This window comes from Centroberyx affinis, unplaced genomic scaffold, assembly GCF_046629955.1.
Source record: "Centroberyx affinis isolate AG114_WGS23_722 - 3 ecotype Tasmania unplaced genomic scaffold, CSIRO-AGI_Caff_v1 ptg001606l_1, whole genome shotgun sequence".
In the NCBI taxonomy this organism is placed as follows: Eukaryota; Metazoa; Chordata; class Actinopteri; order Beryciformes; family Berycidae; genus Centroberyx; species Centroberyx affinis.
In genome coordinates, this window is record NW_027280050.1 from 1 (window position 1) to 50,760 (window position 50,760).

Consider the following 50,760-nt stretch of genomic DNA (forward strand, 5'->3'; position numbering starts at 1 on the left):
GAACTACTTCTTCTTATACAGGCAACTTTTATCCTGGAGACAGCTATTCCTGTGCTGTAAAAGGACATCAGGCTTCCCGCTCTCCTTCAGTGTGTGAGTTTACTCCACAGTGTATCACTAACATAACGCCATCTGGTGGAAACCTTTCACCTAATGTACTGTACCATGACTGCATGTATTTAATATGGGGGTGACCCCAGTGGGACTCCCCTCCTCCCTCCCCTCAGTTTGTCTGTCTGAATATTTGCATAATCATAACTATCAGCTTCATTCACAAGCCTGCTTCTCTAACCTTTAGGATCCTGCCATCCCACAGCTATTTACTATTAAGAATTTAAATAAGTTCCATGATGAAACACATCCTCATCTTAAAGTTAGTATATGTCAATATCATTTCTTCCAGATGCTCCGAAGCTTCCCTCAGTGTTGGTGAGTCCCTCTGGTGAAATAGTGCAGGGCAGTTCAGTGACTCTGACCTGCAGGAGTGATGCCAACCCAGCAGCTACTTACACCTGGTACAAGGAGAATGGAAATCCAGAACATAAACCTTTCAGTACAGAACCACAGCTCCACTTTGTTTCCATCCAGTCCTCTGACTCTGGAGAGTATTACTGTGCAGCTGAGAATGAGTTGGGGGGAAACAGATCTGCCATCTCTATTAATGTGAAATGTGAGTGACAGCTCATTAATCATACAATGTAGAAGCTACCAGCAGCTATTTTAATTTTTATTTATCCTGTGAAAAGTTTTGCTGAAAAATGGCCCAGACCGTAACCCAGACTGGGTCACCACAACTGAGCCACAGACCCGCGATGCTCTTGTGACCCCTTCTTGTCACAAGCCTGCATCTCTGCACTTTAGGCTAACACCACCCCCACAACTACTTACTATTAACTATTTAAAAAGTATGTTCCATGATAAAAACACATCCTCATCTTAAAGACAATCCATGTTACTCCATGTCCTCCAGATGGTCCCAAGAACACTTCAGTGTTGGTGAGTCCCTCTGGTGAAATATTGGAGGGCAGCTCAGTGACTCTGACCTGCAGCAGTGATGCCAACCCAGCAGCTACTTACACCTGGTACAAGGAGAATGAAGCCTCACTAATAGCATCAGAACAGATCTTCACCATCACTGACCTCAGACCTGAACACAGTGGGAATTATTCCTGTGAAGCCCATAACAGCAGAGGACGTCATACCTCCACCTTACAGTTGACTGTTGTGGCAGGTAAGTAATGTGCTAGTTCACCTAAACTGCACATTGCTAAAACTGTTACACACAAACGAGTCTTTCCATGTCTGGCGCCATCATCAGGTATACTGGAGGAGTGGCTGTGTGCAAATAATGTTATTATTAAAACTAGGCAAGAAAAAGATAGATAATTGAAAAAAAAGTGCTGTGGTGTGAGTGTAGTTCAATTCAGTAATAAACAAAAGAGTCACATCAGTTAACCTTTAACAACTGTGTTTTGGCTACTAGCCAGGAAGATAATTCCACAAAGCAACAGATGTTAATATTAATGTACAACTACTAGCCAGTAATTAGCTAGCTAACAAGCTGACTGTAATATATAGACAATATATAAAATGAAAACAAAGTGTACAGTGCATGCTAACGAAGCATAAATGGCCACGAGTTTTGGTTAAGGCTATATCATTTATTCTACCGGACGGTATGGTGGTCAAAAATAGCAACCCATGACATAAAATATAAATGGCAACAAAAAACACATTCATACCTTGTTCACTCTCCAACTGAGGTGCTAAATCAGTACAGGTAGAACCTCCTTGGTTCCAACCTGAAGAACATTTTTAATCACGCCTGTCAAGGCCAATGAGACCAGGGAGGTCCCGCCCCCTCCTCTGGGGTAGAGTTACCCCTGCACGGTCTCATCTCCTCAATCTATTTACACTTCACCTCGCTTAATCTGAATTTTAAGCAGAACACTTCGCTAGCGACTCAACCGTCCGACTAGAGGTGAGCCACTCTTTATGTGCCTCTATGCACTCTATGCATTGCCTCGTAGCACCTATATCCTGTTGGACCAGAACTTAGCTTTATGGCACTTACTCTCGTTGTTCTCTCTCGACTAGATCCTTGCTTGTGTTGTATTAAAATCTCATGTACATCACTTTGGATAAAAGCGTCTGCCAAATGGGAAATTGTAAATTGTAATTGTAGCGAGCTTCCTTCCTAGGGCTTCGTTTTCTGAGCTGTTTCTGCATTTGCGCTTGTTTAGCCTCGCTAACTAGCTGCATTTTTGTTTTCTTCTACCGTTTAGCTCTGCTAATGTGTGGTTTTTTGTTTAGCTTTGCTAACAAACTCCGCCATTTCCGTACTTGTTTAGCTCGGCTAACCTGCAGTAGGATGACTACTTAGAGGAAGAAGAAAACCGGTGGGTCTAGCAAAGCTAGCAAAGCCAAATCTCGCCCGTGCCCCAGTGCATGTAGATTTTTCCTTTCCGAGACAGACACTCACCAGGCCTGCCCAGTGTGTCTTGGCATGTTGCACGCCAAAGCGGCACTTGCTGACCCGGAGTTGTTGTCTGACGATGGGATGTCTCTTGCTGCGTCAGTCGGTTTTTCTGAAGATGTAGGCGATGTCGGGGGTGACGATGAGGAGGGGGAAGAGACACCTCAAGTCCTTGGTACCCTGGATGTCCCTATGGAGCCTGACGGTACCACCCTGGCACCATTCGACCTGTGCAGCCGTGGGGCCAACTGTTTGGAGGTGCCGTGGCCCGCTCCACCTCCGTGCCAACAGCAGACAGGGACGCTGGAAGTCAGTCAGAGTTGGGGGTGCTGAGAGAAAGTCTATATAATGACGTCATATTAAATGCTGCGCAACATTCATGATTTTTGTATTAATTTGAATGGCCAACATTTTACACCAGTTTTAGAACATTTTACACTACAACAGACAGCAAACTTTAACACCAAAGCAGCATAGTACAATATTCAGCTATGGACAGCTCACACACAGAATGCAGGTTTATTCCTAATCAGAAGACAGTAGTTAGGTAGTGATACCTAACCCACCATTACCGGTTACCACTAATATCCGTGATCCTTCGAGCCTAGCTACTTATGTGTGCATCAGATACACATAAAATATCATAAAAAAATAACAAAGGGTGGATTTCAACCATTTAACGAACAACCATGTTTTATAGACTGCTTACGCTAAAATGCTTTTTTATTGATTTGTTTTAGCCTTGCAGTTACAGCCCGCCACCAGTAGTGGGTGCTGCAGCCCCCTCAGCACCCACTACTTCCAGCCTCCCTGACAGCAGATCAGGCTGGCGGGGCATTACTTCCTCCTGCAGCAACGTGCCACGGTGAGAAACAGACTACTGGTGTTTTCCGACTTTGTGATGGAGCTTACGCGCACTTGGACATCCCCCAAGACTTCGCTTTACCTTCCACAGCTTCCCCTGTTTTGACGGCCTCTGGACCCACAGGGTTAAATCGAGAGACCTCTCTGTTATCGTTTGCACCGATGTCAAAGAGACCTCGGTTAAGCAGAGAGTTAGACCAAAGCACAACACAACAAACCCTCACACACGTTCCCACATTGTCCCAAGTTGTTCCATATTCACTGGGTCAGGAAATGGTTGCGTCTCCCTCTTTTTTTGTCGGATTATCAGTCAGTAATGGACCTAAACATCCTGTAATCCCCTAATTAATTGTCAGTGTTTTCATCTGATCTCCATTTCCCGGCCCAATGGAGATCAACAGCCCTTGCAGTAACTTCTACTCTTCTCCTGGTTATCATACTCCTCATATTTGTCTTGGTATGGATTAGGTGAGCAATTCTGTTTCACTGTGGTTATGTTCACTTAGGCATTTAAAATTCAACCATTTGTTCAGTAATTCAATTGTTCAACCAGAAGGAAGAGGGCCTCCAAACAACCATCTGAACCTGGAGAAAGACCAGACAACAGACTGCAGGTGAGGAAGAGGAATTAAACAATTCCAGTGCAAAAGAAAACCACTTTCCTCACGCAGTCTGGCTCCCCAGTTCAGACTCCTGAGTCACTCCCTGTCTTCCAGTGCAACTTGAAACTCATCTGACTGAGTATCACTTCATGTCTCTCTTTCCTCTACCTTCATCACCCAAATAAATCATATCCTCCTCTCTCTATCACCCTCTCTTCTATCTTCCTCCTCTTGCACTCGATCAACTTCCTCTCTTGTTTATTAAAAACATTTCTACCTTTTCTCCTTACCTTGTGTTTCTTTACCTAGCTCTTCTCTGTCTGACAGGAATATTTGTGTCATCATCACTGTGGGTGTTGTGGCTTTGACTTTTTTTGACTATTTTGTAGTTGGTATCATGTTGGTTTTCTACTGTTACATTCATTGTTATTTGGTCTGAATAAGAGAGTCAGCTAAACATCTAAAGTTTAATATGAATGTCTGCAATGGGGGGGGGGAGGGTGAGATTCACCAATCAAACTGAAGAACACAGACAGTTCAATCCACAAAAATGTTACTATATTGAACAGAAAGGCCTTAAAAGGGCCTTAAGTAATCTAAGAACTTTATCGACCTCTATCGGCATAGGAACCACTAGGAATTGCAACAACATCAAGAGAACTGATTTCTTCCCCGCCCCTCCCATCCCCTTGTATTTTATTTCTCCTAAATGACTTCAAATTTCTTGGCTAGAAATTTGATCTTTCAAGCAAAAACAATGGCCATTTGGTGTAATTTGCTAATTCCTGCCATTTCCAGGAAAATGGTCTGATTGTGGAAAAGAGAACCCACTTGAAATAAAAATAAAAAAATGTCACTACAACTATGATTATTTTTGTTTTTTACTATCTTACCTCTAGTAGATTATACATTTATAAGTGAAAAAATTTGCAAAATTGCGCGATATTCACAAAATATAGCGATAATTGATATTATCGAATATTGGCCCAAGCCTACTCGTTCGTAGCACCATCCGTCATTGTTGAGCAGTTGAAAATATAAGAGTAAGGGCCAGAAAGTGAGTTTTCTAAAATGTAATGTAACCTTGTCTGTATGATGTCTACCCACCAGCTAAACCCGGGTCATGTGTGTGACACGTCAGCTGCAGCACAGACACGACCGACAGAGCAGCAGGACGACCTCGACTACGCCACCGTCCACTTCTCTAAGATAAGGCCAGATCCTCTCTACTCCAACTTCAAGCTTCAGAGAAGAGAGGAGGAGGAGACTGTCCAGTATGCTGCTGTCAAGTTCAGAAGACCCCAAACTGCTCCTGGGTGAGCAGGCCTTCACATTACAGCTGAGCAAAGCACCACAGGCACATTGTCCTTGCTATGACATTAAGCATGCATGAGTTTTAAACAATGTGCAAGATTTTTATAGATTAGAACCATTTTATTACCGTTGTATTTACATGTTCTATTTGTTTGAACCTGTTCTTAATTAATTCATGTTTCTTCTTATTTTCAGAATGCACTAATTTATCTTTTCCCCCTCAAAACCAGAAGCCAGGAAGCTGACGAGGATCCATCTGAGCTGTACAGCACAGTCCAGAAACCCCACACAAACCCCAGATTCTGAACACTCTCTGTTATTAAGACATGGTGTTATTTAATCTTTATTTAAGCAGGTACATACAACAATGTACATATGTAAAGCTCTTGTGTAAAACCAATTAGCTTCATGTTTATTTGTTCATGCTTAATCAAAAGCTACAGGTCAGCTCTAAAGAATATTTCTCTTCCAAAACTTTACTTCACTTGAAGCAAATGAATAAATTGCCATACATTAGACACAGGTTAAACCCTGACACCCAACCACTCAGATCATATTTCCTTCCTCAATGCTCCACTAGGAAGCAAAGAACAATCATCAATGACAGTGAACATATGAACTGAATCATTATTCACTGTCCACTTCACTGTCAGAAGGAAATATCACAACTCATCATGGTGGTTAGTGAGACCAAACACTTTAGAAACACATTTCTCCAGTCAGAAACTATAGAAATGATCCCTGAAAGTAAAGTCTTAACTGAACAGTGGATGAAACCTGGAAGTCATTCATGGGAAAGTCCTTCTCACTCTGGGTTTCTGCTCTTCATGGGTTTGAGTGGCCCTTCACCCTGAAAGCTGGCCTTAGCGTCTGGCAGGGCCAGCAGGGCCTCAGGTAGCGCCTTGCTCCTGGGCCCAGGGCCACATGGTGCAGCGTCTGGCGGCCTGTCAGCCCAGGGGTGTGTCAGTGGAGATTTGTAAATAGTTTGTTTGGTGTGCCATAGTTGACGGGTTAAACATAATGCAACAATAATAATAATCATAAAAAAATATATATAAAAAAATAAAAAATACAAATAATAACAATAAGTAAAACATAAACAATCAGTGTAATATCAGTATAAAAAAATAATATGTGTTTGTGTTTTTTTTTAATTTGTTAGTTGAAATATTCTTTCATAAATAAAGCCCTCTTATGCAAATTGTTTGTGTGTGTGTTTTTTCATTTATTTGATGAAACTGTGTGGGATGCTCTGACATGACCTGTGTGAAAAATGATTAAGGCAACACTTTATTTGGATAGTGTGATGTTACTCAACTGACTATCAGGTGACACAAAGCAGATGTTCAACAGTGTGTCACTGTCTCTATGTAACCCTGACCTGAGCCTGAGCCTAACACAACCCAGCCTGACCCTGTTTCTAACATTAACCCTAAGATGAAGCCTTGCCCAGCAACACCACAAACATTGACAAACAACTCTACTGCATTTCTACATGTTTTTATTACCTTTCCAGGTAGCAGCACTTTTCCCTCACAATACAAGGCATGGCAAAGCAGACTTAACAAGATGTACAATTGAGAATAAAGCCCTTTTTCCACATTCAGTATATACAGACAGGCTAATTACAATGTTTTAAATAAATGAAAATAACTCAAAATAAAGTAAAGACAATTACAAGTGCATAGTAAAAGATCCATTTAGAGAGGTCAGGTGATGTAATATGACACAGGAGAGTGCAGCTGTCTGGTATATTACAGTATCTACAGTATGAGGTTTTGTGTGTGACAGTAAAAAGAGTTGAACCTCCTTCCTGGCTCGGCAGCGCCTCCCTCTGGTCAGCTTGCTGTGGCTCCTCCAGTAGCTGTGGTCCAGCAGGTGTCTGGGCACAACATGGAGCAATTTGAAAACAAACAGCCGATATCAATTTGAACGTAAACATTTTTTTAACCCCCCCCCCCGAAAATTGACCTAAAAATGTGTCTCTGCCTCACCTGCTCCATGAGAAAAGGTCGAGAAGAGCAACTGATAGAGTAAAGTTGAGGAAAATGTCGAGAAACGTCGAAATAAAATCGTCGAAAAAGTCGTGGAAGAGCCGTGAATTTGCACGTCGGTTTCCTTCTGTGTCTCAGAGCAGAATGACTGATGTCTGGACGGTTGCCAGGGTTTCCAGAACTTTGATGATGTTCCACACTTACTTCTAAACATGTAATAGGAAGTAGGTAATGGCGGATCAACTTCAAATAAATGGATAGAAAAAGAAGCTTATTTATTGCCAAATATTAATGTAGCCTACTTGTCATTCCCACCTGGACTTATTACCAGATATTAATGGAATCGGCTACTTCTTAGCAAAGTGGAGGAATGGTTACTAAGCTTTGTGAATATGATCTGTAGACTCATAATAAATTGTATCTTTTATAAGAAATACAACTCCTCGATTCATTGCACGTGAGGCTGCGTCTTCCCTCATAGTTTAATGAGCCGACTGGCGATTAAAGAAAGGAAAACAATTCAGTGCTGGTTCTGCTTGTTCTAGGACTGCTGGACAGATTGTCATCAGGTCGTAGGAAATGTGTTACTGGGCACTCAGAAGAAACGTTATTTTGAATTGTGAGTCAAATAAACCAAGTCACAAAATGACAACAGTCTCAAAGTGTCTTTGCATTAGTGTGTGTTGGGCAGAATGGCTCGCGGCACATGGTGAGGCTACAGGGCATCCAGCTGTTTTCCTATATTTCACCTATATTTTAAGGGGATGATATGCTAATATTTGATTTCTCTTTTAAGTTGAAACTCTCAGAGGAAGAGCCGCTAACAGACGTTGCATTTGTGGCAATGTGTGTGTGTGTGTGTGTGTGTGTGTGCGCGCGCGCGCGCGCGACCGACTGATTACGGCCAATAAGAACTTTTTAAGCAACTGTCTATTTACACTATTCAATCATAATAAATAGGATTTTAGAGCCTCTCTTACCTCTACTGACATGTCGTCACATTTTCTTCTGCCCTCTGGTTGTTCTCCCTCTCAGACTTGATGCGCACGCAGCCCGCCTGCTTCTCCCACGCAGACTGTGAAACTGTTATCTTGCTCCAAGTCCAAGCTATGGCCAGCAGGGGCTTTAATCAACAATTATTCAAGCAACAGTAAATCTCTAGAACTTTAAGCCTCCACCTTAATTTGATCTCCTCTGACTGTAGTTCTTTTTGACAGTCAGATCTCTGTCTGCTCAGCAGTGAACAGGCTGCAAGACCGACTGTCCTTTAGGAGGACAGATTAGGCTTTTTTGTAAAAAACAAAAAATGTTTTTTTTCAAAATCATAAAAAAAATGACCGAATCAATCAGTCAATCATTCTTACCATAATATTATAAAACCGGTGTGAGCCTAATAATTGCCTTTAGGGTCCATTTCATTTATTTTGGTAAACAGAAATTCAATATGATAATAAACGAGGGGCGTCCACGATGTATGCAGCTAAATCTTACTGTTATAAATTCTAATTTTCAGTCTGGTAAGAATCTCATTTGATCAAAACCCGTCCAACTGACTGAACGCTATTATGACAGTCCCTAGTGCACTCTAGTTAAGCACATACACACACACACACACACACACACACACACACACACACACACACACCATTAGGTGCATATATATTTTACCAACAATGTGTTGGATTTTACAGTCGAATGAGTTACTAGTAGAGAGGTCAAAGAGAAAGCTATCAGAGCCTTGGATAGCGCTGTGACACGCGGTGACGTAAACAGACGGTCAAAGAGCTGAAACGTGAAAACAAGCATCAGCGCCTGAGAGCAGAGGAGCTGTCTATTTCACTGTGGTGCTGAAATGACCGCTGACTTTAACGAAAGGCATTTTTTGGTGCAATTACCTCACGAGTGCACCTTGGCAAGAGATGATAGTAAAATGAAGCCTGTAGCACACGACGAGACAGAAGAGAGCGGCAATATTTAACAAAAAACACCATGTCCACACAGTCTGCATAAACCATCAAATGATGATTTCACTGCACAACAAACAGCCTTATTTCTGCCATATATCCTACATATACAATCACCTTAATATCCTCTTATTATTCATAACGAGACTAACAATGTATCACCCATATTCACATACACACATACATACATACATACATACATACATACATACATACATATCATTCTGGGATGGGGAGTGCTTGACTGGGGCTAGATGAGGGAGGGAGTGTTACCAGTAATCTTTTCTTGAAGAAAACAATCTGTTGTTGTGATCTTGGTCTCTTTCTTGCTCTATTTCTCCACATCAACTAAATCTCTCTTAATGTCACTGAAAATGTCTCTGTCTCTTCTCTCCTACATGAAAACCCACAACATGTGGCCGTTTTTATTTGGTTTTGTAAATATTAGTGGGAAAGCACATCAGGAGATCTATGGGAAAGCTGGAATCACTGACTGCAGATCAGCCCAAACTCATTTGACTCAGTTAGTATGAGCCTAAACTATGGCATCTTAGTCAAGATCAGTAGTTGCCATACATTAGACACAGGTTAAGTGTGGGGTTCACTCTCTAGCATCCAACCACTCAGATCATATTTCCTTCCTCAATGCTCCATTAGGAAGTAAAGAACAGTCATCAATGACAGTGAACATATGAACTGAATCATTATTCACTGTCCACTCACTAACCACCATGATGAGTCATGATATTTCTATCATGACTCATCATGGTGGTTAGTGAGACCAAACACTTTAGAAACACATTTCTCCAGTCAGAAACTATAGAAATGATCCCTGAAAGTAAAGTCTTAACTGAACAGTGGATGAAACCTGGAAGTCATTCATGGGAAAGTCCTTCTCACTCGGGGTTTCTGCTCTTCATTAAACACCAGAAATCTGAGGGATTTGACACAAATATCATCTGAACATCAGAAGTGAGTTGAGTGAGAAATGTTTAAAGATCTAATTGCATACGGCATGCATTGAAAAATGATTTGGTATCATAGGCAGAGTAAATGGACTATAACTCTAGATGGTGCTCCTATTCTCCTTTAATTTGTTGTTCTGATCATTTGATCACTGATAAATGAAGTTGAGATTCATTTTGTGTTTAGACAATGACAACTTGTTGGTCAGGTAACCATCACTGTCTTTTTGTTAATACATCGATTTGCGCCCTAGCTAGAATCTAGTAGAAGCTAGTGTTAGCAGGCCTACAGGGTAGTAGTTGCATGTTTACATTAGCATGTTGCTTTGCTAAATTAGCCTGTTCACTAGCTAACCGGGCTAACACCAAAAAAACAACTGTTTATTCAGATTAAGTTTTGTGTCACTAACAAATTTGGAAGAAAATCTACCAGACTATTCATTTTTACTTATTACTGAATTGGCCTACACCCAGACCATAACATTTAGGTATATTTCTCTTTTTCTAGCATGGTTGTTATATATTTATTCTCCGGTGGACCTCCATGAAGGTGCCAGCTGTGGCTGATAGTGTGATAGTGTGGTTGATTTCTCTCTCTTTTCTATATGAATCAGTTCCTCAGTTTGCAAAACAGCAAAACTAGTCATTTCTACTATTAAACCTGATGATTTACCTGCATGTGACTTTCATGCATGTTAATGATGTGAAGAGGAAGTAACCCTGCTCTTTTTTAACAGCTGGTTTCTCTCCTGTCTCCAAACTGAACCATCCACAGACGACCACATCCTTCTCCACTGCAAGTTCTGTCAGAGAAATGTTGTTTTAATGTTTAGTTTTACGGCCATATGGCCATTTGAAATGTTATCATACTATTCTTTTGGAGAACCAAACATTGCGTTAATTCTTGATGCGACCGATATATTCCTCATACATACTGCTGATGTGTTTTAACGTCTCTGAAGCCACGACAGAGAGGAGAAGACCAGCTATGAGTTTTACAGCAGCAGCAAGTGGATTTCTTGTCTTCCTTCTGTCTGTGCCAGGTCTTGTATATTTACATTTACTTTTTACTTTTTAGCCCTCAGTTTAAGTGTTCACACAAGTGATGCCTCTCTTTATCCCTTTACCTAAAGACTGTAAATTGTAAAGTGTTGTGCACGTTAAAGGCAGTGCTATCTCAAATGACGGTGCAGCTGGAATTTTGAACCGTTTTCCGGTTCAATAAAAATTAAAAATGGACAAAATCTTAAGTTAATTTCCAAAAGGCTATGTCCATGTTGAGGGAAAACGTTCATCATTCAACAACTCTAAAATATAGAGAATCCAGCCAGCAGCCAGTGTAATCTGACATTTACAAGTAGCCTACTGCTTTCTTTTAAAAAGAACCACAATTTATGTTTCGTCATTTAGTGAGAATATGTGTGACTATTCATGGCAGATATCTCCTCATTTCTCATGGCAGATTTCTCATTTGCCAACTTTAACTCTACTATGTCAACATTATTATTTTGTCATCATACATCTGTGCCAAACTCATAGTCACATAGTGGCTTTGAATACTTTCCCACAACTCAGTGATAAGCATTCATCACCAGTTTCCTGTCACACTCCACTCAGCAGCAACATGACCACGGTGTGAACAGACAGGGAACAGAGAGGCAGCAAACCAAGCAAAGTAGAGACTATTTTATTTCCTGCATCTCGCCCTTCTCATTATTTATGTTCTACCTTTTATCCTGTTCCAATGCATTCCTGTTCCTTCTCTACACCTCCATACTGGACAACACCCTGCCTGTGTACATCTTCCATTGTCCTTGGCCCTGTAAATTCATATGTATCACTGAACATACACTTTGTCTGTAGACTGTCTACGTGTCTGTGTTTGCCCTGACATTATATATAAATATATATATATATATAGCCATTTTCAAAATAAAGTGCCAGAGAGACAAAGAAGAAGTGAAAAGGAACAATAAAAAAAAGAAAAAAAAGTCCCAGTGCTGCTTTACTTGTCCACCCCTCAGAAAAATATTTTTTCAGAATTTTCTTTCCCTTTTATGATCTGGCAATACAGACAAACCAATAATCCCTTAAAATAACCTTACATTTTCATTAATTTACATTAATTCACCCCTTAATTCATGCAAAATCCCCTCAAAATTCATTAAGGGAGTTTAAACACCCCCTTAATCTTGACTCTTTGCTTTGTAATTTAATGAAAAATTCAGGGAGACAGGAACTTTCCTATTAATTTCCACTTAATAAACGTGTAAACCTGTACAAAAGGCATGAAAAATCCCTTAATTACTAGAGTCTCTGTGAACCAACCCATGAATAAATTCCTTATAAACCCATGATACTAACCTTACTTTTTTAAAGCTATGTTATTTTTAATGGATAATTAATGTTTATGCAATGGAGAACTTAGGGACATTTCAGGTAGGGATGGGCATTTCAATTTACAGGGAACTATTCGACCATTCTTCAAAGATCCCCCCCCCCCCCCCCCCGCATGGACGGTGAGAACTAGGCTAGCCATATTGACGTTAGCTAGCCAGGCTAACTAGCAAGCTAGGCGGACGTTAGCATAGAGCTAGCTAGCTAAGCCAGCTACCTAGTCCGGCTAAATAGCTATGGCTTGATAGAAGAGAGACGAGAGAAGGACCGGTTCGGGGCTAATCAAGCCATAGCTATTTACTACTAGCAAGCTATGAAAATATACTTTTTAAGACAAGACGATAGTCGCATAAACTATTCGATTTTTTTTTATAATTTAATGACTATTCGAAAATTCGAAAATCATGACCCATGCCTAATTTCAGAGAAAAAATGAAGGGGTTTGGTTTCATAGTGCCCAGCGACTTCCAATGAGTGCAACAGCAGAAAGCACTTAAAGGAATAAAACAAATTTTAATTATCTACTCACCCTCATGCCAGTTAAAACACAGGTGGTTTGAGGGTTTGTGTTTTCAGAAAGTTAAAACACAAACCCTCATGCCAGTTAAAACACAGGTGAAGTTGGTCCATATAACACACAGAGAGGTCGCCAGCACAGCTCCATGTCAGCCTTCTCCAAAACAACTGAAGTGAAAGGGGACCGGTTCTTTAGAGTTCCAAAAAGAGCAAAAAACGACCATAAAATTATTCCATAATCCAAGTCTTCTGAAGCCAAACAATTGCAAGTTGCGAGTGGAAAAAAATCTATATTTACACCATAATTTCACTATTCAGTTCTATGTAGATAGATGCATGATGGGGAACTTCTATGACAGCTGCTGCACTAGATCAGCACTTGTTATTCTGAGGAGTTTGAAGTTTGCCCACTTCCCTTTTCCCAAAAGCATCTAGGTACCTAGATCCTCTTTGTCTCATTGACTTACAATGGAGCTGAGATGATGTGAATGCCAAAGTGGTTTTAAGAAATGTAGTCCAGATTCACATACTGTCGAGTGTTAATATTATTTAGTGTATTGTTGATATACACTGACTGTGTATCGTGTAATACTGTATATTTTGTTTGATACTGTGAGAGGAAGTGTGTAAGATTTACAGTGTACTGTTGCAAATGGCAATAAAGAATCCTGAATGCTCCTGAATAATGAAGCAGCTCCACTACAGATGAAAGTCTGTCCTCTAATGTTTTTATGAATCTGATTCTGGTTTCTGATGTGCTCTGTGTTACAGTGGTACAGGGTCAGGATGACTGGGGAGTGACTTGCACTTCTACTGAGATCTGTGCCTTAAAAGGATCAACAGTGGACATACTCTGCACCTACAGACACCCAGCCTCCATAGATGACCTACCTATCACAGTTGTAAAAACATTATGGTTTACTAAAGAGGACGGTGACGGACCTGTGGATCTGAGAACAGACTCAGAGTATGAAGGCCGTGTGGAGTATCATGGTGATCAGAAGAAGTGCAGCCTGAGAATCACAGACCTGAGAGAGACTGACTCAGCTGTGTACAAGTTCAGGTTCATAACAAACCATCCAAACAGGAAATTTACTAGTCCATCTGGAGTCACTTTGACTGTCACAGGTAACATTTTGATCGGATGATTTGCTAATTCAGTTCCAAATACAGCTCCACATCTTTGAAATGGTATTGTGATTGTGTGTGTGTGTGTGTGTGTGTGTGTGTGTGTGTGTGTGTGTGTGTGTGATTCTAGTCTCCAGTGACATTTCTGTTCCATGTTCACATATCCAGCTCTCCAGGTGATGAGATACTGGACTTCTTCCCAGCCACAGCTGGATTGTGAAAGCAGTTGCCGTCCAGCTGGTCATCCTTCCTACATCTGGTCCAAGAATGGACAGAATATTAAGGACAAAACTTCTTCTCCTTACACAGGATACATTGATTCTACATGCAGCTATTCCTGTGCTGTAAAAGGACAAGAGGCTTCCCGCTCTCCTTCAGTGTGTGAGTTTACTCCACAGTGTATCACTAACATAACGCCATCTGGTGGAAACCTTTCACCCAATGTGCTGCACCATGACTGCATGTTACAGTCTGTCTGTGTTAGTGCCATGCTCTATCCATTGAGCTCTACAGGAACACTACTGCTGTCAGTATCCAAACAGGAATGCAACCTGCTCTGTGTTACTGTTTTAAAAGATGAAATTCTAACGCTGCTGTTTAAAAACACTTCCATCTTTCAGGTGTCTACGGTAAAACCTGCAGCAAAGTGACTTACACCAACAGAACCATCTGTGCCTTGAAGGGCTCATCAGTGCACATTTCTTGCACATACAATATTTATAAATATGATGTTATATCAAAATTCTGGTTCAGTCCACAATATAGTTATCGATGGAAGGATTCCTCACAACCTGAGGACCTTAGAGGGAACTCAGAGTATGCAGGTCGTGCTCAGCAGTTTGAAGAAAAGAAAGGACGCTCTACTCTGAAAATCACTGACCTGAGAGAGAGCGATTCAGCCGAGTATCGCTTCAAATTCAAAACACAGAATTATGAATGGGGGAGTGATTTTCCTGGTACAACTCTGACTGTCACAGGTACTGTTGAACACAAACTTATATATACAACAGCATGGTACATTTAAACTAACGGATGACAACTGAATATGGACAATACTGTGGAATATTCTGACTTTAATGTAAAATTGAAAGTCATTATATGATCATAATGAATTTGTGTACTCCTCCATTCAGACTTTGATTTGATTATCCATCAGGTTAGTTAGTATTACTCCACAATGTTTCACTTCTAGGAATAGTCACTGCTATTTTGACTGTGTGTGTGTGTGTGTGTGGGAGAGAGAGAGAGAGAGAGAGAGTAATCTCCATTGACATTTCTGTTCCATGTTCATATATCCAGCTCTCCAGGTGCATGTGACCAGATCATCAGTCGACCAGTTTTCTACCTGGGCAGAGCTGAAGTGTCACAGCAGTTGCCGTCTAGCTGGTCGTCCTTCCTACGTCTGGTACAAGAATGGACAGAATATTAAGGAAGGAACTACTTCTTCTTATACAGGCAACTTTTATCCTGGAGACAGCTATTCCTGTGCTGTAAAAGGACAAGAGGCTTCCCGCTCTCCTTCAGTGTGTGAGTTTACTCCACAGTGTATCACTAACATAACGCCATCTGGTGGAAACCTTTCACCTAATGTACTGTACCATGACTGCATGTATTTAATATGGGGGTGACCCCAGTGGGACTCCCCTCCTCCCTCCCCTCAGTTTGTCTGTCTGAATATTTGCATAATCATAAGTATCAGCTTCATTCACAAGCCTGCTTCTCTAACCTTTAGGATCCTGCCATCCCACAGCTATTTACTATTAAGAATTTACATAAGTTCCATGATAAAACACATCCTCATCTTAAAGTTACTATATGTCAATATAATTTCTTCCAGATGCTCCGAATCTTCCCTCAGTGTTGGTGAGTCCCTCTGGTGAAATAGTAGAGGGCAGTTCAGTGACTCTGACCTGCAGGAGTGATGCCAACCCAGCAGCTACTTACACCTGGTACAAGGAGAATGGAAATCCAGACCATAAACCTTTCAGTACAGAACCACAGTTTCACTTTGTTTCCATCCAGTCCTCTGTCTCTGGAGAGTATTACTGTGCAGCTGAGAATGAGTTGGGGGGAAACAGATCTGCCTCCATCTCTATTAATGTGAAATGTGAGTGAAATACAACTAGTGTAAAAGCAACAAACAGCTTAAATGTCAACTTTTATTAAGCAGGGAAAGGTTTTTCTGAGCATGTATGTTTTTTTCAGCTCTACCCTGCTTCACTTTCACACCTGGGAGCTGCCCAGTACAACACAGTGTGTGACTGTAGTTCACTGAGCAGCTCCACTGCAGCACTTGGAGATAAAGTGCCTTGCTTAAGGGCACAGTTACAGCAGATGTTGAGGGACAGTAGAGTGTTACTTAGTCACTGTTGCCACCAAGATTTTCCCAGCTGATCTGGGGATTCAAACCATCAGACTTCCAGTCACAAGCTCACATCCAAAGTTTCAGATGCTGCCACCAACATAACTGTTTACTAATTGTTTAAATACAGTATGTGGCATTGTTAAAACACATCCTCATTTTATAATTAATCCATGTTACTCCATGTCCTCCAGATGGTCCCAAGAACACTTCAGTGCTAGTGAGTCCCTCTGGTGAAATAGTGCAGGGCAGTTCAGTGACTCTGACCTGCAGCAGTGATGCCAACCCAGCAGCTACTTACACCTGGTACAAGGAGAACCGAACACTGCATGAAGGACCAGAGGAAGGTTACAATTTCACCTCCATCAGCTCTGAGGACAGCGGGACGTACCACTGTCAATCTGAGAATCAATACAGACAGTTAAACTCTTCCTCTCTATTCATAGATGTCCAGTGTAAGTAGAAAACATTAGCAAATGTCTCAGGCTGGCAATGGCTTTAAGTACATTTTAGTCATGACACTCTAGTCATGCAAACCCCCTGAGAATCTAACAAGCTCAAGCGCACTTGTTCATAAATAACAGACCTCAGCAGGCATTCATTGGCTAATCAGAATTGCGCTTTCTACAAAGCTGTGCGCATATATTGTATTACTCACAATACAAATTTATTTCCATATCTTATAGTAAATACTAATGAATTGTGTCTGTATACATTTTGTCCATCAGATGCTCTGAAGGTTCCTTCATTATAATTAATCCATGTTAATCCATGTCCTCCAGATGGTCCCAAGAACACTTCAGTGTTGGTGAGTCCCTCTGGTGAAATATTGGAGGGCAGCTCAGTGAATCTGACCTGCAGCAGTGATGCCAACCCAGCAGCTACTTACACCTGGTACAAGGAGAATGAAGCCTCACTAAAAGCATCAGAACAGATCCTTGCCATCACTGACCTCAGACCTGAACACAGTGGGAATTATTACTGTGAAGCCCATAACAAAAGAGGACGTCATACCTCCACCTTACAGTTGACTGTTGTGGCAGGTAAGTAATGTGCTAGTTCACCTACACACACACGTCTGTCCTGTAGCCTACCAGAGGTCATCCATGTCTTAATGTAACACACATCTTATGTAATGCAAAATGTATGCCTACGCAGTGCATACCATAATTCCCCTGCACATTGCTAAAACTGTTACACACGAACGAATGAATGAACGAACAAACAAATGAGTGAGTGCACACACAGAGCCTCCATCTTTTTTGTCGGATTATCAGTCAGTAATGGACCTAAACATCCTGTAATCCCCTAATTAATTGTCAGTGTTTTCATCTGATCTCCCTTTCCCAGGCCCATGGAAATCAACAGCCCCTGCAGTAACTTCTACTCTTCTCCTGGTTATCATACTTCTCATATTTGTCTTCCTATGGATTAGGTGAGCAATTGTGTTTCACTGTGGTTATGTTCACTTAGGCATTTAAAATTCAGCCATTTGTTCAGTAATTCAATTGTTCATTCATTCTCCTAACCAGAGGGAAGAGGGCCTCCAAACAACCATCTGAACCTGGAGAAAGACCAGACAACGGACTGCAGGTGAGGAAGAGGAATTAAACAATTCCAGTGCAAAAGAAAACCACTTTCCTCACGCAGTCTGGCTCCCCAGTTCAGACTCCTGAGTCACTCCCTGTCTTCCACTGCAACTTGAAACTCATCTGACAGAGTATCACTTCATGTCTCTTTTTCCTCTACCTTCTTCACCCAAATAAATCATATCTTCCTCTCTCTATCACCCTCTCTTCTATCTTCCTCCTCTTGCACTCGATCAACTTCCTCTCTTGTTTATTAAAAACATTTCTACCTTTTCTCCTTACCTTGTGTTTCTTTACCTAGCTCTTCTCTGTCTGACAGGAATATTTGTGTCATCATCACTGTGGTGCTGTGGCTTTGCCTTTTTTTGACTATTTTGTAGTTGGTATCATGTTGGTTTTCTACTGTTGCATTCATTGTTATTTGGTCTGAATAAGAGAGTCAGCTAAACATCTAAAATGTAATATGAATGTCTGCAATGGGGGGGTGAGGTTCACCAATCAAACTGAAGAACACAGACGGTTCAATCCACAAAAATGTTACTATATTGAACAGAAAGGCCTTAAAAGGGCCTTAAGTAATCTAAGAACTTTATCGACCTCTATCAGCGTAGGAACCACTAGGAATTTCAACAGCATCAAGAGAACTGATTTCTTCCCCGCCCCTCCCATCTCCTTGTATTTTATTTTTCCTAAATTACTTCAAATTTCTAGGCTAGAAATTTGATCTTTCAAGCAAAAACAATGGCCATTTGGTGTAATTTGCTAATTCCTGCCATTTCCAGGAAAACGGTCTGATTGTGGAAAAGAGAGCCCACTTGAAATAAAATTTAAAAAATGTCACTACAACTATGATCTTTTTTTTTTTACTGTCCTACCTCTAGTAGATTATACATTTATAAGTTTAAAAATGTGCACAATTGCGCGATATTCGCAAAATATTGCGATATTTGATATTATCAAATATTGGCCCAAGCCTACTCATTCGTAGCACCATCCGCCATTGTTGAGCAGTTGAAAATATAAGAGTAAGGGCCAGAAAGTTTTCTAAAATGTAATGTAACCTTGTCTGTATGATGTCTACCCACCAGCTAAACCCGGGTCATGTGTGTGACACGTCAGCTGCAGCACAGACACAACCGACAGAGCAGCAGGACGACCTCGACTACGCCACCATCCACTTCTCTAAGATAAGGCCAGATCCTCTCTACTCCAACTTCAAGCTTCAGAGAAGAGAGGAGGAGGAGGAGACTGTCCAGTATGCTGCTGTCAAGTTCAGAAGACCCCAAACTGCTCCTGGGTGAGCAGGCCTTCACATTACAGCTGAGCAAAGCACCACAGGCACATTGTCCTTGCTATGACATTAAGCATGCATGAGTTTTAAACAATGTGCAAGATTTTTATAGATTAGAACCATTTTATTACCGTTGTATTTACATGTTCTATTTGTTTGAACCTGTTTTGAATTAATTCATGTTTCTTCTTATCTTCAGAATGCACTAATTTATCTTTTCCCCCTCAAAACCAGAAGCCAGGAAGCTGACGAGGATCCATCTGAGCTGTACAGCACAGTCCAGAAACCCCACACAAACCCCAGGGGCCATATCCACAAAGCCTTCTAGTACTAAGAGTTTGTTCTAGTGGTGAAATTCTAAGAAAACTCTGAGAGTGATGACGTTTTTCTAAGACTAAATCCTAGTAAAGAAAGCTATTCACAAAGCATCTTAGCCCTTAAGAGAGCTCCTAAGGTGGAAAACTGTTAAGAGTAGAGAGGAGGACTTTTAGGAGCTGAGGAGTTTCTTAAGGAGAGGAGAAAATGGCTGAAAGACGCAGAAATTATGCATTAATGCTATTATTATTATTAAAGTTATCACAATGTTAAGATATTTAGCAACAGGCAAACAGTGCAGCAGTGGTAATGCGACCACATAGTAGAATAATCACACAAACAATCACAGCTCCTTCACAGACTCATATTGTGACGCAACCTATTTAATTCCTAAAACAGCAGCTATGGATATAGCGAGTTTTCTCTGTATTGTCTGGTCACTGATGGGACACATGTCAGCATCATCTGCAATATACTCTTGTTCAAAAATCCTATTCATATAGGCTTGCCAATATAGTCTATAAATTATACTAATACTACTGAGTCTTGAGCCATTTTCACCAAATCTTAACATCAAATTAGTAAAGTATAATAACATTACTGCTTTCGCCCAAATAAAGGCAGAATGCATCAACCTGTGAGGACCGTACAAGTATTAAAAAGTACTGTTCATATGGTTTTCAAAGATTTTGTCCAATGACCTCTGTTATTTTATTTTTGATAGTATAAGCAAACCACGCGTTAATATCGAGTAATTTGTGTTTTATCTTGTGTGATTCCTTGTGTTCAGTCTGGATGACAAAAAGAGGCGTGTTGATTTTTCTTGATCAACCAATGACAGCGTCCAAAGAGAGCATCACACCTAGCAACGGGGTCGACCACACCTCCTCACTAAGATAAAAGTTCTTGTCAATTCCTTGCTCAGAGTCGCTCTGAGAACTTTCCTAAATCACTCCTGAGCTAGGACTCCTTGCTAAGGGATTTTAGGCTAAGATAAGAGTCTCTGAGAGGACTCTCTGAATGTTTGTGGATACTGGCCCAGATTCTGAACACTCTCTATATTAAGACATGGTGTTATTTAATCTTTATTTAAGCAGGTATTGAGATTAAAAGCTGTATCTCAGGAGAGACCTGGCCAAGAAGGCAGCATCGTCACAACCATAAAACTTAAACATATAAACAACATACAACAATGTACATATGTAAAGCTCTTGTGTGAAACCACTTAGCTTCATGTTTTTTTGCTCATGCTTACTCAAAAGCTACAGGTCAGCTCTAAATAATATTTCTCTTCCCAAAACTTTACTTCACTTGATGCAAAGGAATAAGTTGCCATACATTAGACACAGGTTAAACCCTAACATCCAACCACTCAGATCATATTCCCTTCCTCAATGCTCCACTAGGAAGCGAAGAACAGTCATCAATGACAGTGAACATATGAACTGAATCATTATTCACTGTCCACTTCATTATCAGAAGGAAATATCACAACTCATCATGGTGGTTAGTGAGACCAAACACTTTAGAAACACATTTCTCCAGTCAGAAACTATAGAAATGATCCCTGAAAGTAAAGTCTTAACTGAACAGTGGATGAAACCTGGAAGTCATTCATGGGAAAGTCCTTCTCACTCGGGGTTTCTGCTCTTCATTAAACACCAGCAATCTGAGGGATTTGTCAGGAACTGAAGTGCGAGCAGAAATTCAGCAGCATTGAAGCACAACAAAGAACGTTCTTCCTAAAGAAATTCAACCTGCCACAGAAAGTAATGGTGCAGTTCTACACGACCATCATGGAGTCCATTCCCACATCCTCCATCACCGTCTGGTACACTGCTTCTACTATATGTATATAATGGTGTTGAATCTATTTAATTTATCGTTTTGTACATTTTTCTATTTTTCTATTTACATTCATATTTTCTACTGCTATTCTCCATTCTAACTGCTAATTGTCCTGCTTGAATATATGCTTATTGCCTATTGTCTATTGCTTGTGTGTAAATATTGTACTAGATGCCACTTTACTGATATTGTTTTGTTTTTGTCCATTTGCTATTTGCACCACACCAACCTGCAAAACTAAATTCCTTGTATGTTCATATGTACTTGGTGATAATAAATCTGAATCTGAACAAAAACCAAAAAAATCTGAATCGGGTGTTTCCATGCAGATCACATGTTGCATCAATTCCAGTCATAAATGTTCAGCTCTCTAAACAGTAGATTTCTACACTGATTAGTTTCCTCTCTGCTTCAACTTCTGCTCATCATTGAATCAGCTGCTGCAGTTTTTAGTTGGAATGAAAACCTGCAGACTCTCTGCCCTCCATGACACTTTGTTGACCATCACTGATTCACACAGTGGAGATTTGAATGGTGATTATTTTAAACTGCTGTATGTTACAATATAAGTTATGGATTTAAATTGTGCTTATCCAACACTTAAGAATGATGTCAGATTTAGTTATTACTCTCTATATATTTACATTTAGCACCATATGTTGTTTATGGTTGATATTTGTGTCAAATCCCTCAGATTGCTGGTGTTTAATGAAGAGCAGAAACCCCGAGTGAGAAGGACTTTCCCATGAATGACTTCCAGGTTTCATCCACTTTTCAGTTAAGACTTTACTTTCAGGGATCATTTCTATAGTTTCTGACTGGAGAAATGTGTTTCTAAAGTGTTTGGTCTCACTAACCACCATGATGAGTCGTGATATTTTCTTCTGACAGTGAAGTGGACAGTGAATAATGATTCAGTTCATATGTTCACTGTCATTGATGACTGTTCTCTGCTTCCTAGTGGAGCATTGAGGAAGGGAATATGATCTGAGTGGTTGGGTGTCAGGGTTTAACCTGTGTCTAATGTATGACAATTTATTCCTTTGCTTCAAGTGAACTAAAGTTTTGGGAAGAGATATATTCTGTAGAGCCGACCTGCAGCTTTTGATTAAGCATGAGCAAACAAACATTGTGGTTTCACTCCAAGTGGTTTCACACAAGAGCTTTACATATGTACATTGTTGTATGTTGTTTATAGGTGGGTGGTGCTTTCAGTTAATCACAGTAATGTAGTGTTTATTGTTTTGGAATGGAAAATACTATGTAATTGTTACCAAAAAAAGACATGATCAAGCTTTACAAAATATTAGTTTGACTTTTTTTCACCTTGTGCGAGGGAATGCTGCCCCTTCCCTCAAAAAGTATCATTGGATTTACCTTCAATTCTTCAGCTCAGTACATCTGTCGCACCTGCTGTGAACAGATGTGTCATAGTAAACAGGTTTGTCTCCATCCATACACTTGTAGTGGATGCACCTTCATCATCATCATCATCATCATCATCACACATCTGGAAGGGCCTCGCATCCTGTGTGAATCTCTTCCCTGATAACAGATCAGGAAAGTGGTTGGATCGTAAAGGAGGTCACCGACCTCTTGGTAAATCACTCCATTTTCACTCTTCATGGATGGTACCAAGAAAAAGACTCGGTAAACGACCATAAAACACCAACACACAGCCTGTCTCTGATAAGCCCCTAGGCTCCAGAGAGTCTGAAATGACACCCATTGGAATGTTGCCAAAATGAGAAGAAATCCGTGATACAGACTCATGAAAATTTAGATATCACATTGTGATGGACTTTAATGTATGTCTGTAATTTTGGGTGTGACTGTGATGTTTTATATGATAGTTATTCATAGTGTTCGTGTTTTGCATCTTTACATGGGACTTAGATGGCCATGTTTGATATTATACAACAGGTAGTTCCGACCAAGCAATCTGATTGGTCAACTAGACATTTAGAACGTGCTCAAATCAGCATGACAGCACACCTAGCCGTGCTCATCACTAAATATTACTCCGCCATATATTATCATATAATATATTTAAATATAACGCTACGTTAACTCTGTTCAGCCTTGATATTACCAGACGCTCTGCATCCTCCATCAGCTGTGCCGGTGAGTCGGTGACACGGCGCTACTAGCTTAAAAATACATGTGAAGTTCGCGGACATAGTAGCTAAATCTGTCCATGGAAAAATTATTTTTTTCAGCAGATATCTTAGTTACAACAAGATTGAGCTAGCAAGGCAGTTTTGTGTTTATATGTGTGGTATTTATTCAGTTTGGGAAATCCCGCGTTCTCTAGAAAGCATTAGCTCAAGTTGGCTGACTGACTCAACAGGGACTAGAAAATCGTCTCTGTTGCTAGGTCGTTACTAAGGCTCCGCCTACTTGCTGGAGTAGTAAACTAGGTTCCATTACATAGGAGTCTACTGACGTGACTGATTGTTTTCCAGTTATTAGTCAGACCCCACTTCAGTGATGCTTACGGACCTCGGCGCAAGCGCCTCGGTCCTGACCGCATCACTGTCGTGCCAATAATGACGGTAACGCACACCCTCTCGTGTAATATTGCTTAATTAAAATACTCAGTAATGTGCGCTGAATGCAATCAGGTTAATGTTATGACGGTAAAGTATATTGCATAGAACTGGGAGACAAAACTTAAGTTTTGTGCATATGAAATGAGATATTTCCCGCTGTAACACTACACACACTGACCCACACACACGCCCCCTCACACATCACAACAAAAACCACATGCACACAAGCCCAACGCGGATTTCACGCCTACGTGGTCATGAACACGTTACAGTGAATCTACACAACTTTGCCTTTAAACTTTGTCTCCGAGATTCGATTCAACATCAGCTCCACGAGCCAAGAAGAAGGATCCGCTTCACCCTCCAACTGGTGAAGTGAGTCTGCCGCATCTGCCTGACAAACACACACACAAACGTCTATTCAGCGTGTGTGTCCTGCGTCTGCTGAGACATCGCTATTCAGCTAAACCGCAAATCTGACAATCATCGGATCCGCTGGTCGGCGAGAGCCTTGAGAGACCGGCACGTCAGTCATCCAGAACTTGGAGTGGGTCAGCCTTGAGAGACCCACACACCACCAACTCGCCGAGTGTGCAGCCTGCTCCGCCCCGCTGTGACCCTGCCGAGTTCAACTCAGAATCGTCGTTGGATCTTCATCACCTACCAGGCCCGTTGAGCTGAGACTCTTCCTCCCAGACTCTGCGTGCCTCCTCCTCCTCCAGTCCCCGTCTGTGGCGTATGTATGGTCATTGTCCGCTGGGCATCACTCATGCACTACACATAGTTATTCCATTACATGACACTCCATATCATTCACTTAGTGTCTCCCTATGATTAGCAACTCAGCGCTCTGCAAGTCTGTGCGTAGTCTGTTATAACTCCGTTATTGATTATTCAGCTTGTTCAGTGTTCAGATGTTATTTCCTTAGTCCCACTTTTTAGCTGGGTCGTATCCTCCAGCGTTCAATTTATACCATTGTGTGTTGATTATCTCATTACTATTATACACGCATTTATTCATGTTACTCATTCACCATATTTCAATCGTATCTACCTCATATGCCTTTATTGATTTCACTGATTATTGAGTGTGCTTTAGTAGAAATAAATATATTCTTTCACATAAAGTCCTCTCTTGTGTTTATTGTCTGGGTTTAAATTCAAGCAAGCTCGGAATTCATTCCTTCAGATGAGACCAATTGATTCGTCTGTTATCTGGTGCCCCATTCTTTAAATTCTATTGAAACTAATTCTAAATTGTTTGATATCAGACACCATCAATACGTAACACCCACTACACACTAAGTGCTAAATACCCTGAAAAGCATCTGTAGTCATATAACACGGAGCAAACAACGGTGTGGTCTAGTGAATGAAAACAGAAACAGATATTTGTCTTTTATTCTTTTCTCTTGAACATCTGAAGATGAAGTACATCTTCACGTCAGTTCCTGTAAGTAGAGAGAAAACTTATTATTGATTAAATATTTCACATTCAGCAAATGTTATTCATACTGGTTATTTGCTATTGTTTGCTATAACACTGTAAGGTAGGCTACAGGAAATGTGAGATGAGTGCGTGCGTGAAAGCGCATTCCAAGAATTCCATGCAGTAATGTAAATGACCTTTAGTATGGCACAGCATACTTAAAGAATTTATTGGTGTTTTTTTTTGTTTATTCCTCTTATAAGCATTTTCTTAAGGTTATGTTATTATTCGGGCCGGTATTTTAGATATTAAGGTTGGGGCTTTTATTTTGAAGGAGTCTTTCCGGAAAGCGAAAAATCTGTATACAACAGTACCTTGATCGTCCAGTGTGTGCGCATGGCATAAGTGTGTCTGCCTAACGCCAAAAAATGCTGGCTATTTGTTTGTTTAGCACCTGGCTGATAAGGGCACAAGGTTTGTCATCATTTCGTTTCATGTGGTGTTTAATGTTTAGTCATGTTGTGGTGCTTTTTTTGTAGTTTTGCTGAGTTTTATGCTAGTGTGTTAGGCTAGTAAGGCTGATATATTAGCTCAATTCAAGGCAATGCTGTCGGTCCTAAAGGGTATTTATCCCGGTAAAGTTTGTTTGCTAGTATAAAGAAATGCAGCATTTGTGTGTTTTGCAGTATCTGCAGTATATAAGGTTAAATCTGCGTATGTGACATAAAAATGACAGTTTACACATTTCATTTTAAGTTAAATATGCTTACATATAGCACTCAGTCAGAGGTTAATAACACATGATTTTAGTTTTGTTGAATATTGTAAGGCAATAAGCCTATAAACAGAATGTAAAAGGATGGTAATATCTTTTATCTCCTTTCGTAGCTCTTACGGTGTGTTCAAGGTGTTGAAGGTTTTATGGAGCTACAGTGTTGTCTGTTTGCTAAAAAGTAAACACTTTGTGAACCATCAGTCGAAGAGTGAGACCATCATTCAGCTGGGGATGCTACAGTAAGAGCTTTACCTCATCAGTCCCACCAGGCTCCTGTCCAAGGATGACTGCAGAGGGACTTGATGTGATGGTCTAAGGTTGTGGCCCCCACTCACAAAATGGAAGCATCAGAAAACTTACCTCTAGACAGTAGAGACTCAGACCAGAAAATGGATGCCTGTAAGGACAGCGAAGAGGAGGAACTTCGCCGCTCTGGTCGCTTACGGAATCCCACGGGTAAGATGCTTGCATTTCAGAGAGAGGAGGCTCACAAAAAGGAGAAAAGGCTCAATCACCTTTATGAACAATGGAAGACCCAGGCACGTAAGGCTAGAGAGCAGCTAAAGTTGGACATTCCTGAGAGCCAGATTGCAGCTCTTGTAGACACACTAGAGAAAGGAAGGGACGATGTTACTAACATCTATGTGGAAATTAGAGATCACTTGACTCCATCCAGTGAGACAAGACGTCGCATTGATGCCTGTGAGGCAGTGACAAAGGACATTGTTAAGATTGCTTATGAAAGGATAGCAGGCGTTGATGGAGATTTTGATAGTGGCGCAGTAAAGCAACGTCTTCGTGAGCTGCTTAACAGAGATTATGCTCGCTCCATCTACGGATCCACAGTCGCACCTTCAAGTCGACACTCCAGTAACCATTCCAGCCAACACTCTGTGAGCTCCATTGTAGCAGCTAAAAGGGCAGACGCTGCAGCAGAGTTAGCAGCAAAGGAAGCAGAGTATGAAGTGTTATTAAAGGAGGAAAGACAAAAGGAAAGGATTCAACTCCTAGAGGAACAGCAGAGGAGGGAACTTGAAGCTCAGAAACGTGAGTTGGAAAGACTAAAGGCAGAAAAGGATATTAGAGCTGCACGAGCTAGATTTGTAACCTATAACCAGGAAGTAATGCAGGAAGCTAGTGTCTATTCTGCTGATTACAACACTAGGGAACAACAGCAAGTGTCTCCACAGCAACCTGTGTCTTCAGCTCTCATCCAGCAGCCCACTAATATCACAGTGACAGCATCTCCTCCACGGGCAGATGTGACTTATCTGGCTCAAGCAGTCCAAGATAGCATAACTCTGAACAGGCTCCCGATCCCAGAACCATCTGTATTCACTGGTGACCCGATCCAGTTCATTGAGTGGAGGGCTTCATTTATATCTCTCATAGACAAAAAGAACATTTCTTCAGCTGACAAATTGCATTATTTGAGAAAATATGTAGGAGGTCCAGCTCGAAAGACACTTGATGGCATCTTTTATAGAAATGATGATGAAGCCTATAAAGATGCATGGAACCGTCTTGACCAAAGGTACGGTCAGCCCTTCATTATACAGAGAGCATTTAGAGAAAAACTGGCAAACTGGCCAAAGATCCAGCCAAAGGATGCTGAAGGACTGAGGACATTTGCTGATTTCCTACACTCATGTCATGAAGCCATGCCTCATGTTAAAGGTCTTGACATTTTGAATGACTGTGAAGAAAATCAGAAACTGGTTCAAAAGCTACCTGACTGGGTAGCATCACGGTGGAACCGAAAAGTCACTCAAGTCATGAAAGACAGGCAGGAGTTTCCTAGCTTCCAGGATTTTGTCGCCTTTATGTTAATGGAAGCAGAAATCGCCTGTAATCCTATAACTTCGTTCCACGCTCTCCACTCATCAGAGTCAAACTCAGAGAAACGTTATCTGAGAGAAAGGAAGCCTAAATCCAGTGTTCTCCATACACAGACAGTTACAGAGACTGAAACTAAAGGGCAGTTAAAAACGGATTTTAAGCCATCATGTATGCTCTGTCAAGACAGTAAACATCGCCTGCATTGCTGTCCTGAGTTCAAAAGGAAATCTCTGGATGAACGACGAAAATATGTCAAAGAAAAGAAACTCTGCTATGGTTGTTTGAAGCCGGGCCATAATGCAAAAGACTGCCGTCACCGACACTCATGTGACAGTTGTAAAGGAAGACATCCTACGTTTCTCCATGATGACAGCTACACTAAAACCATTACCATGTCAGTCTCAAATCAGAGCAGCACAAATGAAGCAGCAACCACATTGTCTCTCAGTGTGGAGACTGAGGAACCATCTGCTAACACCTCAATGATTGTGCCAGTGTGGGTCTCCTCTATCACCAATCCAGGTATGGAAAGGCTTGTTTATGCTCTGCTTGACACTCAAAGTGACACAATCTTCATTGACCAGGAAGTTAGCAATAGTTTACAAACCGAGACACATCCCGTAAGGCTGAAGCTAACTACGATGATTGGAAAGGATGCATTAATGCACAGTCAAAGGGTCTCAGGTCTCAGAGTAAGAGGTTACAACTCCACAATCCTCATTAATCTCCCTCCTGCCTACACCAAGGATTGCATACCAATGAATCGAACACACATTCCTACCTGTGCAACGGCAAGGCACTGGAATCATCTCACCACAATAGCAGATGAAATTCCACCACAGCTAGAGTGTGAAGTTGGTCTTTTAATAGGCTACAATTGCTCAAGGGTACTGGCACCACGGCAAGTAATCCTGGGAGGAGATAATGAACCCTATGCGGTTCGCACGGATCTAGGATGGAGTATTGTGGGTTGTTCATCACCACACCATGACTCACCAAGCGTCACCAATATGTGCCACAGAGTTGCTGTCAAAGAGCTCCCTCCAGTGACTCCAGCAGATGCAATTAGGGTTCTTGAGTCTGACTTTAGGGACACCAGTAAAGATGACAAGACTGTGTCTCAGGATGACATCCTCTTCCTGAATATGTTAAAGGTAGGAATTCAGAGGAACACTCATGGCCACTATGAGATGCCACTCCCCTTTAAAGAGAGACCCTACCTCCCTGACAATAAGCAACTAGCCATTGTCCGGCTCAGTCATCTTAAAAGAAAGCTGCTGAAAGATGAAAAGTACAAGGAACACTATGTGAAGTTTATGAATGAGGTCATTGAAAAGGGTGATGCAGAGGAAGTTCACGGCCAGGGGAAGGAAGGAGAGAAATGGTATATTCCCCACCACGGAGTCTACCACTCCAAAAAACTTGAGAAACTCCGTGTGGTTTTTGATTGCTCCGCTAAGTACAGGGGAACTAGCCTGAATGATCATCTTCTGTCAGGCCCAGACCTGCTGAACAATCTAAACGGTGTTCTCATCAGATTCAGGCAGCACCGTATCGCACTAATGTGTGACATTGAGAAGATGTTTCATCAGTTCCATGTATATGAAGCTGATAGAGACTATCTACGTTTCCTCTGGTGGAAAGATGGCAACTTCAGTGCGGAACCACAGGAATTCCGCATGAAGGTTCATCTCTTTGGTGCTGCGTCATCACCAGGATGCGCCAATTACGGACTGAAGCAACTTGCTAAGGACTATGAGAGCTTGTTTCCCCTTGGCTCACAGTTCATCATGAAAGACTTCTATGTTGACGACGGTGTTACTAGCATAGCAAGTACGGATGACGCTATTCAGCTTGCAAAGGAAGTCCAGAAGCTCTGTGCTATGGGTGGTCTGAGACTACACAAGTTTGTGTGTAACAACAGATCAGTGCTGGAGAGCATACCGCCATCTGAGCGTGCTGCTGAAGCGAAGGCTCTTGACCTGGCCTTTAATGATTCAACTTTGGAAAGAGCCTTAGGAATCCATTGGCACATTGAATCTGACACTTTCAGATTTCGTGTCTGCCTGAAAGACCAGCCAGCAACACGACGTGGCATACTATCCACAGTTGCCTCCCTTTATGACCCACTGGGGTTTGTTGCCCCTTTCCTGCTCATTGGGAAAAAGGTGCTTCAGGAAATGTGTAGGCACGGCACAGGCTGGGATGACCCCCTTCCCAATGAACTGTGACCAGTCTGGGAACGTTGGAAGAACGATCTTGCAAATCTAGAGAAAATCACCATACCACGCTGCTATGTGCCCACTGGCTTTGGACAAATCTTGAGAAAGGAGCTACACCACTTCTCTGATGCAAGCACATATGGTTATGGCCAGTGTTCGTACTTGAGACATGTGAATGAGGATGGAAGTGTACATTGTGCTCTGGTTATGGGAAAGTCCAGAGTAGCTCCGATTAAGGTCACGACTATCCCCAGGCTAGAGTTGACAGCTGCTGTTGTGTCAGTCGCAGCAAGCAACACCCTAAAGGCGGAGCTTGGTTTGGCAAATATCGACGAATACTTCTGGACTGACTCCAAAGTAGTTTTGGGGTACATTAACAACGAGGCACGTCGTTTTCACACGTTTGTGTCAAACCGGATACAGAAAATACATCTCAGCACAGCTGCTCAGCAGTGGAGACACGTCTCTACTAAGAATAACCCTGCAGACCTTGCCTCTAGAGGTTCAAGCGCAAGTGAGATTCTCACATCAAGCTGGTTCACAGGACCTCAGTTCTTATGGGAGAAGGAGATACCTCCAGCTGTGGATGTTATCGCAGAAATACAGATTGGAGATCCTGAAGTCAAAAAGATTCAGACACTAAATACACAGACATTGGAGCAAGTGAGTCTCTCAGATCGCTTGTCAAGGTTTTCTTCATGGTTGAAAGCAACTCAAGCTGTCGCTCGTCTCATCCGTCGTGCCAGGAGAGATAAATCAACAAATCACAGCAGTGTACAGGAACGAGAGGATGCACGGTGCATCATCATAAAAGACTTACAGAGACAAGTGTATCCGAAAGATATAAAGTTGCTCGGTAAGGTAGCTCAACTTCCTTCTCAGAGTAAACTGTATCAGATGGATGCCTTTCTTGATCAAGATGGACTCCTCAAGGTGGGAGGAAGACTGAAAAATGCATCTCTCCCTACTTCACTGAAGCATCCAGTGATTATACCAAAGGATCATCCCATTACCAGGACAATAATCGCTCATTATCATGAGAAGGTTCGACATCAAGGAAAAGGCCTGACCATTAATGAGATCAGATCAAATGGATACTGGATTCCTGGAATCAACAGAGCTGTGGCAGCATATCTGCATCAATGTGTTACATGTCGGAAACTCAGGAGATTCACAGAAGAACAGCGGATGGCAGATCTGCCGTCAGAGCGTGTAGATCCATCACCACCATTCACCTATTGTGGAATGGACTGTTTCGGCCCGTTTCTCACCAAACAAGGACGCAAAGTGCAAAAGCGATACGGTCTCCTTTTCACATGCCTTTGCTGTCGAGCCGTCCACATTGAAATGTTGGATGACATGTCAACAGATGCCTTCATTAACAGCCTTCGTTGTTTCATTGCCATAAGAGGAGCGGTACGTCACATAAGATGTGATCAAGGAACTAATTTCGTTGGAGCTAAAAATGAACTAAATGAAGCTCTTAAGCAAGTGGATGCTGATCGTCTGACCACATTTTTGACTGAGAAGCAGTGTGACTTCAGCATGAACGCTCCCCATTCAAGCCATGTGGGAGGTGTATGGGAGAGGCAAATTAGAACGGTGAGGAATGTTCTTCGTTCTACTCTTTCACTCTCATCAGGCAGGCTGGACGACGCCTCTCTGCGGACATTCTTCTACGAGGCTATGGCTATTGTGAACAGTCGTCCGCTGACAGTTGACAACCTGAATGATCCAGATAGTCCAGAGCCACTAACGCCTAATCACCTGCTCACCATGAAACCCATCGTAGCCTTACCACCTCCTGGCAGATTCATCAGAGAAGAAATGTATGCTCGTAAGAGGTGGCGTCATGTTCAGTATCTTGCAGAGCAATTCTGGAGTCGTTGGAGAAGAGAGTACCTCTTTAATATTGCCACCAGACAACGCTGGCATACTCCAAGAAGAAACCTCAAAGTTGGTGACATCGTCATGGAGAAGGCGGATGATCTGCCTCGGAACGAGTGGAAGTTGGCCAAAGTTGTAGAGACAAAGACTGATAAAGATGGACTTGTGAGAAGAGTAAAGATTCGCATCGGAGACCAGAAGATGGGAAAGGAGGGACAGCGTTCTGGCAAGCCGTCCATTGTCGAACGACCAGTGCAGAAGCTGATCTTGCTCCTAGAGATTGTTTAATCACTCTCTGCACTCCACAACCATATCCTTTACAGTATTAAGAGTTTTATTTATGGACATTCTTATAGACTCAAGCCTTCAGAATTAAAGGTCATATTGAGTTTAGAAATCATTTGCGCTTTACATTCCATATTGTTATGAAAATCACTCACACACACATGATTTGGTGGGAGTGTAAATGACCTTTAGTATGGCACAGCATACTTAAAGAATTTATTGGTGTTTTTTTTTGTTTATTCCTCTTATAAGCATTTTCTTAAGGTTATGTTATTATTTGGGCCGGTATTTTAGATATTAAGGTTGGGGCTTTTATTTTGAAGGAGTCTTTCCGGAAAGCGAAAAATCTGTATACAACAGTACCTTGATCGTCCAGTGTGTGCGCATGGCATAAGTGTGTCTGCCTAACGCCAAAAAATGCTGGCTATTTGTTTGTTTAGCACCTGGCTGATAAGGGCACAAGGTTTGTCATCATTTCGTTTCATGTGGTGTTTAATGTTTAGTCATGTTGTGGTGCTTTTTTTGTAGTTTTGCTGAGTTTTATGCTAGTGTGTTAGGCTAGTAAGGCTGATATATTAGCTCAATTCAAGGCAATGCTGTCGGTCCTAAAGGGTATTTATCCCGGTAAAGTTTGTTTGCTAGTATAAAGAAATGCAGCATTTGTGTGTTTTGCAGTATCTGCAGTATATAAGGTTAAATCTGCGTATGTGACATAAAAATGACAGTTTACATATTTCATTTTAAGTTAAATATGCTTACATATAGCACTCAGTCAGAGGTTAATAACACATGATTTTAGTTTTGTTGAATATTGTAAGGCAATAAGCCTATAAACAGAATGTAAAAGGATGGTAATATCTTTATTTTTTATCTCCTTTCGTAGCTCTTACGGTGTGTTCAAGGTGTTGAAGGTTTTATGGAGCTACAGTGTTGTCTGTTTGCTAAAAAGTAAACACTTTGTGAACCATCAGTCGAAGAGTGAGACCATCATTCAGCTGGGGATGCTACAAGTAACTTCATTTAGTGCAATTATTACTTTATTATAGAAAATATTACAGCCACATCGCCAAATGTGCTTGAGGAGCAAAACAGCAAAACGAACTGAGCAATTAAATGTTAAACAGCAATGAACTGTAAGGTATTTAAAAACATGACAGGATTCTTCAATCATGGTTCATTTACTAATATGACAAACTCATATTCAGTGTAGTGTGTGACTGCAGTGCAGCTGTAATGTGCTGTTCATCTTTGTCACTAAATCTCTCCAAATCCCTTTGAAATGTCAAGTGGCTTCAGATTTAAATGCCCCTGTCGTTTTATTAAAAAAAAAAATCTGCCTTCTCTCCCTGGCTGCCATTTCTTTCCCTAGCATCCCTCTATCTAGGGACAATCTTTATTACTTCTAGGGCTTTGACATTTTTACTCTTTACTGTTGGTTCCCTCTAATCTTGGTCATTTTGGAAATTAAGTTTCCTTAATCAGCTTGTTCCATAAACTACAGTGTGAAATACCTGGAATACATTTGGTTCTGGGTGCCTCAGGTTTAAAAAAAAAAAACAAAAAAAAAACACACAAAAAAAACACTATCAACATCAAAATCACTATAAATAAAAGTACAGGCTGCACTTTTCAGTAAGTTTCTCTTCAGTTTCTTCATTGACTTCCATGGTGAAATTAGAGAAGAGAAAGAGCGCTGAGGGAGCTGTGTCTGCTTCCTCCAGCAGATGGAGGTATCAGTCTGTCATATTGGGAGAAAACCAGTGAATATCATTGTATCAGATAATACTTCATGACAAAAGTCAGAGGCAAGTCCCTCCACTAAACAGCCGCTCACATGTGATGCTGTTAGACAGGGGAAGAGACGCCCCCCCCCCCCTGGTGGATCACAGAGTAGAGCGCGTACCATAAGGCTCAGTCCTTCCCGCAGCGACTCGGTTTTGAATCCTGACCGCGGTCGTTTACTGCATGTCCTCCGCTCTCTCTCTCCCATGCCTTTGTGTCTCTCTCGCCTCATTCACAAACTGTGTGTACGCACAAATCTGTGCTTAAACCGTGTGTACGAGCGTTTTACGCACAAATCCGGGATTCATCAATATTTTCTTATCTGAATTTGTTCGTACTCTGCGAACAAATTTGGAACTGCCTCAGACCATGCGTACGCACAAATGATGAAGGCCTGGCTGTCTTAGAAAATGCATAGCATATTAAAACCGCATTAATTAAAAAAGGCTTTAATAGACAACAATATTTGAAACCGTTAAGTTACTAATATATTGGCCAAATGTATTAAATAACCATGAAATTGATGCCCTTTCATCCTCATCAATTATTGTCATAATTAAAATATTCAACTATAAAAAGTGTCCCAGGCCTAGCTTACAATGAAGTATGAGAATGTCCATATTGAAATGTAACAGTTTTGGTTTTCATTGTTTTTATTGACTTGGCCTATAATGATCGGCTACTCCCACCAATTTCTAGTGCCATGAAATTCCGCATATGTAGCCAGTGTTAATTGGTAGCCAACTGGTTAATTGGTTGCTCCCCACTCCAAATATTCCAATGTGCTTTTACACATGCAGTGTTTTTGTAAATAAATGTAAAATTGCACAATTGAACTGATTCAAAGATTGAAAACAAAACCATATAATGTGACATGTCCAGTGTTCACAGTGCTGCCGCTCCAAATATGGCACTGTGCTTTTTCATTTGTGGCATTTCTTTCTACACCATTTTTTTTTTTTTTCTAGTTTTACGCACGGGTTGCCTTTTCCTTCTTACCGTTCAGTCCCGCAGTCTTCGGTGGTTTGTGTGAGCAGGTACTACACACAAATAATCGTTTGAACATCATACAGTTGTTCCAGGAGTTTTTCCAATCGCATCTGCCCACCCGATGCTGCGTTTTCTTCCCAGGAGAGATGGATCTGTGCGCCATGGATCTCTGTGCGCCTTGGCGACTGTACAGTCCCTGACGTGCGTTAACATCTCCATGTCACATAAACAGAGAAAACTGTCCAGTTTACTGGTGATCTTGGTTTTGGCATTGTGAGTTAAGGCCTGATGTCATCTGTGGGAAATTATTTTCACTAGGTTTTCATTGCGCTCAATTCTGAAATAAATTACCTCTGGGTGAAAGTCCTTGCTGGATGTCATCACCTTCACCCTCATTTGTTGGAAGTATCCCACTTATGGACGCTTTCTCCATGATACACCTCTAGGCAAACGTATTTCCTTATATAGAGAAATGGGGGCGTGGCAGTATGCTCATTGCAAATAGAGGGCAATTTAGAATGATTCTGATTCACTAACATACGCACGGTGGTAAGAACAAAATTGGCCAGTGCGCACGTGTCATATATTAGTCAAGACAAGTGAAGTCAAATTTATTTATACAGCACATTTCATACACAGGGCAACACAATGTGCTTTACATAAAAAAGACAATACAATCGCAACACAATCATAGTGCAGGAGATAAATATGCAGGTGTATAATATCAGCAGGTATTGGTGCAGTTATACAAGAATCAGTGCAGAATATGCAAATTTCAAAATATACAAAACACACACACACACACACACAGTCTTACTTATGTCACTTTTAGGGTATTTATATAGACTTACATTCATTTCCTGGAGACTTACCCTAACCATAACCATAACCACTACTTGCCTAAACCTAACCCTTACCCTAACCTTAACCTAACCTTAACCTTAACCTTAACCTAACCTAACCTTAACCATAACCATAACCATAACCTAACCCTAACCTTAACCTTAACCTTAACCTTAACCTAACCCTAACCTTAACCACTGACCCAAAAATCAGCTTTTTACCAATTGGGGACACGGCTTTTGTCCCCAATCAACTAGTCTTAAATCTGGTTTGTGTCCCTGAAAGTGACTTAAGTCATACCCACACATACACACACACACACTCACACCCATGAAGAACTTAGCCATAGACCGTTGTGAAAAGTAAGGTTTTTAACCTGCTTTTAAAAGTGTTCAGTGTGGGGGCCTCTCTCAGGTCCTCAGGCAGGGTGTTCCATCTACTTGGGTCATAAATACAAAAGGCCGGTGAAAGACCATTACAGTAGTCTAGTCTACTTGTTATAAATGCATGAATTAATTTCTCAGAGTCTGATTTTGATAGAAAGCCCCTTAGTTTTGAAATGTTTTTTAGATGGTAGAAGGCTGATCTTGTGAGTTGATTGATATGGCTCTTAAAATTTAGATTGCCATCTATGATTACACCCAGATTTCTAGCTTCCCTTTTGCTCTCCAGAGACAGAGAATTGAGATGAACTGCAGTTTTCTGTCTCTGAGCCTTTGCACAACCCAGTCGCCAGAATAAAATGTTGGCATTGTACGTTTCTGCAAACCACGGATACGCTGAATCTCAACGTTTCTGAATCAAAAATACGTTTCATATCAACATTTCTAGATACGTCTATATCAGTGTTATAGTGTTTTAACCGCTCGTGGTGCTTTTGAGGTGCTTTTGGCGTTTTGAGGGAATAGAATGAGGGTGGGCTATAATAACCATTTTCTGATTATTAAATAACATAACCTATATATTTTATTACACACCACGTATTTCGAGCATGTGGAACAATGAGATACATTTTTCTACTGAATATATCAAATATCTAGTACAGCCAAACTAGTAATTACACTGCATCTAGATGATCTATGTTAAGAAAAAGTAAAGATGTTGGTTTATTTCAGATATTTTAGCCAAAACAGGAGTCGAACACGCCAAGTCCACCCACAACAGTATGTATGTGTTTTCTTAACATAGATCATCTAGATGCAGTGTAATTACTAGTTCGGCTGTACTAGCTATTCGATATATTCAGTAGATATACCTTTTATATATTTTTTTCATAGTAACGTTCGCTGAGGATCATGGGTAGGTTAATGTAGCCTGCCACTATCGTCCAAAGCTGACCAAAAAAAAAACCGTGATTTCTCAGAGTCGAAGGTGAAATAATTTAAACGGATGGCCATAACATTAACCTATCGTATTGCTGAGTTATCAAGGACACTTTAGTGTTTGTGTGTTGAGAAATGTTAAAGATATCATAGGAGACCAGGTTGAAATAGCATACTAGACTCTTCCGTCTGTTTCACACACTCAATAGTATGGTTGATAATTGAGATAACTGAAATAGATTCCATATTCCATCTTCATAAATTAAAGAACTATTAATCCTTATAAATATGCAGCCTTCCATGATCATTGCGCTCAACAACAGAAATAGTCAATACACACTGTAGCTACCTGTCAATCTGTTTATAACTAATTCCTTTACAGCTGAATGAGATCAGAAGACATGAGCTGAATAGCATGGCAGAACGCCATTTCTTTATTTTTCATTCCACTCAAATAATTTTATTGAAAATGCACATTTAATTGTCATATAAAAAGCTAGACTGTAGTCCTCTCACAGCACTCGGGGAGGCGCTGTTCTGTCTGGCGCTGGGGTATGACCATTGAAGAAGAAGTAGTAAGTACACTTTATTATTGGCTGTAGCCTATATAAATGGGTATGACGAATAAGTGAATGATTGGAACTTGAGATAGGCTACAGATTTGACTACATTTCCTTTGGATGTGCAATATGAATAATAATAAGTTAATGAATCGTGTCAAATAAAGGAGCCCCGTTGAAATCAACGAGCTTGGTGTTTTGCTACGCGCTGTGTCACTGCCAAATCTGTCCGGGCTACCGTCGTTATGGCAACGAGTGTGCTGGGCTTTGGAGTGGAAGCCGGCTAAAATCATTTATCTTTAAATTAGTAAATTACTGAAGTGCACTATTAAGGTTACAAATCTTCATCTGGGTTTGTGTAAATGACACTTTACATAAACTCATAAACTCGTAAACAACGTAAACTGTGCAACATTATGCAGAGAATGTGCAACATTCTAAACATTAATTTACCTCATCACAGTGTCCCATTCCTATCACAGGAACCACGAACCAATCATTTCGGGGGTTGTTAAGAATATTGTGTTCATATGAAATAATGAAATAACAATGAATGCAACAGTAGAAAACCAACATGATACTAACTACAAAACAGTCAAAAAAGTCAAAGCCACAGCACCCACAGTGATGATGACACAAATATTCCTGTCTCCATATGATGCAATGACATGACAGAGAAGAGCTAGGTAAAGAAACACAAGGTAAGGAGAAAAGGTAGAAATGTTTTTAATAAAGAGCGGAAGTTGATCCAGTGCAAGAGGAGGAAGATAGAAGAAAAGGTGATAGAGAGAGGAGGATATGATTTATTTGGGTGAAGAAGGTAGAGGAAAGAGAGACATGAAGTGATACTCAGTCAGATGAGTTTCAAGTTGCACTGGAAGACAGGGAGTGACTCAGGAGTCTGAACTGGGGAGCCAGACTGTGTGAGGAAAGTGGTTTTCTTTTGCACTGGAATTGTTTAATTCCTCTTCCTCACCTGCAGTCCGTTGTCTGGTCTTTCTCCAGGTTCAGGTGGTTGTTTGGAGGTCCTCTTCCTTCTGGTTAGGAGAATGAATGAACAATTGAATTACTGAACAAATGGTTGAATTTTAAATGCCTAAGTGAACATAACCACAGTGAAACAGAATTGCTCACCTAATCCATAAGAAGACAAATTATGAGGAGTATGAAAACCAGGAGAAGAGTAGAAGTTACTGCAGGGGCTGTTGATTTCCATGGGCCTGGGAAATGGAGATCAGATGATTAATTAGGGGATTACAGGATGTTTAGGTCCATTACTGACTGATAATCCGACAAAAAAAGAGGGAGACACAATAGTTTCCTGACCCAGTGAATGTGGAACAACTTGGGACAATGTGGGAACGTGTGTGGGGGTTTGTTGTGTTGTGCTTTGGTCTAACTGTCTGCTTAACCGAGGTCTCTTTGACATCGGTGCAAACGATAACAGAGAGGTCTCTCGATTTAACCCTGTGGGTCCAGAGGCTGTCAAAACAGGGGAAGCAGAGGCGTCTCTTCTCCCTCCTTGTCGTCGCCCCCGACATCGCCTACATCTTCAGAAAAACCGACTGACGCAGCAAGAGACATCCTCATGGTGTGTAGCTAGGATTTTAATAAATTCATGAAGCATCAAGACGTTTGACCACATCATCTGGGGAAGCTACAGTCAGCTTGTTAGCTAGCTAACTACTGGCTAGTAGTTGTACGATAATATTAACATCTGTTGCTTTGTGGAATTATCTTCCTGGCTAGTAGCCAAAACACAGTTGTTAAAGGTTAACTGATGTGACTCTTTTGTTTATTACTGAATTGACCTACACTCACACCACAGCACTTTTTTTTTCAATTATCTATCTTTTTCTTGCCTAGTTTTAATAATAACATTATTTGCGTTCAGCCACTTCTCCAGTATACCTGAGGATGGCGCCAGACATGGAAAGACTCTGTGTCATTTTGTGTGCTAAATTAATCAGGGTGTTATTAGGTGCTCTGGGGAATGCCTCTATAAGAGCTGGGCTCTGTGTGTGCACTCACTCATTCATTTGTTTGTTCATTCATTCATTCGTGTGTAACAGTTTTAGCAATGTGCAGTGTGCTTAGGGGAATTATGGTATGTACTGTTTAGGCATACATTTTGCATTACATAAGATGGTGTGCATGTTACATTAAGACATGGATGACCTCTGGTAGGCTACAGGACAGATGTGTGTGTGTAGGTGAACTAGCACATTACTTACCTGCCACAACAGTCAACTGTAAGGTGGAGGTATGATGTCCTCTGCTGTTATGGGCTTCACAGGAATAATTCCCACTGTGTTCAGGTCTGAGGTCAGTCATGGTGAAGATCTGTTCTGATGCTTTTAGTGAGGCTTCATTCTCCTTGTACCAGGTGTAAGTAGCTGCTGGGTTGGCATCACTGCTGCAGGTCAGAGTCACTGAGCTGCCCTCCAATATTTCACCAGAGGGACTCACCAACACTGAAGTGTTCTTGGGACCATCTGGAGGACATGGAGTAACATGGATTGTCTTTAAGATGAGGATGTGTTTTTATCATGGAACATACTTATTTAAATAGTAATAGTAAACAGTTGTGGGGGTGGTGTTGGCCTAAAGTGCAGAGAAGCAGGCTTGTGACAAGAAGGGGTCATAAGAGCATCGCAGGTCTATCTGCCCCTAGTCAAGACCACATAATGCCAAGGCAGCTTCTGTTTTGCCCACATTCATTCATTGCTTGATGATATGGTGGACTGTCCCCATGTGGTTCAGAAACTGAATGTTTTGTACATTTCTCCTCATATCTGCTTTGCTATAACTTGATCTTTTACTTACTTTGGAAAGTTCTGGTCATTATGATTAAGTCTTTGCCTCAGGTTTTATTAACTAACTGAGGGTCCTCTCTAAAACAGGTGTATTATATTGAAATCTGTGATTGTTCATTCTGAACCATTATTATTATAGACTACAATAGACCACCTAACTAATTAGGTTGCTTCTGAAGGTAACATTGTGTACCTAATTGAATTGAGGTTTGCCAAAGTGGAAGGGGTTGAATACTTTTGCAAAAAGCATATTCAGTTTTTCATTTTCTTAAAAAATTATTTGTGGTGTAAAACTCATGTTACTAGTAATTCATTAAAAGTATTATTGTTGTAAATTAAAATATATATAGACAAATATTAATGTATTAATTGTTATCCAGTGAAATTAGTGATTTAGCAGGGGGGTTGAACACTTTTGCAAGGCGCTGTATGCATGTCACATTCTCATTAGGGGCTGAGCCCCCCTAAAGGTCTGATCCTTCATGTGCTGTCAGAAATATCACAATTCTGAGGTAAGCTCACGTATGACAGGGACAGTTGGGATTTTCTATGATCCCAAAGTTGCTAAGATGTGACAGTGAGGAGGCAGAGAGCATGGATGCCTTGTCAACAACTGATGGCAATATTATGAGGAGCAGAGTGGTAGGTGGAGTATCTGTGGCTCAGTTGTGGTGACCCGGTCTGGGTTAAAGTCTGGGCCATTTTTCAGCAAAACCTTTCACTGGATAAATAAAAACTAAAATAGCTGCTGGTAGCTTCTACATTGTATGATTAATGAGCTGTCACTCACATTTCACATTAATAGAGATGGCAGATCTGTTTCCCCCCAACTTATTCTCAGCTGCACAGTAATACTCTCCAGAGTCAGAGGACTGGATGGAAACAAAGTGGAGCTGTGGTTCTGTACTGAAAGGTTTATGGTCTGGATTTCCATTCTCCTTGTACCAGGTGTAAGTAGCTGCTGGGTTGGCATCACTCCTGCAGGTCAGAGTCACTGAGCTGCCCTCCACTATTTCACCAGAGGGACTCACCAACACTGAGGGAAGCTTCGGAGCATCTGGAAGAAATGATATTGACATATATTAACTTTAAGATGAGGATGTGTTTTATCGTGGAACCTATTTAAATTCTTAATAGTAAATAGCTGTGGGATGGCAGGATCCTAAAGGTTAGAGAAGCAGGCTTGTGAATGAAGCTGATAGTTATGATTATGCAAATATTCAGACAGACAAACTGAGGGGAGGGAGGAGGGGAGTCCCACTGGGGTCACCCCCATATTAAATACATGCAGTCATGGTACAGTACATTAGGTGAAAGGTTTCCACCAGATGGCGTTATGTTAGTGATACACTGTGGAGTAAACTCACACACTGAAGGAGAGCGGGAAGCCTCTTGTCCTTTTACAGCACAGGAATAGCTGTCTCCAGGATAAAAGTTGCCTGTATAAGAAGAAGTAGTTCCTTCCTTAATATTCTGTCCATTCTTGTACCAGACGTAGGAAGGACGACCAGCTAGACGGCAACTGCTGTGACACTTCAGCTCTGCCTGGGTAGAAAACTGGTCGACTGATGATCTGGTCACATGCACCTGGAGAGCTGGATATATGAACATGGAACAGAAATGTCAATGGAGACTTCTCTCTCTCTCTCTCTCTCTCTCTCTCTCTCTCTCTCACACACACACACACACACGTACAGTCAAAATAGCAGTGACTATTCCTAGAAGTGAAACATTGTGGATGGATGGATAATCCAATCAGAGTCTGAATGGAGGAGTACACAAATTCATGATGATCATATAATGACTTTCAATTTTACATTAAATTCTTATCAGAATATTCCACAGTATTGTCCATATTCAGTTGTCATCCGTTAGTTTAAATGTACCATGCTGTTGTATATATAAGTTTGTGTTCAACAGTACCTGTGACAGTCAGAGTTGTACCAGGAAAATCACTCCCCCATTCATGATTCTGTGTTTTGAATTTGAAGCGATACTCGGCTGAATCGCTCTCTCTCAGGTCAGTGATTTTCAGAGTGGAGCGTCCTTTCTTTTCTTCAAACTGAGCACGACCTGCATACTCTGAGTCCCCTCTAAGGTCCTCAGGTTGTGAGGAATACTTCCATCGATGACTATATTTTGGACTGAACCAGAATTTTGATATAACATCATATCCATAAGTCTCGTATGTGCAAGAAATGTGCACTGATGAGCCCTTCAAGGCACAGATGGTTCTATTGGTGTAAGTCACTTTGCTGCAGGTTTGATCGTAGACACCTGAAAGATGGAAGCATTTTTAAACAGCAGCGTTAGAATTTCATCTTTTACTGCAGTAACACACAGACCGGGGGTACAGTACATTGGGTTAAAGGCTTAAAGGCTCCACCAGACACACTGTGGAGTAAACTCACAAAATAAAGGAGAGTGGGAAGCCTCTTGTCCTTTTACAGCACAGGAATAGCTGTGTGCAGCATCAAAGTTGCCGCTGTAAGAAGAAGTAGTTTTGCCCTTAATATTCTGTCCATTCTTGTACCAGATGTAGGAACGATGACCAGCTAGACGGCAACTGCTTTCACAATCCAGCGGTCTCTTGGAAGAAGTAGTCCTGTATCTCATCACCCGGAGAGCTGGATATGTGAACATGGAACAGAAATGTCACTGGAGACTAGAATCACACACACATGATTGTGATTGTGTGTGTGTCTGTGACACACACACAATCACAATATTTCGAAGATGTTGAGTTCTATTTGGAACTGAATTAGCAAATCATCCAATCAAAATGTTACCTGTGACAGTCAAAGTGACTCCAGATGGACTAGTAAATTTCCTGTTTGGATGGTTTGTTATGAACCTGAACTTGTAAACAGCTGAGTCAGTCTCTCTCAGGTCTGTGATTCTCAGTCTGCAGTTCTTCTGATCACCATGATACTCCACACGGCCTTCATACTCTGAGTCTGTTCTCAGATCCACAGGTCCATCACCGTCCTCTTTAGTAAACCATAATGTTTTTGCAACTGTGGTAGGTAGGTCATCTATGGAGGCTGGGTGTCTGTAGGTGCAGAGTATGTCCACTGTTGATCCTTTTAAGGCACAGATCTCAGTAGAAGTGCAAGTCACTCCCCAGTCATCCTGACCCTGTACCACTGTAACACAGAAACCAGAATCAGATTGATAAAAACATTAGAGGACAGACTTTCATCTGTAGTGGAGCTGCTTCATTATTCAGGAGCATTCAGGATTCTTTATTGCCATTTGCAACAGTACACTGTAAATCTTACATGCTTCCTCTCACAGTATCAAACAAAATATACAATATTACACGATACACAGTCAGTGTATATCAACACATATACAATACGCTAAATAATATTAACACTCGACAGTATGTGAATCTTTGTCTCATTGACTGTAAGTCAATGAGACAAAGAGGATCTTAGTACCTAGATGCTTTTGGGAAAAGGGAAGTGGGCAAACTTCAAACTCCTCAGAATAACAAGTGCTGATCTAGTGCAGCAGCTGTCATAGAAGTTCCTCATCATGCATCTATCTAAGTAGAACCGGCAGTAGTGAAATAATGGTGTAAATATAGATCTTTTCCACTCACAGTGCGACCGTTTGGCTTCAGAAGACTTGGATTATTGAATCATTTTATGGTCGTTTTTTGCTCTTTTTGGAACTCTAAAGAACCGGTCCCCTTTCACTTCAGTTGTTTTGGAGAAGGCTGACATGGAGCTGTGCTGGCGACCTCCCTGTGTGTTATATGGACAAACTTCACCTGTGTTTTAACTGGCATGAGGGTTTGTGTTTCAACTTTCTTAAAACACAAACCCTCAAACCACCTGTGTTTTAACTTTCTTTTTCTTTCTTTTCTTTTTTACCCTTCACCCCTAACAGCATTAATAGAAAATATTAGGCAGGCTAGATCTTTGTGCTTCTCTTTCATCCATGATTTAATCATGCCTTTTATATCCCTTAGTAGTAATTAAATGGCTCTGAGCAATATTAACTTAACTTCATGGAATGTAAACAGGATACAAAATAAGGTGAAAAGGTATAAAATCCTGATGCAGCTGAAGTCTCTTGGTTGTGATATTGCAATGATTCAAGAGACACACTTGAATGAGGCGGAATCTCTTAGACTGAAAGATGGGTGGCACAGGTTTTCTTCTCACCTGATACTCGGAAAGCAAGGGCTGTATGCATTTTGATTGCTAAAAGAATTTCCTTTCAATTAGATGAATTATTTACAGACAAAGAGGGTAGATATTTCATTTTATCAGGCACCTTACAAAATGTAAAATGTGTACTGGTAAACATATATGCTCCCAATACTGGACAAGCAGTCTTTTTAACATCTCTGTCCACTATTATCAAAGTTCACAGATTTACCTATGGTGGTTGGTGGAGACTTCAACCTTGTGCCTGAGCCAGAAGTAGACAGATCAAGTCATCCACTTCCCTCTGATAGATCTCTCTCTTCTGCCTTTCATGAATTTTTGAGCTCCTTGGCACTAGTTGATGTTTGGCGTATGCTAAATACAGGCTCTCGGGAGTACACTTTTTATTCAAAAGTCCACAATTCTTATTCTAGAATAGATCACTTTGTCATATCAAACCACATGATTCAGAATGTCATCAACTGCCAAATTCAGAACATCATCATCTCTGATCATGCCCCATTGGTACTCTCTATTGTCCATACAGTAAGACCGTCAATGAGACATACATGGAAGTTTAACAATTCTCTTCTCGGTGATGAGGAGTTTGTGTCTCTTATTAAGAATAGGAATTCTGAATTTATTACTTTAAATACACAAACAGTGTGGGAAGCATTTAAAGCAACTAGCAGAGGATGGATAATCAGTTACTCAACAGCCAAAAAAAATACAAAGTATAGATAAGAAACACAAACTGCAGTTATCGCTTAAAGATCTTGAAAGTAAACATATGGAGAACCCGAATGATCTGAGTCTGAAAAGAGAATTATTCTTAGTGAAATCTGAACTTCAAACCATTATTCACAAGGAAACTGCCTATGCACTATATAGGTTGTGGAGGAAACCCTTTGAATCAGGTGATAAAGCAGGCAAAATGTTAGCCTTAAAATTGAAACAATTAGAGAATAGCCAGGCTACATCATCAATTAGAAAGAATGATGGGTCAATCATCCGGGACCCAGAGGGTATAAATGAGGCATTCAAGGAATACTATTCTAAACTAGAAAATTTCAGGAAATTTTGAGTGTGCCTGCTGCTTGGTGCGCATCTCCATCCCTCGCACACACACAAACACAAACAGTATGACAGTATTAAACAGTATTAAACAGTATTAACTGTCCACCTAGCCAGTCACGGGCAGGTGTGAGAATTTCTGCCCAGAGACTGAGTCACTAGTTGCTATGGATACAGGCCCCCCTGTGGCGGGAAACTTTGAACTAATGTTTCATTAGCACTCACAATAAGCCAAAACTGGTCGCCGAACAAATCCCTGTATCTCGAAAAGTAAAGCTCGCATCAAAAATGTTTTTTCACTTTGAGCGTCCCAAGACTTCACTGGCGACACTGATGTATGACATGTGTCTGTATGATTTTAAAAAAAGGAGCTGTGATAAAATATATAGCACCTTCTTTTCTTCTTCTCACTCTGGGTTTGAGCGGTCAAATTACATGGAAGCGGATGGAAGTGTCGGACAGCACTCCCTGCCCTTTTGGGCGATTTATTCAAAAACCGTGGGTCCTATTTCAATGGAAGTAACATTGGGTGAGAGAGGACAAAAATGCCTACAATTTGGTGTATAAATTGTCCTTGTAGAGTGGAAGCTGTGGGACTAAGATGATAATGTTTGGAAGATTTCTGATAAAACTTGAAGGCGTGGAGCTAGAGTGTGTGATGACATCACGCACTCTAGGTCTGAACATTCCGAGCAATACACACCCATTATAAAATCTGAAACTGTCCAAAAGTCTTATAAAACATAAACTGCGATTGCGTAAAAACCGTAGTAGGTATTGAAAAGTTTCTTTAGACCAACAGAGTTCAAAGTCTTGTGACCCGTGTAAACTTTTAATCATGTTTCTGCGACAAAGTATGACCAAGTGGCGTGGCTCCAAAGAGGGGCCGGTTTGATGAATTTCTGCGATTTTTTTCCCGATTCTCCATTCATTTCAATGGGCCGAAAATCGCACGTTTTCGCACTTCGTGCGAAAACTTTACGTACAATCTCTAAGAAAAGTCATAGCACTTGATTCCCGTTCAAGGCGCACGTTTTGATGTATTTTGAGGGGTGTCGCAACTACGCCCCGAGACTAGTTACACGCCGAAGTTTTGCAAGGAAGAATAATAATAAGTATGAGCAATAATAAGAGTGTGCTCCTTTGCATTGCAAAGCAGGCACACTAATTATATACTTCAGAATGTGAGTCGAATAGTTCAGAAATGGAAGAGTTCTTCACTGATTTAAACCTGCCCACTATCAAGGGGCATGAAATACCAGTTTTAGAAGCTCCCATTTCAGAAAGCGAGATACAGCAAGCCTAAAGGAATTATCTTCAGGAAAATCCCCTGGTGAAGATGGCTTCAGTATTGAATTCTACAAGTGTTTTCAAAGTGCACTATCTCCTCTGGCATGACTGCCAGCATTTGTCAGCATATCCTATACTGTGTATACTAGGAGACAAAATAGATGGGTTATCTGTAAGGAAAATGAGATTTGTAACATTGGGTTGTCTTGCTGCTAAACTGAAAATTGTTATGAAGATAAGAACTCCAACCTGTTTTAGCTTGAGCAGTTGGTTGGAAGAGTTAATAGGGATGGAAAGAGCTGCCGCCACACTAAGGCAGCTTGATCTGGGCCTAGAGGGATTATGGGATACGGTGAGGTCATATTTGAACTCCTTACCGGATAATGTGTAATGGTGTATAATATGATGCTCTACAACAAGTGGATTTTCAAGGATCTTTTGTTTAAAAAACATTAAGTATACATTAAGTATTTATTGATGCCCCCCCCCCCTTCCTCATATTCCTTTGTTTGCTTTTGTGCACATATGTCGTTTCAGATCATTTTGTGTTCTGACAGCTGATAAAAGGGAAAGAAAATTCTGAAAAATAAATTTTCTGAGGGGTGGAGCACTGGGACTTTTTTGGGTTTTTTTTTTTTACGTTTCTTTTCAGTTCCTCTTTGTCTCTCCGGCACTTTATTTTGAAAATGGCTATATATATATATATATATTTATATATAATGTCAGGGCAAACACAGACACGTAGACAGTCTACAGACAAAGTGTATGTTCAGTGATATATATGAATTTACAGGGCCAAGGACAGTGGAAGATGTACACAGGCAGGGTGTTGTCCAGTATGGAGGTGTAGAGAAGGAACAGGATAAAAGGTAGAACATAAATAATGAGAAAGGTGAGATGCAGGAAATAAAATAGAGTCTGTACTTTGCTTGGTTTGCTGCCTCTCTGTTTCCTGTCTGTTCACACCGTGGTCATGTTGCTGCTGAGTGGAGTGTGACAGGAAACTGATAAATGCTTATCACTGAGTTGGGGGAAAATATTCAAAGCCACTATGTGACTATGAGTTTGGTACAGATGTATGATGACAAAATAATAATGTTAACATAGTAGAGTTAAAGTTGGCAAATGAGAAATCTGCCATGAGAAATGAGGAGATATCTGCCATGAATAGTCAAACATATTCTCACTAAACAGCGAAACACAAATTGTGGTTCTTTTTAAAAGAAAGCAGTAGGCTACTTGTAAATGTCAGATTACACTGGCTGCTGGCTGGATTCTCTATATTTTAGAGTTCTTGAATGATGAACGTTTTCCCTCAACATGGACATAGCCTTTTGGAAATTAACTTAAGTTAACTTGAATCTTTATTGAACCGGCAAACGCAATTCCAGCTGCACCGTCATTTGAAATAGCACTGTCTTTACTGTGCACAACACTTTACAATTTACAGTCTTTAGGTAAAGGGATAAAGAGAGGCATCACTTGTGTGAACACTTAAACTGAGGGCTAAAAAGTAAAAAGTAAATGTAAATATACAATACCTGGCACAGACAGAAGGAAGACAAGAAACCCACTTGCTGCCGCTGTAAAACTCATAGCTGGTCCTCTCCTCTCTGTCGAGGCTTCAGAGACATTGAAACTAAACATTAAAACAACATTTCTCTGACAGAACTTGCAGTGGAGAAGGATGTGGTCGTCTGTGGATGGTTCAGTTTGGAAAGAGCAGGTTTACTTCCTCTTCACATCATTAACATGCATGAAAGTCACATGCAGTATTAGGTTTAATAGTAGAAATGACTAGTTTTGCTGTTTTGCAAACTGAGGAACTGATTACTATAGAAAAGAGAGAGAAATCAACCACACTATCACACTATCAGCCACAGCTGGCACCTTCATGGAGGTCCACCGGAGAATAAATATATAACAACCATGCTAGAAAAAGAGAAATATACCTAAATGTTGTGGTCTGGGTGTAGGCCAATTCAGTAATAAGTAAAAATGAATAGTCTGGTAGATTTTCTTCCAAATTTGTTAATGTGACACAAAACTTAATCTGAATAAACTGTTGTTTTTTTGGTGTTAGCTCGGTTAGCTAGTGAACAGGCTAATTTAGCAAAGCAACATGCTAATGTAAACACTAGCTTCTACTAGATTCTAGCTAGGTCCCAAATTGATGTGTTAACAAAAAGACAGTGATGGTTACCTGACCAACAAGTTGTCATTGTCTAAACACAAAATTAATCTCAACTTCATTTATCAGTGGTCAAATGATCAGTTCTCTGTCAAACAGCACAACAAATTAAAGGAGAATAGGAGCACCATCTAGAGTTATAGTCCATTTACTCTGCCTATGATACCCAATCATTTTGCAATGCATGCCGTATGCAATTAGATCTTTTAACATTTCTTAAAACTCACTTCTGATGTTCTGATGATATTTGTGTCAAATCCCTCAGAGTGCTGGTGTTTGTTCTCTGCTTCCTAGTGGCACATTGATGAAGGAAGTATGATGAGAGTGGTTGGATTATGGCGTCAGATTTCTATCATATGTCGGGACCGCGATAAAACATGCATACGAACAAATGATATTACTTAACACGCGCAGATATTAAATGCCACTCGCACGATATAAGTCCTCGCGCACAAATTCAACAACCCGAGAAGTTGTACAGGCAGCTGCGAGCGAGAAATAAAATATAGGGAGGCCAAAGAATGGCACCTGCGTGCAGACACGCTCTCACAGGTCTGCTCTCTCTGAGCCATACTATGAGTATAGTATGGCTATAGTAGAGCTACAATAAGAATAGTAGAGCTGTAGTACTAGTAGTAAAAGAGTTGTAGTATAGAATGGAATCGTAGTAGACGACAGTCACGTCTGTCATGGTAGAAGGTATTAATCAATAAAAGAATCAATGCACTCAGTAGAGCCGGGAAGTACTTAGCCTAACTGTTAACTGTTAACTGTTAATAATGAGGGTCGATGCTGTCATCGACCCTCGTTTTGGGCCGAGAAACAATACGCCATATTGATATCCATAGTAGGAATCATAAGAATGCATGCTAAACATAGTTAGAGCATCAAGCAGGAAAGAAAGTTGCACAGCCTGTTAGCCTAGCAGCTAACTACACATTCGTCATTCTACAGCGATTCAAAATCGCATTTACCAAATGTCTAAACACTGATAAACTGATTAAACAAATGTAACGTTACCTGATAGGTGACAGTAGCTTGGACAGGAGCTGTTGGCAGCTGGCGGGAAGTGACCTGCTCCTCTTCTCTCTCTGGGTGCGTCCCAAGTTTCTTAAATT

At 40.9% G+C, this 50,760-nt stretch overlaps 3 protein-coding genes, 1 long non-coding RNA gene, 3 other non-coding genes and 1 pseudogene across 7 annotated transcripts; 4 read left to right on the plus strand and 4 right to left on the minus strand.

Annotated features, from left to right (window-relative positions):
- Positions 1–451: 451 nt before the first annotated feature.
- On the plus strand, positions 452–2,809 carry LOC139651203 (B-cell receptor CD22-like; the record flags this gene model as incomplete). The annotated part of the gene is made up of 3 exons (XM_071528066.1): positions 452–670; positions 971–1,231; positions 2,475–2,809. Coding segments are annotated over 3 exons (815 nt in total), but the record flags the coding sequence as incomplete, so codon positions are not given.
- A 768-nt stretch (positions 2,810–3,577) lies between these two features.
- On the plus strand, positions 3,578–6,343 carry LOC139651207 (uncharacterized). Its single transcript, XR_011695696.1, has 4 exons — positions 3,578–3,808; positions 3,894–3,954; positions 5,053–5,258; positions 5,487–6,343. It is a non-coding gene; the product is annotated as an uncharacterized lncRNA (long non-coding RNA).
- LOC139651208 (small nucleolar RNA U3) lies at positions 5,798–6,013 on the minus strand. Its single transcript, XR_011695697.1, has one exon. It is a non-coding gene; the product is annotated as a small nucleolar RNA U3 (small nucleolar RNA).
- A 3,489-nt stretch (positions 6,344–9,832) lies between the features above and the next one.
- On the minus strand, positions 9,833–10,062 carry LOC139651223 (small nucleolar RNA U3; annotated as a pseudogene).
- Positions 10,063–11,129: 1,067 nt separating this feature from the next.
- Positions 11,130–19,790, plus strand: LOC139651204 (sialoadhesin-like). The gene is made up of 12 exons (XM_071528068.1): positions 11,130–11,222; positions 13,864–14,220; positions 14,389–14,601; positions 14,841–15,197; positions 15,520–15,675; positions 16,079–16,327; positions 16,777–17,037; positions 17,365–17,625; positions 17,933–18,017; positions 18,115–18,175; positions 19,260–19,468; positions 19,697–19,790. Exons 1-12 carry the CDS (start codon positions 11,168–11,170, stop codon positions 19,788–19,790), a joined length of 2,358 nt encoding a protein of 785 aa, XP_071384169.1. The 5' UTR covers positions 11,130–11,167.
- A 1,354-nt stretch (positions 19,791–21,144) lies between these two features.
- Positions 21,145–21,360, minus strand: LOC139651228 (small nucleolar RNA U3). Its single transcript, XR_011695712.1, has one exon. It is a non-coding gene; the product is annotated as a small nucleolar RNA U3 (small nucleolar RNA).
- Positions 21,361–22,405: 1,045 nt separating this feature from the next.
- On the plus strand, positions 22,406–22,621 carry LOC139651211 (small nucleolar RNA U3). Its single transcript, XR_011695700.1, has one exon. It is a non-coding gene; the product is annotated as a small nucleolar RNA U3 (small nucleolar RNA).
- A 14,898-nt stretch (positions 22,622–37,519) lies between these two features.
- LOC139651205 (cell adhesion molecule CEACAM6-like) lies at positions 37,520–43,288 on the minus strand. Its single transcript, XM_071528069.1, has 7 exons — positions 43,273–43,288; positions 42,851–43,204; positions 42,295–42,522; positions 41,718–41,984; positions 40,346–40,606; positions 39,246–39,331; positions 37,520–39,148 (listed from the first exon to the last, which is right to left on the minus strand). The coding sequence occupies exons 1-6, from the start codon at positions 43,286–43,288 to the stop codon at positions 39,246–39,248; spliced, it is 1,212 nt and encodes a 403-aa protein (XP_071384170.1). The 3' UTR covers positions 37,520–39,148.
- Between the last annotated feature and the right edge of the window lie 7,472 nt (positions 43,289–50,760).

Coding starts and splice junctions, on each gene's coding strand:
- LOC139651204 (XM_071528068.1), top strand. CDS start 11,168: ATGAGTTTTACAGCAGCAGCAAGTGGATTTCTTGTCTTCCTTCTGTCT. Junction 17,038..17,364: donor TCTATTCATAGATGTCCAGT/GTAAGTAGAAAA, acceptor CATGTCCTCCAG/ATGGTCCCAAGAACACTTCA. Junction 17,626..17,932: donor ACAGTTGACTGTTGTGGCAG/GTAAGTAATGTG, acceptor TCCCTTTCCCAG/GCCCATGGAAATCAACAGCC.
- LOC139651205 (XM_071528069.1), bottom strand. Junction 41,985..42,294: donor TTCCCGCTCTCCTTCAGTGT/GTGAGTTTACTC, acceptor CATTTCTTCCAG/ATGCTCCGAAGCTTCCCTCA. Junction 40,607..41,717: donor CATCTCTATTAATGTGAAAT/GTGAGTGACAGC, acceptor CATGTCCTCCAG/ATGGTCCCAAGAACACTTCA.